A 60,948-nucleotide genomic window follows, 5' to 3' on the forward strand; every position below is an offset into this window, starting at 1 on the left:
TGGTACTCATTTTTAAGAAGAAAAGTTGTCCCGAATAGGCATATTCCTCACACGATTCTTCCGTATTGGGTTATGTCCGTCAGTTGTAACGATCACAGCAAAACACTGAAATAATTATGATTATTTAGATATTATGCCTAATGCTTTGAATATCATGAAAAAATGACTTAAAAGTATATGAAATGATGGAAATCATCAATACATTATAGCTCAACAGTTATCATGACTGGCGCATCCACAAACAGATTATGTAAGATTAATGGGGGTCATCCCGGCCACATATACCGAAGCCCACGAGTCATATAGCCCACGAGTTCGACATTGAAAACAGGTCCATGAGTCATACAGCTTACGAGTCATACAGCCCATGAGTTCGACACTAGGCAAATAAAGCCCATGAGTTCGACACTAGGTAAAAACAGCCCACGAGTTCGACAGATACAACACGGGGCTTAATGTGTCGGTCTCGTGGGCCTTTTAGCTTATACCGGGTGTCCCAAAAAAAGCGGAACAGTGGATTTTCAGTATCATGACATCATTAGAAAGAGCATCTTCCGCAGAAGACCATGATACCAAAATCATTAAATTTGGTTCAGTACTTTTTGTTCTACGCCAATTTCTATAAATGCAGTCATTTTCAATTTTTTTGCGACTTATGAGATAATAATTTGGGTGCGACACGCGTTCCATACGGTGAATTGTGTAAGCTCGTTGATCCATGTCAACAAAAGATAACGCTTTCATATTGGGAGCGCACACACACACACACACACACACACACACACTGTTTTTTCCTGGCCTGTGCCCAATGTGAAAGCTGTATCTTTTGTTGACATGGATCACCGAGCTTACACAATATTCACCGTATGGATCGCGTGTCGCACTCAAATTATTATCTCATAAGTCGCAAAAATCCGGCGAAATTTGACAATGACTGCATTTTCAGAAATTGGCGTAGAATAAAAAGTACTGAACCAAATTTAATGATTTTGATATCATAGTCTTCAGCGGAAGATGCTCTTTCTAATGATATCAAAGGATATATACCTTTTAGACGGCAAGGTACTGAAAATCCACCGTTCCGCTTTTTTTGGGACACCCGGTATATAGTATCGAGCTAATGGGCTGTATGACTCGTGCGCTCTATAACTCATGTGCTGTATGACTTGTGAGCTTTGTGACTCGTTGGCTGTATGACTCGTGGGTGTAGGTCTCGTGACGTGCACCCGATTAATCTATCAACTCTTTAAAACAGTTTCACTGTCACGATTATGTTGTGCTGATGGCATTGATATTATAACATGATGATAAATGCGAAGGTTGATGATGATGATGATGAAGTCTTGTATAGCGCCGGTATCCGCCAAGTCAGGCGCTCATGGCGCTTGCTCCAAAATAAATACATAATTCAGCTTAAATTTCATGGGTGCACCGCTGACGTTTTCTCTCCTTAATTGTGCGATCATTTCCATTTAACCAAGGTATGGGCGGACGTTATAGCTTCACTTTTATCACGCATACGAACAAACGAAGAAAGCAAGCAAACAAATAAACAAAAGAACAAGAAGGTGTACAATGCCTGGATGACGTCCAAAAGGAACTCACATTCTATAACGTACGAGTTCCAGACAGAAACAACCACCATTCCAAAAAAAAAAATTGAAAGCTCTTCAATCTGGTAGAAAAAACAAAGACAAAACAAAACATAAAGACAAGTCCTAAATTTGTCCATTCATAGCAAATTTCCGTCAAAAGCGCATGCGTCAAAACGTGCGTACTTTACATTACAAATGATATTCAATATATATATTACGGCATATATACTATACTCTTGTTTGAAAATGACTACTAGTATAATATTTGTTGAGCGAAATCTCACGGCATGAGTGCACTATTCATGATAATTCGGTTGAATAGCAGTACTTCACTTTAAGCCCAAGATGACTTCGCCATGCAGATAATGCTATGTTGATACAGACCAGTTATGCGTGTCCAAAAGGAACTCACATTCAATAACGTTCGAGTCCCAGTCAGAAAAAAAACAAAACACCATTCCAAAGAATTTGAAAGCTCTTCAATCTGGGAAAAAAAGACGAAACAAAACATAATCGTAGACTTTGTACATAAAGTTTTCATTATTTTCCGTCAAAAGCACATGCGTCACAATTTTAGTAGACGTTCTGATCAATATACACTGTACATCATAAACGCCGTACGGGCTACTCTTGTTTGAAGATGTAGGACCTATAGTACTGGTATTATGAGGGAAATCTCACAGCACGATACTATACATGATAAGTCGGTTGAATAGCAGTATGTACTTCATTTTAAGCCCTGTATTAGGCCAAGTAAAAAAAGAAAGTAGTTTCTCGTCCGGGTTTTTTGAGCAAGGCGATGAGGGAGGTCCTTACTATTTGATATCTTACTATTTTTTCAAGGATCGTCAAAATGAAAGTAATATGTGTTTCTCGTCCGGTAATTCTGAGAAAGGTAACGAGAGAGGGCTTTACAATTGTCTATATTCAATTTATGAAATGAAATATCACTCTGGTAGCTGTGTTATGAGACCAGGTCCCAAGTGTACGTCTTGCCTGCACTCTGTGCATATTCAAACAAATAGATATATGTGCCATACTTGAAATGAAACTTCATGCATGCAGAAATACATTTGCTTTTTCTTTCCACTATACAGATGTCGAGAGAAAATGACCATCTTAATACTGGTATTTAGTGTTTTAATGGCTTTTCTGATACCAGTGTACTCGCAATTCTGATGTATTGTGCTATTAATTGAAACAGGTATAAAACATGTCTTTCAACAAATGTACGACTGAAATAAATTCCATGATATTCAAAACACTGCTTTATTTATTGGTTTTTGTGACTTTTTGTGTCCACACAGCTGGTATGTATATCTGCAGTTCTTCACAGTACAATTGTAGCACATTCAACTGGAAACTGGCTTGTACAATTGCAGATGGATGTCAAAATGATACTGATATGGCGTTCTAGCATTAAACGTTTAAAGATGTTTCTTCATGTTCTAAAAAGACATTTGATAATCACTCATTATTTGGATGATGAATTATTGTATAACAGTACACACTACAGATGATACCACTCACGGCTGTGTCCGTGCACATCGTGAAGAAAAGTATCCCGCAGAAATACGAGAAAAACCAGAATCCGTGGAAAAGTTATTTATTTTGCAGATACACCCATTTAATAATTCTACATATGCTGGAAAAGCGCATTCATTTTCTCTTCAAAATAGAATGTATCGCCGTGACAGACCAGGGGATGGGGACCCTGGACAGCTACAAAACACGCACACTTTGCCGATATACGGTGCGGCACGGCCACTGCACTGGCATATCCGGCACGCGTGTTTTTTTAGACGGCACAGATTGGGGAAACTAAAAATCTATCGGGGACCCTATCCCTAAACCTAACCCTAATCCTAATCCTAACCCTAACCATCAAACCCTAACCCTAACCCTAACCCTAACCCTAACCCTAACCCTAACCCTAACCCTAACCCCAACCCTAACCCTAACCCTAACCATAACCATAACCAAAAACCCTAACCCAACGTTTTTCCCATAGGTTTAACACGCGCCATGCCCCAATCTGTGCCGTCTTAAAAAAAAATGCAAGAGAGGTGTGGACCTCTCTGCTGGCATCGTACCTTCCGACACTGCACACACATGCACATAGTCACAATGACATGAAAATGTATACAAACTCGATACCGTACAATCTTCACAAGCATTTGTACAGTACAATTCATCCGCTTAAAATATCAGAAACGGGGAAAACTACGAACAACGCGCGAAATATGCGTGGAATATCAGCGATTGTTCGCAAAAATGTTGCCGCTATCGCGTTCACGACGTACCGAGTGCGCTGTACATCACAGCCCAGTAGGCCGGCCCGCCGCGCCGCCCATCCAACTACAGTGCAGTTCGACTGCTTTGTGGGTCATTCCTTCTTGCCGATCGGCCGAGCTCGCAGTGTGAAATGCATGCGTTCTTACATACGCACTACACACAGAAGCTACAGCTGTACTACAGTCTACAGCTAAGTAGAGGACGCAAGGCGTAAAAATTAGAAATGAGACGTCACGATTGGTAGGTGAATTGTCGATCTTTTCTTTTTTTTCGGCGGCCGAAAAAAATAGTAAATATCAAAAGAGTCGATGCGGCAACTGAAAATCGATGCGGGCGGGGAGCGGGCTGGGACGAGAATTATGAATTTCTTGGTATTTTCAGCGCCATTTTGAAAATAGTAAATAGTAAAAAATTCGATGCGGCGGCCAAAATCGATGCGCGCGAGGACGAGAAACTGGTTTCTTTTTTTACTTGGCCTTATAGTGACTTCTCCCACCCGTAATATTATAAAGGTAGGCCTAAATGATTATCTATGCTGAACAGACCATGTGTGTCTGGGTTACATACTCTGGCGACGATGGGAAGGATACATAGGCCTATACATACATGCTCCACGTTTTTATAGTTGTTTACAGCATTCATAACGTTCTGCGTCATGGTGCATCACAAAAAGCTGGACAGGTCGATTTTTTTTTTGAAAACGCATATATTTGTCAGTAAAGGTGTCCATTGCTTTTGGTTTATTTGTTTTTTGTATTTTTTTTTGTTGTTGTTGTTCTTCTTCTTCTTGTTGTTCTTGTTCTTGTTCTCGTTCTTGTTCTTGTTCTTGTTCTTGTTCTTGTTCTTGTTCTTGTTCTTGTTCTTCTTGTTCTTCTTGTTCTTCTTGTTCTTCTTCTTCTTCCTCTTCTTCTTCTTCTGCTTGTTCTTGTTCTTGTTCTCGTTCTCGTTCTCGTTCTCGTTCTCGTTCTCGGTCTCATTCTTGTTCTTGTTCTTGTTCTTGTTGGGGATATTTCCAGAAAGAATAACCCTCCTCTAAAAAGCGTAATTCTGGGCAATTTGCTTTTAGTTTCTGTTTTCAGGGTGATGAACAAACTTGAAAAGCTGTAATTAATAGTCACCACTCACCAGTCTGCTAATAACTCAATGCAAAAACTTATCTTATCATTTCTGGTTTATAAAGAAAAGATTGAAACAAATTGTAAAGATTCCTTGAAATCACAACACCCATTACTCCCCCGTCAAAGGTGCCGTCCTTAAATTCTTCCAGTCTAAGCGGGGAGGGGGGGGGGGGGGAAAACCATTGATCCTTGACCCCTCTTACCCGCACGGGACAAATTCACTTCTAATGCTGCATCACCAACTCTCCCTCAATTTCTGTGGTTTTATGCAAAGACGTTCTCCAAGTGGCATACAAATTAAAGGGATGATGCAGTTTTGGTTGAGATGGGGCTTTAAAGGGAAGATAAACCCCAAGAGCAATGTGGATTCAGTGAAAGCAGCAACACTAGTAGAACACATCAGTGAAAGTTTGAAGAAAATCGGACAATCGATGCAAAAGTTATGAATTTTTAAAGTTTTGGTGTTGGAACCGCTGGACGAGGAGACTACTAGAGGTTATGACGTATGAGTGGACAACAATACCAAGAAAATATAAAGAAAATTCTACAAAAATCCATTTTTCATGAATATTACAAATTCCATCAGCTTGATATTGACATATGTTAAGGGTAGCAATTATTCCCCCTGCTTCCTGAAAGAGGTTGGTCCATTGCTCTTTCATAATTCTAGAAAAGTGAATTTTTGTTGAATTTCCTTTATATTTTCTTTGTATTGTTGTCCACTCATACGTCATATCCTCTAGTAGTCTCCTCATCCAGCGGTTCAAACACCAAAACTTTAAAAATTCATAACTTTTGCATCGATTGTCCGATTTTCCTCAAACTTTCACTGATGTGTTCTACTAATGTTGCTGCTTTCACTCAATCCACATTGCTTTTTGGGTTTACCTTCCCTTTAAGGTTTCTAAGATTTTTCGATCATGTTTTTTTTTTTGGACATAATTAGAAACCTGTTATGAAATATGAAAGATCATATAATTTCAAAAAGTTTCCAAAGTTTATTTGACAAAAATAGGGTTTGAAATAAACTGAGATATCCCAAAGAAAGCTACCCTAATAGAAGGCGGGACCCAACTTTTATTAGGATCACTTTGTTTTACTTTGTTTTTTGATATCTCATCCATTCAAAACCGATTTTCACCAAATAAACCTTCAATTCTTCTAGAATTGTATGCTCTTTAACATTTCAAGTTGAGGTTTCTAAGTATCTCGCAAAAAGTTAAAAGTTAAATCCTCACCTCAACCAATACTATCAATCCCTTTAATGTTACGCGATGGCCGGCTGCCGAATAAAACGTCCGAGATGGCTATGAAGTCCGAAAACGTGGATCGAAGTTCTCTTTCACTTTTTATTTTATTTTTGCATTCAAATCAGGATATGTCCAAAATTCTTATAATCAATCCCTTACTCCCCACTGTCTACCCCCCCCCCTTGCATCAAAGAGTAAAAAAAAAAATACGAAGTTGATCTATTCGAGGGAGATTTATGCATATCAATAATCAAGCTTCTTTGAGGGAGTGGTGAGCCACTACTCCCCATTCTTCTTATTCTCAAAGAAAGAAAGAAAGAACATCCTTTCTAATAACCGTAAATTTTAAAGGGATAGTACTGTATTGGTGGAGCCGAGGATTATAGGCTTTTAACTTTTTGTGAGATACCAAGAAACCACTTATGAAATGGTACAGAGCATACCTTTCTAAGACGAATTAATTTTTTTTTAATGAAAATTGGTTTTGGAATAGCCGAGACATCCAAAAACAAAGTAATATAAAGCGATCATAATAAAATGTGGGTCCCACACTTTATTAGGATTGCTCCATTTTGCGTATCTCGGCCATTTCAAAACCAATTTTCATCAAATAAACGTTGAATTCCTCTTAGAATTAGTGCATGCTCTTTCATATTTCATAAGAGGTTCGTCATTATCTCACCCAAAAATGTTAGAAACCTGATGTTTGATCTCAACCTAAACTATGTTCCCTTTAATGCTCGAAAGTTTCTTGAATCTCCAAGTAGCAGGTTTCTAGAAAGACATAACAAAAAAGAGGATTTTGTATATACTTTATGCAAGATAAAGGAAACATTGATACGTGCCTGGGTGTGCTCGGATCTTATTATTATAAATCATATTTGTTTCTAGGCCAAATTTAAAGACTACTAACTCTCACGTGTGTTCGGATTCTGCTTCTACTATATACTGTTTTATCTCCTGGGGAATTGTTCGTGATTTACAGTATGTCAGTTGATGCACGTTACCTTTTTAGAAGAAGTATTACCAGCATAGGGATTACAAACACAAACAAATCATAAATTTAATTATATTCCCTGAATTACACATTCTAGTAGTACAAGAATGATATACATGCAGCCATTTTTTTATTCTACGCCGATTCTATTAAAGGGATAGTATAGTATTGGTTGAGATGAGGATTCAGATTCGGAAGATTTTCAGACTTTTATATTTGAACAACTATAAATAAGTTATATACCGAGTACAGAGTTTCAGAATTTATAGTGACTGGGATGAGGAATGATATTGTTTTCATAATTCATAACAACTTGCAATGAACAAGGGTGACGACATGGCAGCCTCGTCATAAGAATGCATGCGTTGGGGCTCAAGGAAGCAGAACAAACGAAGGAGGCATGCAAAGATTCTACACAGGTGAACTTGTTAAGCAAGCGGTATTGTAATGGAATTACACTGCTACATTTCTGAAATATGTGAGGCTTCTGTGTCTCCGACGCTTTTCAGTGTAATTTGTTTCAGTTTTCCAGATAATTGGTTTCTATGCTCAAGGACCACTATAAATTACACAAATCTATACATGGAGCTGTTGATTTATGTACGACACGATGTGAAATTATGCAAATCGTCTGGAATGCCTCTTTACTGTTTTGCAAGATATGTATTTTAGAAACCACTCTATGAAATGTTAAAGAGCATACAATTCTAAGGGAAATTGAAAGTTTATTGAGTATTGATGAAAATCAGTTTTGAGATGACTGAGATATTAATAAACAAGGTAAAACAAAGAGATCCTAATAAAGTTGTGGCCTGCCGCATTTTATTAGGATCGCTTTTTTTATATTTCTCGGCGATTTGAAAAACAATTTTCATCAAACAAATTGTGAATTCCTCTAAGAATTACAGGTTCTCTCATATTTCACAAGAGGTTTGTTTTTATCTCACAAACACAAACACATAAACAAACAAAAAGTTGGAAACCGGCAGCCCCATCTAAACCGAAACTGAACCATGTAATGTCATACTGCATGTGTAGATACAATCATATCGGTACAGATACTACCGGCGCTCGCGTAACGCAGTGCACAGTACGGTGTATGAGAATGTAGATGAGCTGAGTAGGCATAATGACGTCACGGGGTCAAACTAAATTTTTCACACAGTGAGTAGGGAATTAACGCTGTTTAGAAAAGTCTTCGTCTTGCTTCAAAATCAGCCTAAAAAAAAACAAGGGAAAAAACACAATAATAACACCGTTTTATAAATTAAAAACAGAAACCTATGTGAGTTAATTCGAACAATTTTATGAAGTGAACAATTTTATGAACAATTTTATGAACAATTTTATGAACGCTAGAACGAGCTGAATTATTTTGTTTCCATTTGAATATAAGAAGTGCTAATCGAAACTTTGAAAAGCTTCGCTTATTTCTTGATAATATTGATTTGCCCATGTTGCCTATCATAGGCCTCTCTGAAACGTGGTCTGCTGAAACTCCAGCGTCAGGTCCAATTAATGTTCTTGCTGGTTATGATATTGTCATTAACAACAGATCAAATAGACCAGGTGGTGGAGTAGCTATATATGTTCCCCGAATATATAGTTACTCTATAAAGGAAGAACTGAAATATATGAATGATGTAATAGAATCATTATTTATTGAAATTTCTGTCTGTAAGGGCAAAAACATTCTGCTTGGAGTTATATACAGACCTCCTCAATCTAATTATGATGATTTTATGAATATTATGAACGATATTTGTCGAAACGGTGCATTCCACAATAAGGATTGCATCATCATGGGTGATTTCAATATAAATCTTTTGTCAAGCAGTAATGCTGCCTGTGATAACTTCCTTGATAACATTTTACAAGCCTCATTTCTGCCTCTTATTTCTAAACCAACAAGAATTACTGGTCATTCTGCTACTCTTATTGATAACATTTTTGCGAACCTAAAACCTTTTCCCAAATCTGGCATAGTGGTGAGCGATATATCAGACCATTTTATCATATTTTGTCACCTTGATATTGGACCAAGGAGTCATAGTACAATTCGAAGGCATGTATTTCGTCGTAAATTCACCCCTGAAAATATCGCTCTCGTTCAAGAAAAACTTCAATCTGTGGACTGGTCAATTGTGTATGACGCAAATGAAAATATTGACCAAGCATATGATAACTTTCTTTATCTTTTGAATAATTGCCTAGATGCATGCATTCCCTTAAGGAAATGTCGTACACAGGATTACAAACGAATCCCCAAGCAACCATGGGTTTCCAAAACACTCTTACGCTCAATAAATCGCAAGAGTACTTTATATGTTAATTTTATCAATAACCGTGACGAAACCTCTCGAATGAAATATATTTCGTACAAAAATATTCTTACCAATACACTCAGATTAGCTAAAAAACAATATTTTGCGGACCAATTGAGTCAATTCAAATGTGATATCAAGCACACTTGGAAAGTAATAAATACAGTTTTGAATAGAGGGAAGGCTGTAAATCCCATTTCTAAAGTTCAAGTTGATAATACTATCATTGAGGACAAGTCTGAAATTGCCGAGATTTTTAACTCATACTTTTCAAAGATAGGTTCAAACTTAGCACAAACTATTACTCCAAGTGATAAATCATTTTACGAATTTCTTTCCTCACCAAACGACCACTCAATTTTTTTCAAGCCAATTGACAGGCAAGAATTAATCAAAATTGTACTTCAGCTCAAAGCAAACAAAGCCCCTGGCTATGATGACATTGGCAATGTCCTTATCAAAGACATTATACATTGTATAGCAGATCCTTTATTGTTTTTATATAACCTTTCATTACAATCTGGTCAAGTACCATCTAAAATGAAACTCGCAAAGGTGACTCCAATATTTAAGAAAGGAGACAAATTATGTATCAGCAACTATCGCCCAATATCTTTGTTAACTTCGTTATCAAAAATCTTAGAGAAAATTGTTCATTCAAGGACAACTACCTTCCTTGAATCTCACAACATCATATCTGACTCCCAATTTGGCTTTAGAGAAAAACATAACACAACTCATGCCATTCTAAGTTTAATAAATACCATATCAGCTTCAATCGAAAAATCCTGTCATACTATCGGTTTGTTCTTAGATTTTTCTAAAGCATTCGATACTATAAATCACGACATTCTGCTATACAAACTTGCGCACTATGGTATTAGAGGTAAGGCTCTGGAATGGTTCGAAAGTTATCTTTCTGGAAGAAAGCAATTTGTTACCATTGATGGATATAATTCGTCTACGGTACCAATCACGTGTGGAGTTCCCCAAGGAAGCCTTCTTGGTCCACTGCTATTCTCTATTTATGTAAATGATATTCGATGTTCTTCGAGTGTTCTCTCTTTTATCCTTTTTGCTGATGATTCAAACGTATTCTATACTCACAGTGATCCTAATAAGTTAGTAGAAGTTTTAAATGTAGAACTTGCACATGTAACAAATTGGATAAAAGCAAATAAATTATCTTTAAATAAACAAAAAACCAATTACATGTTATTCAGTAACTCTGTTAAACAACTTCCTGACCAAGTGATATTTGATAATTCTGTTATTAAAGAAGTCAAGACTACAAAATTTCTCGGTATTACAATTGACAATAAGCTAACTTGGAATTGTCATATTGATAATATTTGTAAGATAGTTTCAAGAAATATTGGCATCATTAATCACGTTAAACGGATTCTCCCCAAGTCAGTGCTTCTTATGTTATATTCAACTCTTATTCTTCCTTACCTTAATTATGGCGTAATGGCATGGGGAAATGCAATACAAACTAAAATGGACAGGGTGCTCCTCTTGCAGAAAAGAGCGATGCGTTTGATATGCAATACCGCTTATAGATCACACACTGATGTTTTGTTTAAAGAAAACCGTATTCTTAAGATTACTGATTTATATCGTCTTCAGCTGGGTTGTTTTATGTACAATGTAGAAATTAACGCTACTCCTGCTGTATTTAAGGAAATGTTTCGAAAAAATAATGTTATACATAATTACTCAACAAGGTATGCGAATGATTATCATCTTCCTAAAAATAGAACCAGTTTTGCTAACAGAAATTTTATGTTTACTGGTCCTAAGCTTTGGAATTCCTTTGATCGTTCACTAAAACAAGCTCAGAGCTTGAATAGCTTTGAGTATAAGCTCAAAAATGTGTTTCTTGATAAGTATTAATAAACAGTTTTATGGTAATTAAACGTATGTATATGTAAATCAATGTTTTCTAGAAGTACTTCATTAAGTATACTCGGAAGGTTATCTTCTGTTTCATTCATTATTCTAATGGTACACTGTATATAATGTACACTGTAAACACTTTATACATAAACTTGTGCTTTGTAACATATACATGACTTGTTTGTATATCCATAGTACGGTTCATGTGCCCTTGTAAATAGTGTATATAATTATGGTGTTTTTGTTATATTTCACTCAGCCTTATCTTTGATATCACTTTGTCTATAATCTGTAGGGGGACTACATTTAACAAGCAGTGCTTCTAAGTAGTCCCCTCCACATTTGTATATGGTGTAATTCTATCTCAGAATATCACTATATCTTGTATATACATGTAACATACTGTGTATAGTTTTGATATAATGTCCACTATGTGTTATACCCTGTATATTCTATCATGTATAATGTCCACCATGTGGAATATGAATAAATTTCATTTCATTTCATTTCATTTCATTTCATTTCATTTCATTTCATTTCATTTCATTTCATTTCATTTCATTTCATTTCATTTCATTTCATTTCATTTCATTTCATTTCATTTCATTTCATTTCATTTCATTTCATTTCAAGTGTCAGGCATGCTTATACAACAACGGGAAATTGGGTCCTTGTGAAATTATGCTTACCGGTATGCATATTATAGGCAACTACAGGGTCTACTACAAAGCATGGAAATGAATTACAGTGCACTCCCGTTACTGTAACAAACACAGTTATAACAAAATTCCGCATATGCACGAATCAGATTCAGGGCCCAAATTATCATCTTGATATTATATTTATACACATCATTCAATTCGGATATAGCAACATTTCTATAATGAAAGAAAATTGCTGGTCCCGAGAACTTCGCTATAACGGGAGTCGCCTGTACATCTTGCTTATGCTCCACGTTTATTATCTTTTGTTTTTATCTCAGCACTATGTCATGATATATTTTTAAACGTGCAACTCATGACTGAGTTGAGAATTTCGGGACAAAAGAATATAATGCTTTCCTTGCCTTCTAATACCTAACGGCCCTCGCCGTGTACATTTTATTGTATTACCCTTCGGCTGTACCAATGTGACATTGTAACTACATTTGTATACGTGTACTGTGACGATACACTAATCATGCGAATGATTCACGTTGGATATCCTTGTATTATGTGATGTGACTTTGACTTTCGACCTGATTGCATGGATTGCCATTGATATTATGCTGGTTTGAGATACACTTTATTGATGTACCTAAATGGTATAGCAAAATACGTCCATTGTCTATGATATACTGAGAGCAATTTGACACATTCGTTGACATTGACGGCTTTCGACAACCCAAAGCTTATATAGCTATAACCGAGGCAGTTAGATTTAACAAGATGGGAGTTACTTCGGCCAACGTTCGGAGCCTGCAGTCTGTTCTCGCTCTCTTTTGGCAGATGTGTTTCGGACTCGGGCTGTTGAAATGCGTCGGGATCTTTCTGCCGTTCATCAACAACACACTCGGAATGACCGCCATCGACAACGGAGTCATGTTTGGACTTTACACTGCTGCTATGTTCTGTCCAGGTTTGTAGTTCTTCTTAGTTTTTGTGGTCGAATTGTTTGGTTGTTTTTTTCTATGCCTCCGCCACGAAGTGTAGCCGGTGGCAATATGTTTTCGGGTTGTCCGTCCGTCCGTCACCATGGACAGCGTAACTTTAATAGTACCTTGGAGGTAGCCAATGCAAATGAAATATGGCATAAAATTATGTATGTATGTATGAGATGACAAAGCTTTTGGGCACACTCACTCAAGGTCAAAGGTCATAAAATCAAAGTCAAGTTGTAAAATTTTACCCCCCCCCCCCCATCGCTACCATTCCTAATGATATTCTCTTGAAACTTTGTATATGTAGGCCTTATGTATATTACCAGGTGAAGAGTTGCTAAAGAAAGTTGAAGGCCATGGGGTCAAAGGTCAATGGAAAATGCTGACATTTTATGTTTTTCTCAACATCTCGGATATGTTACGCAAAGGCCGAATATATCGTATAGAAAACAGGAAGACAACTTCCACTTGCTATATGGTGCTCGCCTCAGATTACTCTTGAGTATAAAAAATCTAAGTATTGAAGATTTATGTCTCTTTAAATGAAATAAGATAATATTCGACCCAAAATTAGTTGCTGGAGAAGAGAGAGCTTCAGGATCCTTTCACGCCATATTATTAGCCTGTGCTCCATTATGCAATTTGTTTTGAAGACATCTTTGTCGCTTGCAAGCTGTACTGACAGCTCTTTTTCGCCCTCACTCGCGGTGCCAAGAGTGATCATTTAACGGTAAAGGCCGTGTCACACCTTTCCGGTCAAGCCTTGCGTGCGACTTGAGAAGAACAATATACAAATGATGTACAGGATAGAGTGCGTTAGTGAAGGCGTATAGTGCACTCGAGGGTATTTACAATTGTGAAACATGCACGAGGCGAAGCCGAGTGCATGTTGCACTACATCGTAAATACCCGAGAGTGAGCTATACGCCTCCACAACACCACGAAATAATCCTGTGCATCATTTGTTTTATAAAATGGGTCGAAAATTCGAAAACTAACAGCATTTTTCAGCGTTTTTCACGTACCTTTGTGGGTCAAGACGTCCGAAGATGTTCGTCCCAAACATTTACGCACGTCGCACTCGGAAATCCCGCACATACAGTATGATGGGGGGATGGGTTTCCGGACACTTAAGTTCCCGCATGAATACATAGAATATGCACCCTTTACCTTAAAGACTTGATATAGACTCCTCATATAGGTCTACTAGACAACATACTCTGAAAACGGCGTGAGAATTAACCTGCTAAATCGTTGGATTTGCCCTTCAAAGTGACTCCATGTACGCGTCCGGGCCCACAACGCTTGGTCTACTGTACTGTACAAAGTGTACGTAAGTAGAGTATACGTACGCCAAACCTGTGCCACACATGTTAGGCACAAGGGAAGAAAGGCCGGCCGGCCGGCAGCCCGAACTAGAAGTTGTTTACAGGATTGACAGCGCGTATGCATGCAATTCAAAGGAGCCGCCGCGCGCACAGACGATCGGCAATAGGATTTAACATGCAGTGCAATGGGACTGAGTAACCAAGGCACACGTCACTCATTTCAGCGCTTCCTATTGGCTACATTCTTGAACCCATTTTATAATCTTTGCTACCCGGAGGTCCCCGCAGATGACCTCCACATGACAGTACCTAGCACGTATTTGGATCCAGGACAACTCGCCCTCGAGACTAGTCACCCCGAAGACAGCTCGCCCTCGATTTTCGAGGGCGAGTTGTCTTGGGTCCGAGGGCGAGTTGTCTCAAGTGGCGAAGGAATATACCCCAAATGATTGATTTAATTTCAGACAAAATAAAAGCTGTTTCAAAATAATATTGCATTTATCTCCCTAAGTTGAATATCAGAATGTACACAGTTTCTATTTTCTCCGATTAAAATCATTGTTAAGATGAAAATTATGGCATTCTGAATCGCATTTTCCCAGCCCTGAGATCACAAGAATTGCCGAATCGTCCATGCCCGATCTCCTGATCTCCATGCTCGCCTCCTGATTCCCATCGGCAAACTGCAGTAAATTGTTTTACTTTGAATGCACCTCTTAGACTTCATTTATGATTCAGGTTTGTATTATTGATTAATGATGCTATATAGTAGGTTAAATTCGATTAATATTTCACTGTCTTTGTTTATTCAGCAGAAGAAGAAGTAGAGTCGATCTCGCCCTCGCCCCTTTTTCTCCGGCTAGCGCGGCGTGCATGTGTGGGCTGCATTGTGCTCCCGTAACCGCTCCCGTTATGCAGCCCACACAATGCACTCCGCGCTAGCCGGAGAAAAAGGGGCGAGGGCGAGATCGACTCTACTTCTTCTTCTGCTGAATAAACAAAGACAGTGAAATATTAATCGAATTTAAGCCACTATCTAGTATCATTAATCAATAATACAAACCTGAATCATAAATGAAGTCTAAGAGGTGCATTCAAAGTCAAAAAATTTATTGCAGTTTGCCGATGGGAATCAGGAGGCGAGCTCAGATCGGGCATGGACGATTCGGCAATTCTTGCGATCTCAGGGCTGGGAAAATGCGATTACAGAATGCCATAATTTTCATCTTAACAATGACTTTAATCAGAGAAAATAGAAACTGTGTGCATTCTGATATTTAACTTAGGCAGATAAATGCAAAATTATTTTGAAGCAGCTTTTATTTTGTCTGAAATTAAATCAATCATTTGGGGTATATTCCTTCGCCACTTGAGACAACTCGCCCTCGGACCCAAGACAACTCGCCCTCAAAAATCGAGGGCGAGCTGTCTTCGGGGTGACTTGTCTCGAGGGCGAGTTGTCTGGCGCCCCACGTATTTCACCCGCAGTCATCCGGAGTGGTGCACGCAGGTCCTATTTACCTGCAGCCAAAAAAGGCCCTGTCACACCTTTGCGGGCAAGCTACGCGGGATTGTTGCGTGTCGGGATTTTCCAGCATGCAGGACAATTTTTGCGGGTGGACAATGATTTGGGCGAGTTTCGCGTGCGTCCTACATGCTGGACCCGTGCCACGTACGTTCTACCTACGTGCATTCCATGTGACCTGCGTGTCAGGCGCATGGGTGATGGCGAGTGAGGGCTGACAACTTGGTGAAGGAATCCCTCTGAAGGAATTTGACATGGCAGAACTCCCACAGAATGCATTATCTTGGCCGCAGCCTACTCTCATATATATATATATATATATATATATATATATATATACAATGTATATATATATATATATATATATATACATGTATATTTATATATATGTATATGTATATATATATATATATATATGTATATGTATATATACATATATATATATATATCATGGAATTTTCCACGTGTTGGACTTCGAATGTTAGAATTATAAGAAGAATGAGTCTCAAATACGCCATCTGTACATCCAACAAGGTTTTTATTCACAAAATTATATACAGATGGCGTATTTGAGACTCATTCTTCTTATAGTTATATATATATATATATATATATATATATATATATATATACATATTATATATATAAGCACTTTTTTATTATCACGAATGATTTGGTTACTATAACTTTCAAGTACATCCATGAATTTCAGGTCTGAAAATGCAAAATCTCCCTCTTGTGGCCAGGGTATCCCCTCCCAACACTCTTTCCCCTCATATTCCCAGGCATAAAATGGCAATAGATCTGAAAACGCTTTATCCTGGCGAGGAAAGCGCAATATATATATATATATATATATATATATATATATATATATTTATATATAATATTTGTAATAATGTCTTTATTGATAAACAAATGACATGTTGACATATATACCAGGTCCATGGTCCTATTCTCGACACATGGCAGGTAATGACACATAAATAACAATATAGCTGTATTCGCAACAGATTTGTGAGGTTGACAACAATTACAGAACATTAATTACACAAAATTAAATACATTTCCCTACGCAGTACACATACACTGTAATACCAATGACCAATGTAATAATTCAACATAATGACTACATTATTACTAAGTACCTTTCATTCCTACATGTTACTTTCTACGTGATTAACGTCCCCCCCCCCCCAGTTTTGTTCTTTTCTTGCATAGAATATGGTGAATTACGAAACTATTGCATATCTGCTGTCTTGATAGAATGCAGTGGGACTTTGTTTGGATTTATATGTTGTGAATAGGTCTTTCAGTCGTTGTTTGTTTTCTAGTGCTATCTGCCCCCTTGCTCCGATCTCGATGGCAAGAAAGGAAGGCTTATAGCCCTTGCGTTTTAGTTCATTCAACAATACTTTGTATTTCTCTACTTTTCTTTCATGAGCGGCCTCAGTGTTAGGTTCGAAAGGTACAGTCAATTCAACAATTAGGATTCGTTTTACTCGTTCTAGTAAGACTACTACGTCTGGTCGTTGATTAGTTGTAACTACGTGGGGTGGAATCGTTCTGCCTGCCACTTTGCACCCATCTAGATCAGCGTATATGACATGGCCAGGGGGAAGAGACTCTTTGATCGTACGGTAAATATATTGCAATATGTTGTTGTGTCTCCATTCGTACCTTTCCAAAAATGCCGGGCAATTTGACAAAATATGGTGGAGAGTGCCGGTTGTGTTAGGACAAAATACGCATTTGTTTGTTAACCTTTTCCCCCACCTATAAAGACTTACATATGACAGTTTGTATGATGGTAAGGAGTCAATACATGCATTTGTAACAAAACTTAGTATACCCTTTTCGGCAAGTTGTACAATTGATTTCCAGGTGAGATTTTCGTCGGAAAGGGCAAGGAGCTTTACGAATTGACCTTGCACCAACAGCGGCTCGATACGTTTTTTCCAGTACTCGGTTATATTATCTTCAAGTGCCCCCTTAATAGTTTTCTTTACAAAATTCCACTTACTGTTATCGACATCAATGGTGTCTTTGGCCTTTTGCAGACTTTTATGACAGTGGGCCATCATTGACTGCTTATTTGACCATTGTAGTTCTCGCCTGAGAGTACAATCAAGTGCGTGGTTCACTAAGTTGTCACCTTTTATTCTTGACCGCGCGTATGCGAGGGTATTACATTCACGATAAACATGATAAATGTCTGATAATTGTGGTACATTCATTCCTTTAGGTATATGTAAGAGACCTACATTATCAATATATATATATATATATATATATATATATATATATATATATATATATATATACATATATATATACATATATATATAATCATATATGACGAGTCTACAAATAAAAATAATATATGACAATGTTCTGCTTATTATCAAAACAGGTCCAGTAGTTGCATATCTGTATAGTCGCAAGAATATTCGACGAGTCTTGCTGATATGGGGAGCGTTTTCATCATCGGGGTGCGTCGTGCTGGCCTCTATGTCGATGAATGCTCGATTTCTAATGACCATGATGACTCTTTCAGGTGGGGCGATATCAACAACTTTAGTTGATACCATTGGTGTGTCATTTGCAAGAAGGTTACGGATAGAACAACGAGAATGCCTTATGACTCTCAATCTCTTAATAACATATACATTGTAGTAATCACACTGTCTATATCCTTTTCGCTATACAATGTACAAGTATAACACCATATATGAAAACTGAGTGATGTCGATTGCATGAAATTTTTTTTCCGTGTTTTGACTTGATTGGTAGTGTTGTTAGATTTGATTGGTAATATTGAAACAACAATTCTCTTCTTCAGATTTTTACCTGATTAAGTAAAGTCAGCCTGACAATACCGTGAGGAATTTCAATTCTTTTATACAAAAGGTATACAGCTCCGAATATCATGTCAGGGACAGTTTATAGGGTTTAACATGGAGAACATGGAAAATCGAATGATATAATGAGACGAGTCTCGCTATAGTTTTTGGTTGATCCAATGAAACGTATAGTGGATTAGCATCTGTTGTGGCTCAGTAGAGTATGTATTTAAGGTCACAATTCATACAATGACGTTCCCCGTTTAGTATACAAAATTCAATGATACACAGGACAGAGTGGATCGGTTAGAATTGGATGCGCGAGTTTAATTTGGAACTATCAAAACCCATAAGCGCATGCAGCTATATAGTGGGTTAAAGGCTGCGTTTATCAACTTTCCCCTGTTTAAACGGCTTTCCAAAGCCCTTTCCAAAGCCCTTTCCAAAGCCCTGTACTATTAATGTGCCGCTTGTTTTCGAAGAAGGGACGGCGAAAAGCAATTACCATCATAAAGACATATCTTCCTTTGAGAGTGACGAGTCATGATGCAATGCCACATGAATCAATTGTCTTCCTATCAGTGAGGCACATACTTCAAATATTTCTGAGTGGCGGCATGAGACTTTCGCTGCGTTTATCAACTTTCCCCTGTTTAAACGGCTTTCCAAAGCCCTTTCCAAAGCCCTTTCCAAAGCCCTGTCCTATTAATGTGCCGCTTGTTTTCGAAGAAGGGACGGCGAAAAGCAATTACCATCATAAAGACATATCTTCCTTTGAGAGTGACGAGTCATGATGCAATGCCACATGAATCAATTGTCTTCCTATCAGTGAGGCACATACTTCAAATATTTCTGAGTGGCGGCATGAGACTTTCGCTGCTTTTATCAACTTTCCCCTGTTTAAACGGCTTTCCAAAGCCCTTTCCAAAGCCCTTTAGAAACGGCTTCCAAAATAGTTGCGTTTATCAACTCTCTTCGCGAACACGATAACTGGCCTGTCACTGCACAGCTGCATTGCGCAATTCGACCCGAGGAGAAGAGGTCATAAGGCGTGCATTGTTCGTAAATGCAGTACAATACTACAAAGCCGTTTCAAAACAGCTTTGCGTTTATCAACTTCAAAAAGCTTTTACAAACAGGTTTCTGAACACCTGTTTAGGAAACCTGTTTGGAAAGCCACAAATTTGCGGCTTTCGAAAAGGCTTTCGAAAGGGCTTTCAAAACAGCTTTGCGTTTATCAACTCATAAAAATTCCTTGAAAGCTGTTTGGAAAACCTGTTTCTGCCGAGAAAAGGAGTTGATAAACGCACCCTTAGACTTTCCAAAGTTAAACGAGATCATGCAATTCTCACTGATCCACGTAATAGGCCTGTGCATCATAATTATGTTTTATTATAAAAATGGGCCCGTGAATTCATGAAATTAAACCTTTTCCCCTCATCTGCGTCCGATACATCTACGATACAATGCAAGGCTTGATCCATGCATTCGGATTTAACCGGACGCATGGCTCAGTGTGGATCAGTAAAAATAAATGCATGATAATTGACCAATCAGATTGCAGAGATTCTAAAGCCCACTGCCGTGACAGGTAGTCCTCACAGAACTCTAGGATAGTCCTCCATTCCTTGCCCTTGTGAAGTGAGTTGAAGCAGGTAGTCCTTTAGCAGCTTACGATAAACGTTTACTGTCTTCCAATATTAATAATAACTTTGGATTCAATGGTAATTGCATACCAACGTATTCCATAGCCAATCTAAGTCAAGAAATCCTGTTGGTTACTATTAAAGTAAAGTTTACCATAGTTTCATGCAACGGGGCATGGGACGTAATATCAGTAATCATGTGTATTATGGATTCTTTGTGTTTATATACGCATTGCGATACAAGTTGTATAAGTAAAAACAACTTTGTGGATGTCAAATTCGCGCTTGGTGAGTTATGGATTGAAATCTACCTGCTGATTCTTTTATAGATTTTATGTGAGTCGTTTATGATGTTTGACTGTAAATGTATTCAATATGCAATATTTTGTACGATTATTGTTATGCTTATAAATTAATCAATTAAGGTTCAAGGTTTTGGTGATGTTCCTACATTTAGTTTGCGTCAGTTACTTTTATACATGCTCTTGTACTTGATAGTTCGTCCTCCGTTCCTAGTGCCCATTATATAGATGATGACTGTTCCACCCGAAGGGTTTGAAATGCTATTGAGGGAGGTTATAAGTCCCGAGACAAAGTCGAGGGACTTATAGCCTCCCGAAATAACATTTCAAACCCTAGGGGTGGAACGTTTGGTACATGTTCCCGACAACAAAAGTCATCATCTGTTATATTAGTTATGGGTCAGTCAAATCTGCTTTTTCACATTGTATGGAATAGGCAAATTTATCCTATCGATTGCGTGAAAAATATGATCGTTCAATCGTTTGGTATCGTTTGTTATTTGTTACGTGAAAATGTTTACCCATGGGAGAACATTACAAAAATGTTCTGCTCATGGGCGAACATAACCAATGTGCCTCCATCACGTGACTGTGTTTAGCCAATCACTAACCGGTATTTGACAAACCAATTTAACATTGGAAGTTAATTCATGCAGGTTATCCTTCAGTAGCTTCTGATAAACCATTACGGCTTAAATCTTACTCGTCATTGATTAGGTAGAAGCTGAAACCTTATAATTCGAAATGATTCTGGAATCATTTTTCTTGTTCCGTCATCATCTTTGTTAATTTGCGTGCACCCCAAGGCAGGGCAAAATGAGGGTACGATTTACCAGGAGTCCATATTATGGCTTTAGCTGTTCTTTTGCCCTACAGATCCCACGAAAACTTGCGAAACATTAATTTTAAACACATTTTTCTCTGCATATAAAATCAGTGATAAATAATTCAAATCCTTGATTACACTTACATGTTAAATTGGGTAGAAATATCCACTGATATCATGTATTCCGTGTTTGTTTTGCAGTATATGAATCTAAACAAGCACACATACTATAGGCCTAAAATAGCTGAGAATGTAAATATGAAACTAACAGATAAGAATTTAAGTGAATCATGTTTTACCATTAGATATCCCGAATGAATTCATTTTCATGTATGTTATCCTTTCAGGGATTGGCAATAGCATAACGGCCACCTGTGTTATCATCACCTTGAACGAGGTTGACTCGACGCGCTTTAATTTCCTCTACGGCTTGGGTAAATCCGGCTATGCATTTGGTATGGCGCTAGTACCCTTTCTTGGCGAATGCCTTCGAAAAATCTACGGATGGAGAGCTGCCCTTGGAATTATTGGCGCTTTTCATGGACACATCGTACCGCTTGTCTTGTTACTAGACGTTTGGTCCACGCCAGAAAGAGATGGTGATAGCACAGCAGCGAAACATTGTCTACTGGAAAAAGCGAAGCCCCACACCTTCACAAGTCAGGAGAGTCATCAACTGCAGAAGTCATCAAAACATATTGCTGAAGATCAAGTGAACCACACCATGATCACATCGCCGGATAGAAATCCCTCAATGGGGAATTCCCACAATGGGCCAAACTTGACCCAAGACCGAGTCGCCGGAAGTGGTGCAAGGGAAGTCTGTAGTGGTCAGGTGGGTTGTAAGAACAACAAAACATGTGCGTGTCATCAGGTGCCCGCTCCGGGGTCTCGAGATGGGGAGGACCGGCTGTGTGATACTGGTAATCAACGAACACCGTCTGGTACGATTACTGACGAAAAGGCTCCGACGACATCGCCACTGCCAAATCGTAAGCGTCTACGAAGATCACATGGAGGAAATATGGCAGATGGTGAGACGCATGATGAAGGCACAAATAACGCCTTATGTTCAGTTGACTGGTGGAAAATCTCGTTGTTTTACCGCGATCCATGTCAGAATTTAGTCATCTTGTCTGGAATTTTGTTCTGCATGGTAAGAGGTGCTTGGGAAGCATTCGTCATTCCGCGAGCTCTGGATCGCGGGATTTCGTCGGATCAAGCAATGTACCTCGGTCTCGCTACGGCGGTGTCCGCGTTTTTCGGGCGTGCTTTCAGCGGGCCAGTTAGCTCTAAAATCAGTTCGCCCACCGACATCTTTCTTCTGATGACGGTCTTGAATATGGCGTCTCTCCTTGCCGACACACTTTATAATCATTTTGCAGTGATGGTCACGTCAACTTTCTTCTCCTCCCTGACTTTGGCGGCGAGAAGCATTCTTGCATTCATCATAAGCAAAGATCGTGCTTCTCATGATGATTTTCCCCTACTTTTTGCTGTGTCTGAGGTCACTTATGGTATTGGAACGAGCCTCGGAGCACTATTCGTGGGTATGTGTGACAATCAGAGTCCAGTGTAGGGCCTACACAGGTTGTGTGTGTGTGGGGGGGGGGGGGAATAGCGATACGCGCTATTCTGCAAATATGGTGGCACAATAGCACATCTGTGTGTGTGTGTGTGTGTGTGTGTGTGTGTGTGCAATGGCTAAAGATTTCTGCGCTTGTGAGTACAGTACCGTGCCCATTCTACAAATTGTGAGTTATTAGTAGGCCCTACAATACGTATAACTATGTCCTTGGGTATAAATAACCCCAAAAATCTACCTTTAAACATTGCCAAATAAGGCGCGTATTTTGTCCACAACAGTAGAGAAATTTTTAGCGAGACATAGGCGTCACTATTCCGTTGTCGTCCTCGTCGTCGGCGGCGTCGTCAACAATTCGGTGTACTCTTACTAGCTTTGAGCTGTGACCATCAAACTTACACCTCAGGTACGTAGGCTTACGTAACCTAAAATGCTGGTCAAGCTCGAATGTAGGTGCAGTCCGATAAGGTCAAAGGTCAATGAACGTTACCTGTTACTTAGTATTGTGGTGCACTCTCAATAGCTTTGAGCTATGACCACAAAACTCGCCCCACAGATATATCATCTAGAGATGCTGGTCAAGTTCGGATATTAGGGAGCTTTAGATTATCGCGACGGGGACGTTCAAAGGGGAAAAAAACCTTTCTGAGCATGCGCAGAATTGCGTATCAAAGTCGATCTATTTATAGCTCGCGTCGTCTGACTTTTCACTGCGCGTTCTGTGGTATTTTTACGTCCGCTCAATACACGACGTATATAGAGAGCTACTTCATGCACCGATCATAATCAATGGGGGCGCTATCTTATTTTTTATAGGTTGCCTCTCGGTGTAATCTAAAGCTACTTTTTACACGACGCAGGCCCAGAGGAGAACGTCCAGCTTAAGCGTCGTCTCAAACGTCCGCGCCGAAAATCTAAACCTCCCTAATGGCTAAGTCAGACAAGGTCAAAGGTCAGAGGTCAAAGGGTCAATAAACTTTCCCTGAAAAAATTACAATCACAAATGGTGATATGCGGGTGGGCGAGACATCCTTTGGGGAATACCTTGCGTGTTATCTTGTCTTTATACAATCGTATGATAATTCCATATTATTATCTTTACATCTTTTTCCTAGGAATGATTGCAGAGAAACATGGATCATATAAAGGGACCTTCTGGCCTCTCATCGCCATCGAAGTTGTGGTTTTCCTAACCATGCTCCCGCCTCGGTTTGTGAAAAGTCCTATAGTCGTCCATCAAGCCAAGGAGGTTGGAAGAAACTCCCGCCTCCCTGATCACACTGACTAAGATATTGTAACGAAATTTGAATAGCTAGATTTTTGTGTAAGGTAGTGATACTTAGTATGGTCGTTTTTCATCTATTTTTATCCAAAATGATTTAAGGATTGCTTTCATGTAAACTGTGGTGCTCTCTCTGTCCTAAGATTTAATCATGAATTAATTTAGCTTGCTCCTTTTCCGAGTTAGTTCATCCTTGCTTTCGACCTCGTCTCCGTCCTCGCTTCAGTCCTCGCTCTATCCTTGTATTCGACATCGCGTCACTGTCCTTTCTTCCGTCCTCGCGAGTATATACCCTTGCTTACGGCCTCATCATAGTCCTCGCTCAATCCAGGGAGGTGGAAGAGTGCTCCCTGCTCAATCCTTGCATTCCGACCTCACACTGATCTGGCTGTATTATGTACTTGATCTGATCCCCACTGTAGGAACAAGCTCTACAATTTGCGGCGTTGTTTATAATTTCACTCTCGGCCTTTTGAAGTGATTCGGTCGCGTGCGACCTTCGTCATACACCACTCGACATTGTTGTTGTTACATGCGACCCTGAGTTACGTAAGACAAAGGACTCCCGATCGAGGGAATTTATCCCTGACCTTAGTGAGGTCAACCCGCTGCTATAAATACTGTTCTTATCACTGTTTTGAGGAGTCGCGTGGGTAGTCCTGATCCGGCGAGCTTAAAGGGATGGTACAGTACTGGTAGAGATGAGAATTGGACTTTTAACTTTTTGCGAGATACCAAGAAAACACTTCTGATATAGAACAGAAAATACCATTTTAAGAGGAATTCAAAGTTCATGTGATGAAAATCGGGTTTGGAATGACTGAAACATCCAAAAACAAAGTAAAACAAAGCGATCGTAATAAAGAGTGGGTCCCACACTTATCAGAATCACTCTTTTTTGGATATCTCATCAGCCATTTCAAAACCAATTTTCAGCAAATAAACGTTGAATTCCTCATAGAATCACCTGCTCTTTCATAAAATTATTTCATAAGAGATTTCTCATTATCTCACCAAAAAAATGTTAGAAACCTGAAATTAGGTCTCAACCAAAACTATACGATCCCTTTAAGTCACAGAAGAGAGACTTTCGGGCCTGAATTCTCCTTGCTCAATCCTTGCATTCCGACCTCACGCTGATTTCCCTCCATGCCGGTCATCTGTACTTCATCTGTCTTCAAGCTATCCCAGCGCTGTCCGAACAAGCTCTGGAAAGAAACATACAATTTGCGGCCCTGTTTATGATTTCAGCCACGGCCTTTTAATGTGGTCCGGTCGCGTGCGACCTTCGTCATAACATTTCTATCGACATCGTCGTTGTCATGATGCGACCCTGCTGAGTTACATAAGAGGACTCCCGATCGATCGAGTGAATTTAGCCCTGACCTTAGTGAGGTCAACCCACTGCTATAAATACTGTTGCCATAGAGTCCATGCTGTTGTTATCACTGTTTTACAGACTCAAGTGGTTAGTCCTGATCGGGGGAACTTAAGTCGCAGAAGGAAGCCTTTTGGATCCTTAAAACGGAGTTTCTAAAGAGAGCACGGCAGTAACTTTGAATGTGTAAATGCGTTCAAAATGTTAACATTAAACTTGAAATTTGGGATCTGTGTGATTCCCTCATTCTATGGTGTACCCTCTAACTGAATTTAAGGTTACTATAAACACAGTCATCACATCGAATCGAATCTATGCACACGTCCACGCCACCTCATAAACATTCAACAATGTTCAATTTTAAAAATTCCGATGTAGGACTGGTTTTGGAGCCCGAAAATTATACCACACCCAGAAGGAAAGTTCTTTACAATGTAACAAAACGATAATGATCTTCCGAACAAAAATAAAGTACATTTTCTTTTTTTTTTTTTAATCTTTCATGGGAACAGTCATCACAAATCTGACCTGTTTGTCAAGGATATGTAAAAATAAGTGAAAATTGAGCTATTTTCCAGAAACATATGTTTGATAATATGCGACATGTATTTGCATAAGACATTTGCAAGACGGATTTTGGTACTTCCCCGAACGGATCAAATTCATGAACACTCCTGCCACTTTCTTATTATGCTGATATCATATTTGATTCAAGTCATGAAAAATATATTAAACTGGGTTGCAAATTCTTCAAAATCGCGCTGGGCGGATTATCGTGAAAACAAGTCCGTATACGCAACTGCGTATACGAACACGTGTCTAACTTGCAAATTCATTCTATTTCAAATTGGTCTTCTCTTGAGTCTTTTCAGACGTATAGGAAGCATTTGAAAATGTTTGTATTTAAATCAACTCGTATTACTATGTCATCCTCACACATAAATGATATATTCCAGACGTCCTGTTACTCATATTCTCTTCATAACGAAACCTCGTACTGATTGTTGTGAGAGAACAACACATTATAGGGGATAATTGAGATACAACACATTGCCTCCTTTGAAATTGTGTCATACTCAAATCCACATATGTTTTTAAAGGGATTAGAAAATTGTATTTCTGATTTTATGCGATTATTGTTTATGTAACATGTAGATGCATATTCCTCACTCATATTCTTTCTCTGTTGAATATACGCAGATGTTTATATATTTTGGTATGTATATTTTTATTATCGAAGCTTATAATCTAAAACTGGAGTAATATTGATCTCAACTGAAATGTTATTTTGAATGTTTGTATTTTCTTCTTATGAAACTGTACTCTTAATTTCTCATGTAAGGGTACTAAGGGACCTCTCCGTAAAACATCACTGTTACGATCAGTAGGGTCATCTGTAAGTTTAAGTGTCTATTTTATGTAACATAATATTTGTTTGTATATCTTTTTAATGACGGAAAATGAATACAACACAATACTATATACAATACAATGAACAGACAATGAGGACAATATACACGATTGCCGGCAACCCTGCCCCTGAATGGCAGGCCACTTTGTCTCTCTCTCTGTAAAATGCGATATTTAATTGTTTCCGTTGTCATTTTTCTCTTAATTTCACAATTATTATTCTCCCTTTCATCAACTTCTCATCTTAACTTTACAGAGGAGATGGGTGGAGCGAGTGGTTAAACAGATATATATATTCTGGAATTCTGGAATTAAATGGATGTGAAATCAGGGTTTTACACAGAACAGCCGGCTTGTGTGTGTGTGTGTGTGTGTGCGTGCATGCGTGTGTGTGTGTGTGTGTGTGTGTGTCAGTAGATGTTTATATAGATTATAATTCTTATTCTACCAATTTTTATATGTGCGATGCTTTTGTCAGTATGTTTTATATAAAATATCGTAATCATTTGTACAATGTATGTTTCTTTTTGTTGTTGTTGTTATATGCCAGTGGAGGCAGAATTTTTGTATTCATTTTAACAGACAATAAATTACCATGAATCTTTGTATCATTTCATCCTTCTTCTTCCGAAATATGTCTGAATGACGGTGTTATAGGGATAATGTAGCCTAAGCTATATCTTGCGATGTTCCTCGTAATATAATATTTGATTATAAACTCATCATAAAGATGATACATAGTAAGCTCTCTGCTAGCTAGTATCTGGTAAGCGGTAACGATTAGAAACAACACTTTAACCCGTTTCTTACTGTGCGCTGTAACCAGACTCTGTAAGATAAATTTCGTTGTCACCCGATATTGACTGCGCATAGTACGGTAAAGTTGTCAATTCTGAATGACGAGGCAGATTCAGTAACTAGGAACAGATAATATTGACTGGCCTCGAGGTAGATTGTATTGGGGTTTAATGTATACTCAAATGAGCTAGGTGTGTGTTACGGTCTTGAATTGCATTCACCTTCTTATACGGCTCATCCTCGAAATAAGTCATTCACACAGAGTAAGAGGTACGATCCTCAATTGCCCAAAGCAGGGAGATGGTTTAAAGAGAAGCAAAGGAAATGCATATGTACATTGAGGGTGGCCCCGGTAAGAGTGGGGCGATGATTGACGGACTGGAGTCCAAAGGTGAACTCGTTCGCAGTACACTGTACATCACGGAGCCTACATGTACATACTCAACATGATACTAATGCGAATTCGTGAGCCCCTATTCACTGCCACGGCGAGATAAACCTCTTCATGCGCCTTTCGCATTGACCTCCTTTAGCTTTCCATGGCTCTCTGTGCACGAACATCATCGGACAGGCAATTTAATACTAGTCCTTCCCTCCTTTGGAATCGGTTGCAAGAAAAATGGCGGGAAACAACTCCAACTCGGAACAGGTGCGTGTTATGACATGGTGCACGCCACGTTCGACCTCCTCGGTGTTCTGCAAGTGTCTGAGCTTCGTGCCTGGCATCGACATCTTCTTCGACACCTTCTACTTCGCCTACGAGGCCGAAGTCGACCTGGCCACCATTGGCAAGGTGGTCGATCACGATGCCGATAATTTTGGGGAGGACGTCTGGCGAAAGGCGGCTGAGATGATATGTGAGGAGGATTGCAGTGGCGACAGAGTGCGATTGGACATGCTAAAGTGAGTCGATCCTCACTAAGTTGTATCTAATGTTTCAAACATCGTTGGTTTCGAATGCTGGATGTATAGACTCTAGGCCTATCATACGGGGTGGTGGGGGGGGGGGGATATCCAAGCTCCCCTCCCCTTATCTAGATCTCCTTAGCTCTCCCTCCCCTTGCTTTCTCTCTTTCTCACCTTCCATCTCTCTATCTTTCTTTCTGTATCACTCTTGTAAGTAAATCTATCTCCGTTTTATGTGTATTGTTCACTCATGCATGCGCACACCCACTCACTTTCGTTCAGATGTATCCCAGGGATAACATTCGATAGGCTCTTCAAACTGGAGTTCCTAAAACCAGGGAGGTGAGTTCTTCTCACTTCCCTGTTAAATCATAATCCCGCTGAATTGATGCAAGTTCATTAGCGGCTATACCTTACCAGAGGATTAGAGGCGGACCTATATAGTGGAAGAGCATATCAGATCCCAACTTTGGGTAAATACGACCATTTAAAATGTCACGATTTTTTGTCGCTATACCTACAAGCTAAACACATTAACGCGCACACACATGATTATTCACTATTGTAAATAACGACGATGTGCGGATATAAATATTGTAGGCCTATCCATACACACGGTAATATCGAGACATGGCAATCAAGGACATTGCAGTTGATTGACATTCGTTTGACTTGCCCGAATGAGCATATCATGATGAGTGTTTGGCAAAGGTCCCATACTTAAAGGACAAGTTCACCGTCATAAACATAAGGATTGAGAGAACGCAGCAATATTAGTAGAACACATTTGTGAAAGTTTGAGGAAAATTGGACAATCGATGCAAAGGTTATGAATTTTTAAAATTTTTGTGTTGGAACCACTGGATGAGGAGACTACTAAGACTCATGATGTCATATGAGTACAACAGTATAAAGAAAATGTAAAGAAAATTCGACATATTTTCACTTTTTTCGCATAATAAAAGAGCACTTGACTTGCCTCTTTCTAAAGGCAATGGGAATAATATTACCCATAACATATGTCAGTAACGAGTCAAGGGAATGTGTACTTTTTTCAAAAGATGAAATTTTGTGAAATTCTCTTTATATTTTCCTTATATTGTTGTACGCATGTGACATCATACACTGCAGTAGTCTTCTCATCCAGCGGTGACTTCTCAAAAACTTCAAAAATTCAAAACTTTTGAACGGATTGTCCGATTTTCCTCAAACTTTCAATGATGTGTTCTACAAAATTGCTACATTCTCTCAATCCTTATGTTAATGAAGGTGAACTTGTCCTTTAAAAACAGTAAAACCTCGCGATTGAATTAAGTGCACGCCCGACAGTGATGTTTCAGTTCTTTTGTGAGTTTGTAGCACCCTGATGTGCGTAATGTTCTCGAGTTCCCATCTCCCTGCTGTGATGCATAAACGAATCGCAATTCAAACCAACAACGAGCAGACATTCCTGCGTCTGTTCAGAACATTACCAAACTTACCAACTCACTTACAAAGACTAAGAATGTGATCTTGCTGCAACAAGATTATTTCTATAGTAAAATACGTAAAAGATTTTTAATTTATACTGGGAAGCCGATGAGTTGAACACGTCAAGGTCACTTACAGTCTCCACGATGCACCTTGTTTGTCCTCAAACAGTTCGTAGATGATCGATGTCAAGAGGTCATAAAAAGACTGCATATTATTTCGTTTTCCCAACCTAATTTATGCCCCTGTACCGTATTTTCTTTTATAAAAGTCGTATAATGTTTATTTTAAAAGAAAATCTTTTCTCTCTCCCTCTCTCTCCGTGTCAAACATACGTACACTACTTTTTTTATTGCATTGGTCTTTTCTAATCACCTTATAATTTCCTTGCTTGCAGCATGATTGTAATCGGGTTCTATAACAGATATGATTATTGACATAGGCCTACCATTGAGTGCTATGCAGGGGAATAATTCAAATAGCAATTAGTGCACTTCATTTTCAGTATTAAAGTTCGAGTCCGTGTTTCACCAGCAAACTGTGTCAACACGACTGATAGATAAAACATTTATGAAAAATGCAAGCCGGCTATGAACGTATTGATACAAATATCTTACCAGTTAATCACCATTTACCGCTCTGATAAATATGTGCATTGTCACGTATGATATAACAATGCGAACGGTTCTGCGTCTATGTCATTTTAACATACCGTGTCATATCGGAAAATTAGCAGGTCTGCTAGATTACTTATATATGCTTGATTTTTTACAGGATTTTTGTTTAATCGATTGGTCAACCTTCTCACCTATTCAATACACGAAGTCCGACCCCCCCCCCCCCCGAAGCGATCCAAATGAATTCGTGAATGAATGTGTCGTTGATAATCTCAATTACATATTTCTAATCGATACATACTATACGGACATGTAAGGATTGACTCTACTAGTATTTTTGGTGTTGTGGCTCTCTTCCTCAGTCTTTCCACTTCTCATGGAAGAACAGTTTTACTCAAATACTGCATTTCACCATGGAATATTCATTCATAATTTTCTATTTTCGCCTTATATCTCTAACAAATGCGTTCGCTGTTTGTAACGGGCTGTCATTTATTTTTTACACAATCTGATGGCGACATCTTCAATTTCACTATGTGTTTGAATGATTTTGTTTGAGCTTTGCTAAATGCCCTTTTTTCTTCTTCCTCTGATTACCTCTTTTGCTGTCGTAATCATTGATTTGTTTATTGCCATCTAATGAAATTTTATGCTATTCTTTGTGTGTGTGCAGTTGTTTACTCTGAAGATGGAAATAAAAACAGCATCATGATTGCAATGCAATGTCAATCGGTGTCTGACACTCCCGTTCCATTTATTTACGTCATACCTATAATTTGATAGAATTTAATCTGGCGCACTGAAAGAAATGACAAATATAATACGATATAATATAATAAAATATGATATGATATGATATAATATAATATATTATGATGTGATATAATATGATATAATATGATATGATGATATAAGGAAACTTCGTCAAAGAAGTTGTTTTAACGAATTTTCGCCCATAAATAGGGCTTTGGCAAGTCGATCAGAACCCTATGCCCTATGGGCAAAAATTCCTTTAAACAACATCTTTCACGGAGTTTCCTTAATAATGAGAACCAAAAGCCTTCTTAGACTCCGAGCAGAAACCTTTTGTTGTTATTCATTAACATACACACACACACACACACACATATATATATATATATATATATATAGATATATATATATATATATATATATATATACATTGTATTGACATTTGCATATGTACAATCATTGTGTACGGAAGATATATTCCTTTAGGGGTAGAGTGGAATACACTTATTCATTGATTCGCTTATTCCTGTATTCGCATCTTATTACGTGTATTTTACGTAGCTTTTTGTATAGATATTTGTTGTGCCTACATGATTTTATTTCATATTTCCTCAGTCATCATATCATTCCTACTCCATAATGTATACAGTATGTCCCCAAAAAAATTACAATCAGATTTTCGCTTTGATAACACCCAATATGATTAAATTGTGTAAACGCTACTTCGGGGTCTTAAATTATAACATCTTAGCTCTATTTTGCGGAAAACCCCTTTCAATTTGGTTATGCAGTCACAGAGAAATTTGAATTGTTGTAAAGCATGTCATGAGTCTGATTTTTCCAAGTTTAGCACTTGGATGCTCTTGTGTGTAGTGTGTGAACACAATCTTAGACAGATCTTGGAGGGAAGAGATTCATGACAGGCTTTACAAAATTCCTTATTTCTCTTTGACCACTGAAGCAAATCGAATGGGGTTTTCTGTAAGATGTGGGCAATGAGTTATAGTTTCGTACCCTGAAATTTTATTTGGACTGATTTACTATTTTTAAAGTTATCATTGCGGAGGCTCCCGTTGATTCTTTTTTTTTTGGGGGGGGGGACATACGGTAATTCGCTTCGCTCTTCCGCTCTTTGCAACGTGTCACAACAATTTCTGAAGTGGAAGTGTCATTCTATTGTGTATATTTTGTACTGTCGATACAGGTATCCTTACATAAAAAAGATGCTGGACAACCCAGACCCGAACAAGAAGGTCATCTTATACAAGGGCGTTTCTCAGTGTATGGACTCCAGTCACTTCCGGTTCCTGCCGGACAAGTCCAGCAACTACCGCTACTCGTTCCTGCTGCGTCACCCTGCCAAAGTCTTCCTCTCCTTCAAGAAAATCATCTTCAAAGTCTTGCAAGAAGTCGGCGACGGCAGCGGGAAAAAATTACCGGCTTCGACCAAGATAGAGAACTTCGACATGAACACGGATGCCCCTCCGAAGTATCGGCTCTCGGGGCTCCTCTACAAGGAGCTCCATGCTCTCTGGCTGCACGTCAAGGAAAACCTGGACCCCAGCCCCGTGGTCGTGGAAAGCGACGACATCCTCGCCGACACGCCCCGCATGCTGGCCAAGTACTGCAACGCCTTAGGAATCCCTTACTCGGACTCGCTGCTCAAGTGGGAGCCCAGTCCAGCGGTGACCGATTCCTGGAAGTGTGCCTTCATGCCCGTCAAAGATTTCGAGTTTATACGACTCTTCTGTCACAACGCCTTTCATACCAGTTACTTCCTGCCTCCAACCCCGCCACCCGCACTAGACTTGCTCCCGCCCGATGTCCAAAAGAATGTAGACATCTGTATGCCTTACTACGAGGAAATGTACGAGACAAGGATGACTTAAGGTCTACATACGACAGTAGTCATATCAAAGAAATGACTTACACATTATGGTCATTAATCGTTGTTTTCCCCGCTTTGTTGACAGAGTAGAAACAGATGAGATGTATCCGCTGTACAAGGTGTTATAGTCAGTATGTCCTACTTGAATAGCTTGTTTTGGAAAGTTTTTTGTTTCTGTAGTATTGTCCAATGTATCTATCCTAACAACGTTTGTCTGACTGGAAACTACTTACAGTCACCATGTCAGGAAAAAGTTCTGAATAAGCTACAACAACAGAGTGTGTTTGATCATTCCAAGATCAAAGTCCATAATATACACATTCCAACGTCCATTCATAACATAATACTGAATATTCACATAATATATATTTTCATTTATCAAATATATTTCATAAATCAACACCACCTCAGCCTAACACCTAAACACTCATCTTAAATCCAGCAAGAGAATTTTTTTAAACATATGTACAGGAAGCTGATTCCATCGTGCGATACCCCTATTTGAAATTGTTTGATAAGCTCCGTTTCTTGAAATTTGTACGAGATCTTGATAATTCTAGATTCTTACATATATTTCTCAAACCATAATATAAATTTCTTTTAATGCAAAATATTTCATAAACTCAACAGCTATCATTTCGTGGACAATCTTATATACAACATATAAAACATGTTTATCTCTCCGAACTGAAAGATTATCAATCTTCAAACACTCAAATACTTCTCGACAAGAAAATCTCCAGTCAACATTGAGAACCACCCGGAGTGCCCTATTTTGCATTCGTTGTAACATTTCCCCAACACCCTTTCCCAACATTCTCCCTCACGAAGCATGAACAGCTCACGAAGAGAAATACACAGCCGTGAGGTGCCTGTGTGTAACGTGTGCGCATATTTTGTCGTTTTATTGTACTGAATCTATTGTAGACGCCACGAGCATGACGACCAGAACTCGTATAAACGCACGACCACAATGGCATAATCATTCATTTACAACATTGCGGAGAGACTCCTTGATTTCAGTATTCGTATTAACAAAAAAGTAAGCATAAAGCATAAGTTGGATATAAGACATTTTGGAAGAGAAGCTAATCGCACTAAGTTTGAAGAAAAAGTTAAAGCAACGATATACACAAACCAATAATTACGCAAGTGGTATTGAGCCATAGGTAATGTATGGACTAGTGATATCAGATCCTACTTACACATGGTGGAAAAGCCCGTTTAAACTTTGCATTGTGTATCTTTGTTGTTGCGATTATTCACATTTCCCGCCGCCTGTCATTACCCCGTTTACGGCGTTAATCTGTATATGCCAGGTGAACCGTGTACTGATAGGCAATGATCTTACAAGTGCAAGTTGATGACTGTGAACGAAGTCATTCCATTGCTGTCATTGTGTGTATACAATCATATTATGCACTGATACTTTCTTTTAGTGTATTTATTGATTTATTCAAAAAATATTGGTTTTCCCGGCCCATTATGTGATATCGTCTTTTTTTTCATTGTATTTGCATTTAAATTTGTATGTTTGAAGCGATGAAGCGACTTTGGTCAAAAGATTAACTTTAAATACTTTCAAATTCATTTTTAGGCACCCAAATCAGTTTGTGGTCAGAAGTTCAAATGCGGATGTAAGCGTTCAACCTCGTGTTCGGGCATGGAATTCCAAGTTTGTGCATTTATATGAGTGTGATGGGCTCGATAAGCACTTGAATCAATTTCGTTTTTGAGCAAGCTATTTTAACAATTGAACGTTCGGTTCCATTCTATAATGCACGTTTATGATTAATAAGCAAGAGTGATTATGTCCAGCTAATCATTGCATGTGATTTTTATCTTTTGTCCTGAATGTCGTCATCATGATCACATTTGTTTAATTGAACGTCCAGATTTGTTTCTTTTGCAAAACATGTTAAATATTATCAAATATAAAATCCTCATTTCGTCAAGTCAACACATGGTTTTCTTCATCTCTTACTTACATCTTTATTTCCTTGTGTTCATAACATTTATTTGACATCTTTTTTAACTATGATCATCATACTAATTATGTGATCTTCATTAAACAAATGGTGTAAGTTGTGATTCATCCAGGTAACGATCAATAAAAGAACCAAAATTAAATCAATTCATCTCGACTTACTGTTTTAATTCCGAGAATGGTTTCACGTCCGATCCTGGACGCTTCATCAGCTCGTCTGATTTGACGTGAAACCGTTCTCGGAATTAAAACAGTAAGTCCAGATGAATTGATTTAATTTTGGTTCTTTTATTGATCTTCATTAAACTTTCCATACCTAATTGCCACATGTGTGATCCACATGTAGACGTTATAAACATTTAATTTAAAGAGCGATACAAGTTATGTACTTTTTAATAGGAAGTATACAGGTTGAATTTGAATACTCCTTTTATGAACTTGTTTGTTCATATGCGAACTTGAATACTCGGAAAAAGCTTGCGGCAGGTGGAGACAAAGTTGAATAACCATTGCCAAAAAATGTATGCGCATTCAATGATTTAGAATGCGCAAATGCGAATTTAGTTCTCTAATAATCACTATATTAATTTGAACGAAGAAAAGCGATTCTGAATGACCGTATTTCGATGTCTGAGCAAATTTGATGAAAACGAATGCTTCCAATATAAAAATGAATGACATAAAGAATGAAATAAGCCGGGAATGGTGGGTTTTATTTGGTAATGAAGAGTTGACGTGATTTCATATCAGCTAATGTTAAGTTCACTCCAATCCATATTAAAGTTGATTTTGTCCAATAAGACTACAATCAGCAAACGAATGTTCACATGTTCATGAAAATGATATACATGTACATAACAACAGAAAAATAGATAAATATTTATGTGGAATGTAAAGCCAACTTTTTTCTTGACTTTTAGTGAGCACTTTCTGTTCAATTTCGGATTAACATACTTGCGGAATGACAAACCTTGTTTCATGTATGGATTAACACACCTTCGGAATAAAGAACCGTACTTCAGTGAATTACGAATCTTCGGAATAACGCCACAAATAATTGGAATAACAAACCCCTTTCTTTTCATTTTCGCATTAACACGCATTCGGAATAAAGAACATCACCGGATAATAATGGCCACGCTACGTACTCGACAAAGTTAAGAAAAGATGAAAATGCATATCAACTTCATCTGTGATAAAGATGCTAATAAAATCATGCACGCCTACGCATGTCGGCATAACTTATTGTTGAAAGATTATATCGTCTGGTTTAATACAACGAAAAATAGTTTTTCCTCCACTCTCTGAAATGTCAGTAGCGAATAATTTAACTGGAATTCAAAAAAAAAAGAGTCCTAGTACTCAGCATCATACTACAGTGTATACAGAAATGTGGTTTTCTGACACTTGATTTTGGCTTAATCTGATGACATTGCGAGCATGTGAGGGTCGATTCCAGTTGCCTCACATGTGACAGCCCATAGCTGTTTAGCAAGGCTCATGTCTCGGCCAAGCTTCGCCTCCTTGGTCATCCGGCAGTTGGCGTAGTACGCGCCGGGGTTCTTCGAGACCGACTCGTCAATGGCGCAGTGGATTGTGGTCTGGGCCCCGTCCGTTTCCGACATGGCCCAAAGCCTGCATGACGTAAAAAAAAAAAATTATAAACAAGTTCCATCCCAAAATAGATTAATTCCATTCTTAATCATTTGAGATATTGGCGATGAAAGTTTTGAGTAAAAGAATAAAGAAAATTTGGGATGTTTCTAATCATATCTTGAAGAATTTGCCTTGTAGTGTAACAATTAAGTGAGGTAGTACTAGATAGGCTTTTGGTGGACTTACTTTGAAATGTTTACAGATTGCTCCCTTAACTCGTTTTGCGACCAAACTCTACAAAATAATAGAGATTGAACATGCTTTGTACACAATGTCATGCCATATTAGGCTTATGTGAAACCAGAGAGGTGTACACCTCCCTGGTGAAACTGCAAAATGCAAATCGTAAAAGTGTGTAGGGCCTAATTGTCTCCCAACTCACCAAACACGGACCAGCATTTTGTAGTGCGCCAGCGTTTCCTGCGCATTGTAACTTTTCTGGAAGATTCCGGTTGAGACCAGTCCAGGGTGAACGCAGCATGCAGTTACACCTGAGCCCGCCAATCGACGCGCCAGTTCTTTGGTGAATAGGACGTTAGCTAACTTGCTACGCTCATACATTCCACGTGGCTTTAAACCTGAACGGCAAACAAGAACCAAGGAGGAAAACATACAATGAATGAGGTATAAAGCGACAAAGTTACATGACATTGGGTCTTCTAGATTTTAACATCGAGATCGGGGCCCAGAAGAGTTCAGTGGATCGGGGACTGCTACTTGATTACGCCATTTGCAGTCACTGCGCATGTGCCGTGCCGCTATCCCCTCCTCGTTCGCTACCCAAGTAAAAACAAACAAATGAACAAAACAAAACTAAACTAAACAAAATCAATCCAGGACATTGAACAGTTGACGGTAATGTTGAGCAAATCATGTTCAGGGGTATACAGCATTATGTTTTTATCATTGTTATTTTAACTTTTACTACATTCGTTTAACATTACCAGCATTGAACAATATATACAATCCTCATCATGTTTACTTCGGATGCGGAATTTTGAAAGACCTCTATATTGGTAAATTTATCATTGAAGCTATATAACTGGCAACACATTCTACGATATCAAATTTAATGTTCTTGGCACGATTTTGCCCCTTTTTAGCAGAGTAAATGAATGTAATAAGTTCTATTCTTCCCATACGTCAAAATACAAAAAAAAAAATGTAGAATAAACATTTAGGGTCGTCCATCGAATTTACACCAGGGCAGGATGGGCTTACAATCTAGGAGCCCGCCCTCTCCCCGCTGGTTACGAATAACTGAAATTTGTACTCCCACTACTAGACATGGTTGCTTGGGCGTTAGAAGGGTAGATAACCTGCCAGTCATGGTAATTATGCTCTCATTTTCTTGTCCCTGGCAGCCCTGTTTATTGTGTCATAGTACTCTACTTTTCTATCTCTGCTTGTTCTTGCTTTTGTATCTTATGCCGTTTCTATGTCATGCTGAATCGAAATTGTTTTGTGACTCTCTATGTATGGAGACGTTGTCTGAAAAAGCCGAAAGAAAAAAAAATTTGATGATAATAATAATGACAGGCATCTGAATAACATCTTAAAGAGGAATGATATAATTATACCCTGTGATATGACAGACAAAATGCACATTAGTACATAAAGAAAGTACGGTAGGCGTTACCTGCACCAGATTTGTTGGTGTAATCTACGTTCTTCGCACGGGTGTGGACGAATGACGAAACGTTGATTATTCGACTGGGGGCGCTCTTTCTAATCAATTCGATGAGACTCAGCGTGAGGACGAAGTGGCCCACGTGATTTGTTCCCATGATGACGTCAAAACCCTCGGGAGTCGTGACACCGTTTGATGTACCACGGATACCTACACAGAGAGTTGCATTTGACGTAGGAATATTCAATTAAAGAATGATTGTATAATTCCGCCATCATCATAATGCACATTGGTATCAGAGCTAAGAATTTAAGTATAATCAACATTTGCCAGAGACATTTGTTCGTGCTTTGCTTTGTTGTAGGGTTTGCAAAATTACACACTGCCTGATCCATGCATAACTTCGTGGTAGTCTAAAAACAAAGCGTTGTATACGGTAACGATATACAGTACTTAGTGTACAGAGAATGGGCGGTATCTCGGAGGTATGCGAGATAAACATGAACAAGAAAAACCAAGTGGTTTATACTGTCTGCAAGAACCATTCGGGTACCACTATTTTCATGTTTAAAAAGGGAAGAAGGAGGAGGAGGAGGAGGAGAAGGAGGAGAAAGAGAAGAAGAAGAGCTGTACAAGGCAAAGTACGATGGGAAACCAGAACAGTTTTATTCTCTATCGATGCCTCATTGCCCCATCTGCCCGAGAGATAGTCATAATTTTAAAAAGCGGGATCCGTCTCAATGCCACGTGAAGAAGAATTGCGTATCATTCAGAACTGGGAGTCGTGGAGTGGTGCACGTCACGAGTCCGAGACCCACGGGTGTCATACAGCCCATGAGTCATGCAGCCCATGAGTTCTTCACTATGATATGGAAAATAAGGCCCATGAACCCTACAGCATGCAAACAAGGCCCACGAGACCAACAATGAGTACGTTATTAAGCCTATCATAGTGATGTAACGAGTGTTGAATTCGTGGGCCTTGTTTGCCAACTGTTGGATTCATGGGCCTTATTTTGCCTATAGTGTCGAACTCATGGGCTGTATGACTCATGGACCTCTTTTCAATGTCAAGCTCGTGGGCCGTATGACTCGTGGGTGACGGGCTCATGGGATGATCACGTGGAACGGCAACTTGCCTATATAGAACGAGATGCCAAGAGGGCGACATGCTTATATTACCAAAAACACGTAATTTGGGACAAGAAGGACCCCTAATGTCTCGGCCTGTTCGAACAAGTTTTACGCAAGGAAGCTCGGGTGAGTTTTTACAAGATTTGCAAAAGTAAATTTTCGTCTTCTCGTTCTAAATTAAAAAGCAACAAGACGAAATGTATATATATATATATATATATATATATATATATACATAAATATATATTCATATATAATATTCCTGCGAGTTCTGAATGATCGCCTTCGCAGCTTTTCATCCCAACCAAGGCGTCTAAAGGGACAGTACGAGTTTAATAGCTTCAGCTCGAGCGTAAGAGATAAGCATTATCCGTGCTTACCATTTATTGATATCGTTATGATATTTCACAAGTGTGTCTTGAGTGTCAATGCTCTGATGCTAGAATTTAGGAAGCGGTTTAGATATCATAGCCGCACATTTAAGTATCCTTACACAATCATGTCTAACCTAGAATACAAAATACAACGTGCACTTGATTTGAGTCGATTTGATTTAACTTTCTGCATTTTCAATGAAGTACCCGTACATTTTACAGCAAAGTACAGTCGTACTTTCAACAAAAACGTACTTAACAAAGTAATAAAGTTTAAAATGTAATAATTATGATAAGCTTTACAGCAAAGTACAGTGTACTTTCAACAAAACGTACTTCACAAAGTTATAAAGTTCACAATGTAATAATCATGATAAGCTTTAAAATATTTGAACAAATGTAATGAAATAAAAGAAATCGGCAATACACTTGTTTCCAGTTACAGAGAGAAACGGGGAAAAACACAGAAATCTGTCATTTTATAAGCACGTAAGTGTTGTGTAGTGAGGGTAAGCCTCGTGATAGAAAAACAAAACAAAATTAAAGATGTGTTTAATAGATCGCACAAATAGGGGAAATCCCCTAGCCATGGGTAAGGCTCCCATACTCAAATTCACAGTTAACCCGTTACATACAGGAACCTGGTGGCCTGTGTATTATCTTGGGATTTCAGAATTCAGTATGGAACGGGTTAAGATGATAACCACCTGCATTGTTGATAAGAATGTCCAACCTGTCCTCTTCTCTCAGTACGGTATTGGCGAACGCTCGGACACTCGTCAGGTCGGACAGATTTAGCTGTCTGAACACCACGTCGTCGCTGCCTGATCTCCGTCGAATCTCGGCCAGCGCTTCCCGGGCCTTGACCGGGTCACGGCAGGCCATGATGATCCTAGCACCACGCCTGGCGAGATCCACGGCAGTTTCCCGCCCAATCCCAGCATTGGAACCTGCAAAATTAACAATAATGATAATAAAAATAATATAACAACAAAACAAGTGATAAAAACGTAACGAAGTTTGACAAGATGCCCCCCCCCTCCAAGTCATTTACTGTTCTTGTTCGTAATTGCAGAAGTGCAATTCACTGTTGATTAACTCGAAGGCCAGAAGATGTGTTCAATTGCCAGAGTTGATGTCTTAAAGGGATAGTACAGTATTGGTGGAGATGAGAATTGGGCTTTTAACTTTTTGCAAGATACCAAGAAAACACTTATTATATAGTACAGAGCATACCAGTCTAAGAGGAATTCAAAGTTTATTTGATGAAAATCGGGTTTGGAATAACTGAAACATCCAAAAACAAAGTAAATCAAAGCGATCGTAATAAAGTGTGGGTCCCACACTTTATTAGAATCGCTCTTTTTTGGATATCTCAGCCATTCCAAAACCAATTGTCATCAAATAAACGTTGAATTCCTCATAGAATAACATGCTCTTTCATATTTTATAAGAGGTTTCTCATTATCTCACCAAAAAATGTTAGAAACCTGAATATGTCTCAACCAGAACTGTGCGATCCCTTTAAGATAATGTGTGAGGGAACATATAGAAATGCTAATGCTTGTAAGGGCATTTTTTTTTTTGGGGGGGGGGGTATATGACGTAATCAGAAAAGAAGTCCACACACACACACACACACACACACACACACACACACATACACACACACACACACACAAAGCGTGCATGTACAAACCAACGAGCAACAGAGAGAAACGAGAAAGAGAAGAGAACATAATAAATGTGCAGACATTTCAGCACTGGTACACACAACATTCGCACATACGTTGTGAGAATCATGCAAAAAAAAATGCGCACGAATGATTTTCGGCTCCATTGGCGGGATACAGTAATACAACTTCTCTGCATTTTGGACTTCACCATTTTGTCGACATTCGCGTCCTTGTCGCAGATTATCCGCTTTTTAGCGAACACTGCCCCTTAAAGGTCCTGTTTACCTTTGGGAGCAGTGATTTAAAAATGTTCAAGATATCACATTTGATGCATATGTGTAGGTCCGTTGTATCACAAAACATCCTATATAACCATACGAAAATTTTGCCCCCCAAAAAAGCCTAAAAATATAAGTAGATATCAGTATTTTTTCTCATTAAGCCATAACTGTAGACGGTTTAGTCTGGAAACATTTTTATTATAACTATTGTTCACATCTTGTGTATTTAACAATACTTAGTATCGATTACACGGATTTAAATCTTTACAGTGGTTGTTTCTATCCCTAACTCACATTCCAGCACTATTTTTAAAGCACTAATGCTGGGCCCTTTGTTTCTTCTGCAATTATGCCTTTAAAGGGAACCCATGATTTCATGCATACATTTGTATTCTTGGCATGACATGAAGTTAAACTGTATACGTCTGTTTAAGGGTGGCGTCACCATGTCCCAAAATTGTCACAAGGTGGCCATACGAGTATGGAATTTTCAATTTCTTGCGAAGTACGTTGATCCCGAACTTGGGTAAAAGCCAAGCAACACTTACAGTGCCTGCAGGAGGTCACGCGGATGGCACCCGAACAGCACACGAAGGCTATACGAAGTTGTTAGTCGAAATCAAGATGTGTATCCGAAGGACACTTAAAGGAAACATAAAGGTTGCACGAAGATTTTGCCACCGGTCACTAAGTTAAAGGTCCAGTTTACCTTTGGGAACAGTGATTTCAAAAATGTTCAAGATATCACACTCGATGCTTTTGTGAAGGTCTGTTGTAGCACAAAACATCCTACCATATAAATTTTTTTTGCAATAAAACCTAAAATATAAGGAGATATCACTGTTTTTCTCAATAAACCGTAACTGTAGACGGTTTACCCTGGAAACATTTCTATTATAACTATTGTTCACATTTTGAGTAATTAACAATACTTAACATCGATTATACGGATTCAAGTTTTTACAGTGGTTGTTTCTAGCCCTAACTCACATTTTAGAACTATTTTGAGGCACTATAGAATGGTTTTTATTTCATCTGCAAATGGTAAATTATGCCTTTAAGCTGCTGGTGCATGGAGCCTATAGATACGATCAGAGCCGAATTTGAAAATTTCCTTTAGGATATCGTGTGTCCATCTTGGCGCGTGCTTTAAAGGAATGGCATAGCTTAGGTTGAAACCTTGGGTTCATATATCTAACTTCCTTTTTGTAAAATAATGAGAAACCTCTTATTAATATGAAAAAAAAACATGTAATTTCAAGAAGAATTTAACCTTACAGTGATGAAAATTGGTTTTGAAATGGCTGAGATATCCCAAACAAAGCGATTTTGATTAAAGGTGGGACCCACCTTTTTATTTTCTCATCCATTTCAAAACCTATTTTAATCGCATAAACTCTGACTTCCTTTTAGAATGATAAGCTCTGCAGCATTTCATAAGTAGTTTGTTAGTATCTCGCAAAAAGTTAAAAGCTCAATCCTCATCTCCACAGATACTATACTATCCCTTTAATAAAGTGAAATTCCAGAATATTCTTATAATTTCACATCAGGAAGTGAATAAATCGATATAGTGCAATGTATAGATTTGTGGAATCTATTTGGTTCTTGAACAAAACAAATACTCTGAAAACCCCGATACAAATTACACATAATATGAACAAGGATGATGACGTATAGGAGGCTTACATATCACAGCATATTACAGTAATGCAGCAATACCCTTCCATTACAATACCTATGTAGAAATCATACATTCTTTCTTCTTTTGCTCTGCTTCCACGGGCACGCACTCAAGCCTTCTTATGTGAAGTTTCTATCTTTTTCCTTGTTCACTGGTGTTTGTTCAATAATAATTTTGAAAGCATTCCTTATTCCTTAACCCAATCGCAATAGATTCTGTAACTCTGTATACCCAGTATAATTATGGCCATTCTAATCATACATGTTCAAATGCAAAAAGTCTGAAAATCATCCGGAGTTCTCCCTTTACTTATTTCACACGCGACATGCTTTGCTCTTGCAAATGTTGTTGAGTCATGCTAGGTCTATGCTAGGTTTATAGTTTTCTACAAGAAAACTATATGTTTATGGTTTTCTCTACAAGTAATGGTAGGTCGCCCCAGTTTCTATACATCCTTTGCCGCACATCGATTGGCACCGCTTGTGCGGGTAACTACCGTTGACGACCCCCCCCCCCCTCTCTCTCTCTCTCTCTCTCTCCCTCCCTCTCTCTCTCTCTCTCTCTCTCTCTCTCTGCATATGTCATGTGTTTCAACTCCCGAGACAGTCACCCGCCATAAATAATAATAATATTAGTAGTAGGCAGTGCTTATATACCGCATAACACATAAACGAATAAACAAATGCGTTTTTAAAACAGACTTGAATGTATTTCTTTCAGTGATTTGTCTTAAATTCTGGGGTAGATTATTCCATAGGGTAAGGGCATTAAAAGCAAATGTTCGTTCTCTGTAAAAGTTGGTACTTCTGTTCGGAATAACAAATAAATCTTTACTTTTTGAACGAAGGTTCCTCTCTGGTGTGTAGATTTGAAGTAGCTCTCTCAAATAATGTGCATGGAGCAAACATATAGAAACATTCAAATGCTAGTAGCGATATCATAAACTGAATCCGACTGTTGACTGGAAGCCAGTGTAAGCTTCTTAAAACTGGTGAAATTTGTTCATGTTTCTTGATTTTGGATTCTACTCGTGCAGCACAGTTTTGGATTGATTGTAACCTCTGTATCTGTTTGACCGGCAGTCCATAAAGCAATTAATTACATAAATAAAGGTGGCACATGACGAAAGCATGAACTAATTGTTCTGCGGTGTGTTTATCAATGAACTCTCGAATTTTCCCAATTTTGTAAAGTGCGAATGAAGCAGAGCGACATTTTTGCGACACAAAGTTTTCAATGAGCAATTCATCATCCAAGATTTCACCTAAACTTCTGCAAGTGTGTGCTACATGGATTTTAGTACCATTGAAATCAAGAGAACAGAACAGAACAGAACAGAAATCTGCTTTCCTTAATCAATTTCAGATTCATTCTATTGTTGAAATTCCTCTAGTTGTCGTGCTTACAAACCAACGGACGAAAATTGTTCACAGTCTATTGAGGTATACAATAATGATAATTAGGTGATCCGAGTATCCTTCGGATCACCTTCTGTATCTGTACGGATTCTTTCTTCTTCTTTGTTTCTTTATTTCTCCGCAAAAGTTGTGCAGAGGTTAGCTCAGAAAGTCCGCTGCCTATCAATTTCAAAATTATACCATGTATGCATCATGTCCCAAAGACGACAAATCTAATGTATCATTGTGATCAGTCGACCGTGACGTCACTATGACGTCATTATATGAAAACACATTCTCAATCATATCTCATTAATGGAATGAAATTTTTCAATGAAATTTACGTCACATATATTTCAAATTATACGCATTCTACTCATGTTCTCAAAATTCATATTTTCTCTTAAAACGTGCGCGTACGCGCGCGTTGAAATATTTGTATGCTCCAATCGAGCTCAAAATTTTTTTGCACACGTTTCAGACCATTTGGAGCATTTTTTGAAAAATTGAAAAAATCGGACGGACGCGTACGCGCGCGCGCATATACGCACGCACAGCTCATGTGCAATTGAAATTTCCAGTTTTTTCACTTTGATCGGATGTCTGAAATGTTAAGGAATATTTATACCAAGTTTCAAATCAATGCGACTCAATAAGACGTCATACGGGCCCGTCAAAGTTGAAATTCCGCGCGCGCGTCAATGGCGATATACAGTGCAACTATGCCAAAAAACTGCTTATTTTAAATTCGATTTTACTCGTCAGGATGGACGGTGACCCCCCATTTTCTTTACATATTTTAAAACCTGATGAGTTGTACATGTCATTTCATGGGGTGGCAATGCTGACAAAATGATTAAAAGATAGCAAATTTCTTAATAAAGTTAAAAAAGTAAATTTTCAAAATGACGTCATCAAATTCAAGTTCATTCGAGTGTATCTCACTAGTCCTTTGTCAATTTTCACCCAGATTTCAGTATGATGTAGCTTATTTAATGTTCTTTCAAACATAAAATTACAAAATTTTGATTGGATAACGGTATCATTTCGTAAAAATGGATTGAAAGTAACCTTGTCAAATTTGACCAGTTTACGTGTTATCTCTATGGGAGTGCAGTTTTTCTGGAAATGAAAATTGACATGACTATCTTTATCGAGCACTAGCTCACTTACCCTTCGGTAAATTTCTCCCAGATTTTGATATGTTGTAGCTGAGACTTTACGCTACCGTAAGTGTGCCCTTCGTTTTTTCATACGATGTCGGAATCACGTCAAAAATTTTGGTTGAAATTCAGGCTTATCTTCGATGTATTGAGATAGTTCTTTCTTTCTGCAACTTTCTTTGCAATAACTCAAGAAAAACACGCCCTATCACTTCTATATTTCGCACATGTTTAGTTCATGTCACGTACATTATTTCATAAAATAACAACTACTTGATCGGACACCATCTTGGGTATGTAAATTAGGGTCAAAGGTCATAAGTGTTTCATCCTGTATCTTAGTGAATACATGTTCTATCTTTCCCATATTTTGCAAACGCAAAGACCATGGTACAAGGATCATTTCACAAAATAACCACTTTTTACTCAGATGCCATCTTGTCTGTGCAAATTGAGGTCAAAGGTCATATGTACTTCTTTTTGTATCTTCGTTATGACGTGTTATCTCTATGGGAGGGAATTTTTTTTAATGTGAAAATTGACATGATTGTCTTTATCGAGCACTAGCTCACTTACCCTTCGGTGAATTTCTCCCAGATTTTAATATGTTGTAGCTGAGACTTTGCGCTATTGTTAAATTTGATTTTGTTTTTTCATACGATGTCGGGATCACGATAAAAAACTTGGTTGAAATTAAAGCTTATCTTCCATGTATTGAGATATTTCTTTCTTTCTGCAACTTTCTTTGCAATAACTCAAGAAAAACACGCCCTATCACCCCCATATTCTGCACATGTTTAGTTCATGTCACGTACATTATTTCATAAAATAACAACTACTTGATCGGACAACATCTTGGGTATGTAAATTAGGGTCAAAGGTCATAAATGTTTCATCTTGTATCTTGGCGAATACCTGTCCTATCTTTCCCATATTTTGCACACGTATAGACGATGTCGCAAGAATCGTTTCACAAAATAACCACTTTTTCCTCAGATGCCATCTTGGGAGTGTAAAGGTGGGTCAAAGGTCATATGTATTTGTTGTTGTATCTTCGTTATCTAGTGTATACGGAATTTGGTACCAAAGATGGCAGATATGAATCCCTTTTATAAACGAGAATTCAAACATCACACGGCCAACGTTTTTAACAACAGACGAAACCTGTATGGTCATGCCTATTGCGATCAGGACTCGAATCATTGATGAAAAAAAAAAATCGGATCACCTTAATTTGTCAGTAATGACAAATTACAATCTCTAGTTTAACATCAGAATCGTTGTATCTACCGTAGAATTTCGATGATATCTTGCTCACTCCACACTTTTTTAATTCTGTGCGTGGTAATTACAGTCCATCTGCTACATGATACATGTATGTAGACCAACTTAATAAATAAATGAAAATGTACACTTCTATCGGGCAACAATCCATCAAAGAGATGCTCACGACTCTTTTAGCCATCTAAAAGGGATGGTATAGTTTTGGCTGGGGTATGGGATTCAGCCCTGCTGGAAAGAACACAGTGTCCCACAGTGTGAGAAACACAGTGAGAAACACAGTGTGAACACAGCGTGTACTCAGTGTGAAATCTCTTCACACTGTTAAATTCGAGCGTTTTAACAGTGTGAACACAATGTGAGTCATCAATGACACTGAATCATCACAGTGTGGAACAAGCATTACTATGTGAACACTCTGTGAAAAACATACCACAGTGTGAAATTACTTTCACACTGTTACATTCGAAAGTTTTCACATAGTCGACTATGTGAACACACTGTGGGACACTGTGTTCTTTCCAGTAGGGAGGTTTGAACTATTTGAGAGATAATTGGAAAATGAAAAAGCAAAACAAAGTAAGACAAAGAGGTCTTAATGAAAGGTGGGTCCCATCTTTCATTAGGACCTCTTTGTTCTCAGATATCTCACCATTTCAAAACTGATGTTCATCAAATAAACTTTAAATCCTCCTAGAATTGTATCTGCTCTTTAATATTTCATATTTCATGGTTTCTAATTATCTCGCAAAAGTTAAATCCTTACGACCTATCTCATCCAAAACTATACCATCCGGTTAACTTACATCATGTTTTCTTTCACTGCTGCATTACACCTGTAGATAATACCAGAAGAAATCATTTATACACACACAAGCTCGTGAACTGTGATTTATATTCTGAGGTGTCAGATCATCTTCACATTTTTCCCACCTACTCACCTTCAGCAATACTTAGTATATATTTCAATTATGAATGTGCTCTACATATATATTGTGTTACAACTCGAGCATTTTCTTTTCTATTTAAGGATGACACCAAAAGGTGTGCTTGGTCATGCGGCTTGTAATAACGTTGATTCAGACTTTTATTATGATTTTTCTCTTAGTCACGAGTTTGTCCACTTTTTACTTTTCTTTACTAAAATCTATAAAAACTTTAAAGGTAAATTGCAGCCTTGAATTACTGCTGGTCTCTTGCAATTTATAAGAAAAAAATATTCGTAATTTTAACGTTATTTTAAGGCGATAAAAGAAGAAACACAGTAAAATCGTACGTCGACATCGTGTAATATAAAATTATGTTTTTATGCACAAAATGTACACGCATCCTCTATTTTAGTGGGTTTGTAAGCTCACGCTGTATAACTCTTCCTATCGTCGTTCCTTCCTAAAATATTCACGTGAAAACTGTAATTCTCTGATTTTTGGTATTGGTTTCTTTTTTCTCCTTCCGGTTTAGAATTTCATTGTACTGATAGGATCAAGGGCCTGTGAAGTCAATCATCATTGATGTGCTCATAACAAAATAATGTCCGGTATACACTTCCTGAACACACTGTGGGACACTGTGTTCTTTCCAGTAGGTACGTTTGAACTATAGTATTTGAGAGATAATTGGAAAATGAAAAAAAAAGGTAAAACAATAACAAAGTAAAAGAAAGAGGTCCTAATGAAAGGTGGGACTTACCTTTCATTAGGACCTCTTTGAGGTGAATGTGAGAGTCACAACTCATGCAAGTAAAAGATCCCGGTTCATTCATTCATCGCAAAGAGCAGGGTGCATGGGATAGGCAGCGTGGAGTGTGTTCCCGCCTTACATAAGACTGGACCCCATGGAAGATCAGCTTAGCACAGCTGAATATCTATCCAGCCATCTTCTCAGATGGAAAAATGAAACAAACAAACAAACCTCAACATCGAAAGTGTTCTTTGGAAATTATATGAATGAATCCGCAAGTATACACCGCCGATGTGCTTTGGTATTTATGAATTAATCTGCATTATTTATATACATGGTATTTATCTTAGTGAAATTGTTTGCACACACATTGCTTAAATTTCTCTGTATCTAGCAACCCCTCTCTCTCGTATATAAATCAAAATATAAAAGTGAAAGCCAATTCCACATTATGTATCTCGGCAGGAGGGTCACATCCAGCTATTATGAATACTACAGGATGATCTCAAATCGGTAAATGTTAAAGGCATTATTATTTACCATTTGCAAGTGAAACAATTACCCACCTTGAGATAAATGTTAAATTGTTAAATATACCAAATGTGAACAGTAGTTTTATTAACATCGTTTTTAGAATAACCATCCACTGGTGACAGTTATGGTTTATTTAGAAAATTAGTGATATCCCCTTATACACTCAGCACAAAAAAGAAAGTAAACACTTTTTCCAGTTAATATTTTTCATAGAAGATTTAGATATAAATTAATGTGTCATATACCATATCAAAGATTATTCAATTGGCTATCAACCTGGTAGGTTTATACAAAGGGAAATTGTACGCATGAGTGAACACATTCGTTTTTGTCCTCCAAGGCAGAAAAGTAAAAACTGCAGAATTGGACATATTGAAATTCATTTGCAAATGCCCTCCAAGATACCAATGATAACAAAAGACCAATTTAACGCAATTAGAGACATGAATGAAGCAGCAGAAATAAGTTTCCGTTCCCTTGTTTTCCTTTATATTAAGAACAAAAACATAGTACGGAAACTAAAGGTGGAACATAAGCATTTTCCATCAATTTAAACTGTAAATAACATAGGGAGTAAGCCGTAAAGGTGATAAAAGCGACAGAATTTCTTCATTTTACCTTTTAATTAAGGAATTCAAGAATGCACGAGACAAATAACTATTCAAGAACCAAATATTATTTCAAATTTTCTTAAATTTGAAAAACGTTTCAAATTTAACTTTCTTTGTTACCATAATTTTTCTCATGTCCTTTGACTGCGGATTTGACAGAAGATTCTTCATTTTCCTCCATTATTTCTTTGCCTTTCTTTATCTTTGGAGGGTTGCAGAGACATTATTGAGATCATAGGTTGATGTTTCAAATCAATTTGCATTTCTGTTGTGTTGAATTTTTCTTTTTTGTTCTCATTATCATAATATGGAAGAGCAAATACGCTTGAATAACAACTTGTCCATTTTGCAATTTTTACTTTTGTGCCTTGGAAGAGAAAAACGAATGTGTTCACTCATGCGTAAAGTCAACATTTTCATTGACCTATACTAGGTTGATACCTAATTAAATTACCTTTAACATGGTATGTAAAACACCATTTTTAGTCAGATAGTCTATGAGAAAGATAAACTTGAAAAAGTGTTTACTTTCTATTTTTGCTGAGTGTATCTGTGCCTTTATATGGTACAATGTTTTGTGTAAAACTAAACCGTCATTATGTATCAATCCATGTCATAACTCGAACATTTTTAATCACTGCTCACAATGGTGAACAGTGTAATCCTGATTCAAGAGATCCTATACCGGCATGACGGTAATTAAATCCCCCCCCCCCCCTCTCTCTCTCTCTCTCTCTGTAGCCTATTTTCTCTTGCCAAATGTATTGGAATGCCTGATCACTTGCATTTTATAGGAGGCAAGTTATGACATCAACATAGTTTTAATGAATTTGGAACACATAACCCACAGGCATAATATACGTAATGCATTGAGAAAGGCGAGGTTCTGTATAGAGCCTAAATGCATGTTACTAATCAACACTCACTTGCACTTCCTGAATTCTTAATATTTGTATATTATGTATCCCTATTTTTGTTTGCTTGAAGAACAGTGCTTAGATCAGTGCTATCCTGTTCTACAAATAAGACTAAATGCTAGCAACTATATAGTAGTAATAGCAGCAGCAGTAGTAATACTAATATTAAAAACAAGATAAACACTAATAACGCAAAAATAATAATAACACATGGTTAAAGATCTTAATAAACATTGTGCACATTCTATCAATATATGAAGCATAATTTGTCATGTAAAGTTCGTGAAGTTCTGGTATTTTGGGGATAGAGGCTCACCTAATGTTATTCATGGCAGAATAACTCCAAAATACTGGTCAGTTCGATTTTAATCTGAGGTGAGATTGTGTTTGAACAAAGACATTTGAAAATGTAAAATTCTGTGTACAGGCTAATCATTCGGTGAAGCAATGATTTCATTAATTGACTCAAATGCATATTTACTGACCACGAAGTGATTTGTAAAAATTAGCGAAACCTCCTTATTTTTAACCTTATTTCTCTCATATTTTAATCAAATTTTCACTCCTGTACTAAGAAAAATACTCTTTCTTATTCGAAATTTTCCTATTTGAAGTAGCCTTCTTAAATAGGGCGTACTTGTCATCGATGTTTGATACTTTTTAACAAATATCAATAATACCATGACAGGTCTAAACATTCAGTTCCATTGCCTAGAAGAGCGAATACATTTAACATATATATTATACTCAATTGCTGCATGGTAATTTAGGTCTGTCTCAACTTTGTTGGTATCAATTTACATGATTATATCTTATCTTATAGGTAGCTCGCTTGTAGTTACACATTATTTGTATTGTCCGTGTGGGTACTGTGCTATATACCAGTAGTGGATAATGCTCTTGACTTTCAATCGCAATTCAGTCCAGAGATTGAATCACGTGCCCGTACATCCTTAAAAAGAAAAAGGAAAGAAAAGAAAGGTGTCCCCTTAACCCTGGTGTAAAATTGGGTAGGCCCTATACCTGCATGGCAATTATTGTTGGGGTCATAATACATAGTGGCAGGGCCCATTGGTAGAGCAGTACGTAGAAACAATGAATAGGTTACCCTAGATAAAGAAGACCTTTTTGTTATCATTGCTATGAATATAATTTTTATAATGATTATAATCTCAAAGTTCCCATGACCCATATCATGTGCATACACCTATCAATCTCTATAGTATATCATTCACGGGAAGGCTCATCAATCAACTGTTCTTTCCGAGCCCACTGATTTCCTGTATATAAACAAATTAACAAACTTAAAGAACGCGAGATGAGGAATAGGCTCTAAGGACAAACTGAGAAAAAATATGATTATGAATACTGAATTGATGAAAACAAAATCAAGAAATTGAAAAAAAAAAATCTATAATATATTCGATTTTCCGGAAAGTATATTCCGACTGCCTAATGTCCCTCGGATCCGTTATCCCGAATGTTTGATTGTATGAAAATGAAAATATTGTTCGTTAATCTGCAGTGAAATAATCTTCGTTTATCAGTCTGTGAATGTTCTCAGTCATCCAGGTAAAGTATCACATGAACTGTATCAGTAAATCTAGTCAACTGGACCTTTATTAGGAAATTCCGTAGAGATTATTACTCTTATATATCAAAGTTAGTTTTCTTTTGTGTAATTTACAGTGTAGCTATTCAAAGATCAACTAAAATACCCCCAAAATAAGTAGCGACATAACTGAACAGAAAATCACCACTACTATCATTTTTGATGAACCTTTCGGGAACTCTGTTTTAAGGAACACAAATTAAGGCCCTTTCGGCAGACAGTCTTAGTTGGCCTACACCTTAAGACTCATTCCAAAAGCATAATTAATTCTATTCTAAAAGAATAAATCATTTTAGAGTCAAAACTCAGATTGTCATAAGGAAGTTTTACCTGTGATTAACACGGTCTTGCCATCCAAACGGTTGTTGCTACGGACTCGTTGAATGGCTACACCATACTTCAGGCGAAGTAGGTAGCGTGTCCCGTACACGACCACCGCGATACCGGCAGACGTTATCGCGGCTTTGACGGGGAGAGGTGTGCTCCGTAACAGCGCTACGATGTCGCAAGCAACGGACATGCCCAACTGGGCTGTGTCGCTTAGGAACTCCATGTTGCAAGCAAAATTCGTCCGCACGAGATGGATCAGTAATAAAATTATGGCAAACGGCGCATTGATGGATCCGACCCAACTCTTTATGCTGAACTCGTAGTGACTTGTGATAGCAGTGCATGGCATATCGCCTGCCAGCTGCCGGCATGTCAGTGATGTTTTGGTTTGATTTTTTGTTGTTGTTGCTGTTGTTGTTGTTTTCGTCATTTTTTTGAAAAGGGTTGAGCGCGCAGGCACGTATACTGCAGCAATAGTGTACCTTGAATTTACTATTGTGTAGTGTACATTAAATTTACTACATGTATTGTGTAGCGTGGTTGTGACTAACCTGGAGAGTGGGGGGGGGGGGGTGGGGCAAAGCTTCAAAGAAAATAATGTATGTAGGCTATGGGGGAGGGAGTGAGAGATTGGAAGGTATCATTTAACAGTATTGTAGAACTTCCTAATCAAGGTTTAAAGCAAATAATGTAATATCTTAATATGCGATTAATATCGCACGAGCGTACATTGTCAGAGACGAAAAAGAAACACTCGTGATAATATAAGAACGTTTAATGAACTTTAGAAGGCACATTTAAAGGGGATGGCTAGTAACTGATCAGTGGGAATCAGTGGGAATGCTGAGGGATGATTGTTCCAATCCTTGTGGGATTCATTTAAGAGTACATTATATATATCTATTCTTGTGTGAAAATTATTTGCTTCAGAATGGTCTCGTGTTCAAGTAATGTGCAGTTTAATGCTTCCAGGTAAGCGTCCCTGGTCAGTGACGGGGCATTAATCTGCACATTACTTGAATATGAGACCGTTCTGAAGCAAATAATTTTCACACAACAGTAGATATATAATGTACTCTTAAATGAATCCCACAAGGATTGGAACAATCATACCTCAGCATTCCCACTGATTCCCACTGATCGGTTACTAGCCATCCCCTTGTAGGTACCAAGAAGACTAGAAGTGTATAAAGCGTCGTTCGGGTGTTATTTTGCGCAAATATGAAACGGTAACAGGAACAATTTGAAACTATAAAGGGACATGATACCCGTCATGCCTGTATAGCTAAAACATCTGAAAATGGATGAATTTACAAGGCGGTTATTCAAACATTTTGTTGAATCATTTACAAGGGGAAGACATGAGAAAAAGAGGCAGGGCCTATAAGTGTAGGTCAATGGGAGACTTGTGAAATGGACATTGAGTACTCATGTTATCTAAATAAGTAGCTATGTATGTATACATGTATATTATGGATATATATATATATATATATATATATATATATATATGATTTTTATATATAATTGAGACAATAATGAGGAGAGAAGATGTCGCACGGTGCCGGCTCGTGGTAGAAGCTTTCGACCTCTGGTGTTCGTCAGCTTTATTGTCTGTTTATACGAAATGGCGGTTTTGAGCATAACGGAGTATAAATGCTCATAATATTATACATTGAAACATTTATATCATTCTTCCCAAGATGACGAAGCATTCGGTGAAAACATAAGCATCACCCCAATATATATATATATATATATATATATATATATATATATAAAGATATATATATATATATGTATGTATATATATATATATATATATATATATGTGTATACTTTGTAAGTGAAAAGATGAAATAGGCTGCTATCACACCTAGTGATATAATAATGTTGCTTTGATATCGCACTTTATTCCCCAAGTTGTCGGCCTTCTTGGCCTGTAGGTCGCAGCTGTACAACCAAATAGTGTGGTAAAGTATAATGGGTATGAATGCGCCGGTAGGAATTTTCCCACAGGAGTCACGAATTCAACCTCAATCAGATGTCACCCAGTAAAAAAAACACAACATTGTCTTTCTGGGTCTTGCATTTAAATATTTCTTGTTATTCTGTCAGTATACATGCACGGAGGCTCTAACCAACACAATTATGATTAAAACTAATGTACTATCATTGAGAAGTATGCACATACTGTTCAATGCTGTTAGGGCATTGTCATACCGTTAACGTACCGCTTCACTTCTTTTCAATTGTGTCAGACTGGATAAAAAAGAAAAGCTGATATGAGTCTAGACTATATTATCGTGGATTCCCTGGATAGCATGAACTGGTCAAAGGGCATCTCTCAACGCTGTGTTGTACCAATGCACATTATATACCTACAACATTATTGTAGCGCTTCTGGAGCGAAACAGCTGAGAGAATAAATATAGCGTGGAATCACTGAATGTAATTCACCGAGCGAGATATCATGTCTCGTTCTCACTGAAATATGCCTAGCCTGTCAGGACAGTCATCAGACAGAAATGGCATATACCCTCTGCAATGTGATACATTCGCACATTCGCAGGCGGCGATCACGGCCCGGGGGACGACCCTTACGAAAAAGTCCTGTGGTACTCCTGTGGTGATTACCACGGGAAGGTACCACAGGACAGTACCACAGGAAAGTACCACAGGACAGTACCACAGGACAGTACCACAGGAATTGTCCTGTGGTATTTTGGGACATACCACAGGACAGTACCACAGGAATTCCTGTGGTATTTTGGGACGTACCACAGGGCAGTACCACAGGAAAGTACCACAGGACCGGTACCACAGAACAGTACCACAGGACAGTACCACAGGAATTCCTGTGGTATTTTGGGACGTACTACAGGGCAGTACCACAGGAAATCCTGTGGTATTTTGGGACGTACCACAGGGCAGTACCACAGGACTAGTACCACAGAACAGTACCACAGGAACTGTCCTGTGGTATTTTGGGACAGTACCACAGGACAGTACCACAGGTCGATCATTGCCACACAGCATTACCACAGGGCAGTACCACACAGCATTTCCATGGTACCACAGGAGAGTACCACACAGGATAGATCGAAAAAAAAAATCTGGGAGAATCTTAGCCACATATCAAGGAATATTCCTGATAGATGAGTGATGGATTTCAGGACAGACATGGCCCTACTTAATAATCTAGCCTGTCAGGACTGTCATCAGACAGAAATGGCATATACCCTCTGCAATGTGATACATATTCGCACATTCGCTGGCGGCGATCACGGCCCGGGGACGATCGGGGGTGGGGGGGGGGTGGGGAGTGTTATAGGAATGCTATATTAGAAAGTGAATTCGAATGTATAGTTTTTTAAGTCTGCTCTGGCGGATGAGGGGATATCTTATTGGAACTTTTTTAACAGGGGGAACTTGTTTTTAAACGCCTTCGCCCCCCCCCCCATGAACTTGGTGCCCCTTATGGGATTATTACCTTAGGGATACACTGCCGCTTTGGCTGAAAAATTTGTCATAGAGTTTACAAGATGGAGCTAAAAATGTGACAATTACCCTACACCCCCCCCCCCCCCCATGTAGGCTCTAATCCCACTTAGGCATCCTCTCGTCCGCCATAGACTTGAGCCTATCGCACTTCGTTAGTTCTATCACTTCTGGTTCTATGGAGTTTTTTCCCCCTTTAACACAATCTCTTGAATATGGGGCCTTTGCCCCACCCCCCCCCCCCCCGGACTTGGTGCCCTTTTCTCACAAAATGGGATTCTATTATCAAATGGATCCTACTTGCCCCCTCTGCCACGTTTGATGAAAATCCGTTGTGGGGCGTTTTCAAGAAAATGAAAACTGTACAGGGCCCTGTTTTATGAAGAGTTAAATTTGATTATGTAGTTGATTAATTTCAACTGTAGGCCCTAACACCTAGCTCCCTGATCTATGGCAGCCTGTGTGGTAAGGAAACTTAAAATCGACTTGATCTTTTGATAAAACGGGACCCTGGTATAATACATGATCAATTTTGATCGTAGACACAGATCGAGTTCATCCACCATGTCGGTGCGTAATACCGTTGAAGCCGCATATTATGTTTGTACATAATACATTTCCCAGCAGCGTTTGTAGCCTACATTTCCCGCCAAAATTGAACGTTTCTACATTTCTCGGCGTTTGTACATGCAAATCCCGGCTCCATGCACAGCATGAGGTGTCAGAATACAGGTGACAGATCAATTTGAATAGCTATTTGCTGATCCACGAGAGCTATACCCTCGACTGCCAATAATTTGCTGTTTTTCAGCTCTGGTGTTTGTCCCAGATTTAACGTGATTTAACAGCTAAGTATACGTGAGTGTTACACGGTAATGGAGGCCGACCGCCATTGTTTTTCGAAGTCCGCATATTGTACGCCGCCCAGCAGTCAACCCCGGGTCATGTTGTGGACTACGCCTCAGTCAACGTCGACAATATTGACCAAGTGCTTGAGCGCAGCTGTTCCCGAATCGCTCGTGTTTTTTGAGCCGTACACGTTCTGTGCGATAGCTCAGCGTATCGTGGAAACCCGCAGTGTCCGAGCTTTGCACGATGGAGCTGTTGTGAAAGATGGGGCTGTTGATGAAATCGATGATGAACCGAGTGACGAGTTGTTGCAGCAGGCGGCCGAGACGATGTGTTCAGAGGACTGCAGTGGTGGACGAGTTTGTACTAACATGCTGAGGTTAGTGTGCTGAGACCATAGAGTTAGAGATGCAGAGGCCGTGGGACGTTATTCAGGGTGGGGGGGGGGGGGGTTTCAAGTGTCAATGGTACCCCCCCCTCCCCCCCCCTCCCCTCCCCCCAAAAAAAAAAAAAAAAAAAAAAAACTGGAAGAATCTCATGTCGGAACCTTTGGAAATGCAGGGGGGTTGTGATTTTTTTTCCGTGATGTTTTTGGCCATTAGCCCTGCATATCATTAATGTTGCTGCATGACGACTATAGTGACGAGCCAATAGAGTGTGTGTGTATGGGGGGGGGGGGGGGAGGGCAACATCCCAGCCCCAGTCCCACCCCTCCCCCCCCCCCCCCCCCCGTTCCGTGGTCCGGAGATTATAGTGTTGTCGGAATATAAGGCGACTCTCGTTATAACGAGGTCCTCGGGACCGACAGTTTTCATTCGTTAAATCGAACTTTGGTTATAGCTAGCCGAATTAACAATAAAGTTAAAAGAAGACTGTACTGACGTTTTCTAATTGTCTTATAATTCTTCTCTACATTTTTAAAATGGCTACTACTGTAAAGAGAGGATTTCAAAATCCAGGATAAGCCTGTAAGTGTAATGATTTTTTTTCGGGAAAAAAAATGAAAAAGAGCAAGCCATGGAACGATTCACACAATTTGGCGTACGTCACAGGCTCAGCAGGACCGGGGGGGGGGGGTGACAAGTTTTAATGGTACTTCCCCCCCCCCCCCCTCCTTAAACTGGGAGAATCTGATATCGGAACCTTTGGAAATGCAGGGGCTTGTGATTTTTTTTTTCCGTGTTTTTGGCCGTTAGGCCCTGATATCATTGGTTTTTTTTTTTGGGGGGGGGGAGTTGACGAGCCAAATAGAGTGTGTGTGTGTGTGTGTGTGTAGGGGGGGCGCAAAATCCCAGTTCCCCCCCCCCCCCCCCCCCCCCCGTTCCGTGGCCCCTAAGATTAAAGTGTTGACAGAATATAAGGCGACTCTCGTTATAACGAGGTCCTCGGGACCGGCAGTTTTCATTCGTTAAATCGAACTTAACTTTGGTTAGGGGGAGGGGGGCTATAGCTAGCCGAACAATATTAAGGAAGATGTATAGGTGACAATTTGGGACCTGAATATAAGGCAAAAAGGCAACGAGGAGTTGAACCAAAGGCGCCCCTATAGGTACCTTCTTGGTTTCTACCTCGTTCTGAACTAGGAGTCATGGCAATTACCCCAAGTTTGACAAGTCACAAATACAGCGTTCACACAAATTCTTACCACACTTTCAAAGCGAAGTGACACTTGATGTTGAAATCCAACTAAGGACCTCAAACAAGTAAAGTGCAGAAAGTTTCATTCAAATCAGACATGCAGTATACATAATATTGAGGTATTTTATAAGCTGTGAAACTTCCAAGTTGTCACGCCACGCTGTTTGCCATGATGAAGTGCTAATGCCATCGATTATAGCTTCACAATTAAGTTTCCCATTGGCCTGTATCCATACACATTTTCACAAAACTTCTATTTAGTTAAAAGAAAATGATGTCTTGTTCTACATCAAACAACTTTTCAGGGATGCCAACCTTTCAAGCAGCATGGAGTATTATGTATAGGCCTACGTGGTTTGAGAAGACGCATTTAAGTGGAAACTCTATTTTCATCTGTCCATACATGTATAGTAATACAATTTGGGTAAAAACAGTATTCACTTTTTTTTATGAATTCTGCAGGACTTTTGGCATCAAAGCAGTACAAAATATTGCCAAAAAGGTAACAGTTCGCATCTTTGTATGTATTGCGGTGCTGGAATAACCCACATACAACAGCACTGTGAATTCGGATGGTTATTATAGTGAGCTATACAGCTGCAACGTCCGCGACATCCATTTTACAAACCTCACAAGAGTTGTAAGGTGGTGACATCATTCATTGTCATTACTCCAAAATTTGCATGTGTGTTTTTGAACAGTAGGCCTATCACTTATTTCTTTAACGTGTTCAAAGGACAATTTAACTTAATTTAGTACCTATTTTGTTGTCCTTAGTCTTTATCTATTCTTCTTGGAAAATCACTTTCCTGAGGTCAAATTGAGCACGACTTTAAAGCTTATCTATTGCTGGATCAACCCTTTCTTATTTTTTGTTCATCTTTCTTTCTCTAGATTTCGCCATATTAAGCGACTTCTAGAGAACCCCAATAGTTCAAAGAGTTTCGTTTTCTGCAAGGATTTTGGACACTCAATCGTTGATCGCTACGACTTCCTCCCCGACCGAACCGCCCAATACAGGCATGCCTTCCTAATTCGCCATCCGGCCAAGATGTTTCGCTCACGGCGCAAAGTTCTGCTCGCAGAGTACGAGAGTAACCGAGGAGGTGCCAAGAAGACGAATGGGGCTGCTAATTCTCGCGAGGAATTCCATCTGCTAAAGGACGTTCCGCCATGGTACAATCCACCGGGACTCTGGTACAAGGAGTTGTACGAGCTTACAGTTTATGTCAGGGAGAACTTGGATCCATATTTGGTAATCTTAGACAGCGACGATCTCTTGTCGAACCCAGCCGTTGTCTTGCCGAAATTTTGCGACGCTTTGGGCATCCCTTACAGC

General features: G+C 38.7%; 2 protein-coding genes across 2 annotated transcripts; one reads left to right on the forward strand and one right to left on the reverse strand.

Annotated features, from left to right (window-relative positions):
- Positions 1–28,573: 28,573 nt before the first annotated feature.
- Positions 28,574–33,675, forward strand: LOC139710171 (uncharacterized). Its single transcript, XM_071622104.1, has 2 exons — positions 28,574–28,943; positions 32,991–33,675. The coding sequence occupies exons 1-2, from the start codon at positions 28,660–28,662 to the stop codon at positions 33,673–33,675; spliced, it is 969 nt and encodes a 322-aa protein (XP_071478205.1). The 5' UTR covers positions 28,574–28,659.
- Positions 33,676–37,079: 3,404 nt separating this feature from the next.
- LOC139710172 (retinol dehydrogenase 12-like) lies at positions 37,080–53,844 on the reverse strand. Its single transcript, XM_071622105.1, has 5 exons — positions 53,622–53,844; positions 41,163–41,405; positions 38,957–39,157; positions 37,700–37,895; positions 37,080–37,296 (listed from the first exon to the last, which is right to left on the reverse strand). Exons 1-5 carry the CDS (start codon positions 53,842–53,844, stop codon positions 37,080–37,082), a joined length of 1,080 nt encoding a protein of 359 aa, XP_071478206.1.
- Between the last annotated feature and the right edge of the window lie 7,104 nt (positions 53,845–60,948).

This window comes from Diadema antillarum, unplaced genomic scaffold (genome assembly GCF_040938485.1).
Source record: "Diadema antillarum isolate AM-2024a unplaced genomic scaffold, OU_Dant_1.0 seq00001506_RagTag, whole genome shotgun sequence".
Lineage (NCBI taxonomy): Eukaryota > Metazoa > Echinodermata > Echinoidea > Diadematoida > Diadematidae > Diadema > Diadema antillarum.

What these genes read in the sequence shown, in the direction of transcription:
- LOC139710172 (XM_071622105.1), bottom strand. Translation starts at nt 53,844, where the DNA reads ATGGAGTTCCTAAGCGACACAGCCCAGTTGGGCATGTCCGTTGCTTGC. An exon ending in CAAGACCGTGTTAATCACAG is followed by an intron (nt 41,406 to 53,621) that starts GTAAAACTTCCT and finishes TTAATTTTGCAG; the next exon opens with GTTCCAATGCTGGGATTGGG. An exon ending in CACCAACAAATCTGGTGCAG is followed by an intron (nt 37,896 to 38,956) that starts GTAACGCCTACC and finishes TTTGCCGTTCAG; the next exon opens with GTTTAAAGCCACGTGGAATG.
- LOC139710171 (XM_071622104.1), top strand. Translation starts at nt 28,660, where the DNA reads ATGGCGGGAAACAACTCCAACTCGGAACAGGTGCGTGTTATGACATGG. An exon ending in GTGCGATTGGACATGCTAAA is followed by an intron (nt 28,944 to 32,990) that starts GTGAGTCGATCC and finishes CTGTCGATACAG; the next exon opens with GTATCCTTACATAAAAAAGA.